This window comes from Microtus pennsylvanicus, chromosome 10, assembly GCF_037038515.1.
Source record: "Microtus pennsylvanicus isolate mMicPen1 chromosome 10, mMicPen1.hap1, whole genome shotgun sequence".
Lineage (NCBI taxonomy): Eukaryota > Metazoa > Chordata > Mammalia > Rodentia > Cricetidae > Microtus > Microtus pennsylvanicus.
Genome location: NC_134588.1, coordinates 92,885,103 through 92,957,191, shown reverse-complemented (window position 1 = coordinate 92,957,191; position 72,089 = coordinate 92,885,103). Strand labels below are relative to the sequence as shown.

The 72,089-nt window shown below is 38.5% G+C and overlaps 4 protein-coding genes across 4 annotated transcripts; 2 read left to right on the top strand and 2 right to left on the bottom strand.

Moving 5' to 3' along the window:
* Positions 1-26,515: 26,515 nt before the first annotated feature.
* Positions 26,516-30,325, top strand: LOC142858377 (mucosal pentraxin-like). The gene is made up of 2 exons (XM_075987564.1): positions 26,516-26,579; positions 29,693-30,325. Exons 1-2 carry the CDS (start codon positions 26,516-26,518, stop codon positions 30,286-30,288), a joined length of 660 nt encoding a protein of 219 aa, XP_075843679.1. The 3' UTR covers positions 30,289-30,325.
* Positions 30,326-34,118: 3,793 nt separating this feature from the next.
* LOC142858376 (olfactory receptor 10J1-like) lies at positions 34,119-35,051 on the bottom strand. Its single transcript, XM_075987563.1, has one exon. The coding sequence runs from the start codon at positions 35,049-35,051 to the stop codon at positions 34,119-34,121; it is 933 nt and encodes a 310-aa protein (XP_075843678.1).
* A 24,452-nt stretch (positions 35,052-59,503) lies between these two features.
* LOC142858375 (high affinity immunoglobulin epsilon receptor subunit alpha-like) lies at positions 59,504-64,507 on the top strand. Its single transcript, XM_075987562.1, has 5 exons — positions 59,504-59,582; positions 59,987-60,007; positions 61,185-61,439; positions 62,994-63,251; positions 64,155-64,507. The coding sequence occupies exons 1-5, from the start codon at positions 59,528-59,530 to the stop codon at positions 64,304-64,306; spliced, it is 741 nt and encodes a 246-aa protein (XP_075843677.1). The 5' UTR covers positions 59,504-59,527; the 3' UTR covers positions 64,307-64,507.
* Positions 64,508-69,578: 5,071 nt separating this feature from the next.
* LOC142858374 (olfactory receptor 10J3-like) lies at positions 69,579-70,520 on the bottom strand. The gene has a single exon (XM_075987561.1). The coding sequence runs from the start codon at positions 70,518-70,520 to the stop codon at positions 69,579-69,581; it is 942 nt and encodes a 313-aa protein (XP_075843676.1).
* Positions 70,521-72,089: the final 1,569 nt, after the last annotated feature.

Genomic DNA, 72,089 nt, shown 5'->3' with positions numbered 1-72,089 from the left:
TAGTTACAGAGTTGGTTAATTGTGTAGAACATTATCAGACTTCTATGTATGACTTATTAAAGACAGAGAAAGCAAAGGTCTGGAATCTATAACTAATTCATTTAAAAGCATTTACTGAGGAACTCATGTCCATAGCAACAATTGGTGGTTTTGAGTCCTTAATGTGCACAGGTCAGCAATCTAAACACAGTCTATGGTCTTCCTAATTTGATTTCTGCGGTAACTATCTGATTAAGGAATGAAAATCATCCCCACTTAAAAGCAGGGAATTGTTTGGCTGCCTAAGGTCATAAAGCTTCCACGTGGCTAATCTATAATTTGAACAGAAGGAGTCCAGCCTGAAAGCCTATGCACTTGATATCAGTTGTGAACTTGTGTGTTTTGTGCTGTCCTTTCAAAAAAGTTAATGGATAAGACAAATGGCATATCTGTTCTTGTGGATTACAGTCTAATAGGAGAGATAACCAAATGAATAATTGCCATACACTGATAAGGGCTGTGATAAACACGAGGCTTCTTCCTCCAGCAGGACATCATTGGCCTGTTTGCTATCTGCTTCTTTCCCCCTCTACCATTCTAAAAATGAGTATCGCATTCATCTTCCTAGGGATGCAGATTCTCACACGTGTAAAGACTACAGTAAGATAAACACTCCTTAACTGGAATATCTTCAATCAGAAGAACCAAAAGGATTAAGGAAGTTTCCTCATGAAAAGAGAAAAAAAAGTCACGGTAAATACACTAGCCATTTTTTACATAGTGATCATAAAAGCAAGTCATTGATGGCTCAAAGCAGTCCTCAATGTGTGAGTACACATCCATCACCTGCCTTGTGCCATTGTTTGTGTTTTATGTGGGGGATACAAAGAAGAGCTCCAAAACTTAGCATAAAATGTCTGAAACGCCAAACTAAACATTTCTCATTATTAAAGTGATTTTCAGGTACTGGAGGAGATCAATAATCTCATTGAGAGATGTAAATGAGGAGATACAGTGGGCATGGAGAATTCAGCAATTGTGGAGAGATCAAAAATAGCTAAAAACAACAGACAAACACTAATCTTATTTCTTAACTGGGAATTTGGTTCTTGTACAAATGTTAGTCAACCCAGGTTGCCGGTCTTGCCACAGTTGCTTTCTAGCTAATAATACTGGATAAAATAGTTGAACTTTATGAGCCAATGATTCTTTACTTGTAACCATGAACACAACATTAAACAAGGCAAAGACACAAAGGAATGGAGGTTGAAAAATTCTGCTGTATGTGGCATGGAACACCAAAACATTGTCATCTTCGTTCAGTCTTTTAGGTAATGATCATGGGGACTTGAGCGGGGGAAGCAGTGCTGAAATGCTGATATGAAACACAGAAAGAAGAAAATCAAAGACAGCTGAGAAGGTTGTGTACTATTTGGATGTAAATTTCAAATATGTAACCTGGACTAGATAACAGAAAAGTGACCAGACTGCAAGAATGTCATGGTTCATGTAACTCGGTGATTCACAGTAGATGAGGTTGGGTACGATGGCTCCAACAGCATCATAAGATGTCTCCTTTAATGTCTTGGATCTTATACTTCTGTTTGGGGTCTCCTTTCTCTGAGCATTTTCTAGTCAGTGACAAGAGTTGCCTTTGGTGTCTGTAGGCCTCCACGGTCTTCAGCTTTGACAGCTTTGAAGTAGACAAACCTTAGAAGCTATATAATCCCTGGGAAATTCTGTCCTTGTTGGGACACATGTCCATTTCAGAGCTAATCATTATTTGTAGATAAGGAAGCTGAAAACTCACCATGAGCAATGTGCTCAGCACAGTACCAGGACCCCACTTCTCTCAGGACTAGAAGGAGTAGAGAATCCAGGTTAGCCAATAAGAAAATTCCATTGCACTGAACTAAGCCCAAACAAAGTTAGGGCCTTGACGTTATTATGGAAGACTTTTAAAGACAACAAAAGCCACCAAAAATGAAAGTGAATGAAGAGAAAAGTATTAACCAATAATGTCCATGATAAAGAACTCAATAAATGTTAGAGGTCCCAGCAGAGGTAAAACCGAAAAAGGGTCTATGATAGTTAACCAAGACTGTCAACTGGCTGGATTAAGAAACAATTTTCGGATAAGTAAAGCACATTTCTAGGTATGCGTTGGGGGAGGACATCCCGAAGATAATTAGATCCAGAGGGCTCTGATATATGGGTGTTATAGTCTACTAATAGAGTCAGAATATGATGGTATTAGTTGGAGGTGATTAAAAATACAGAAATAGGCCTGTAAAGGAAGTAGGTCACCGGGCATGCATCTATGCACTATCCTGGACCCTTAGCCATGCTTTATAATGCTTTTTGTCCTCCAGAGTTTGAATTCCTCAGGTCCTGAAACCCTCCCCACTATGATGGTCTCAATCCTCTGAAACCATAAGAGAATAAATCTTTCCTTAATTTAAGGAAATTAATCTTTCTTTCTTTGTTTTGTTGAATATTCGTTCACAGTGAACAGAGAAGAAACTAATACTCTTTGTCAACATTGAAGCATATGCAAATAAGCTTAGCTTTTCACGTCATTATCACGCACTTATTGAAAATAACTACCAGAGTCAGGGACATGTTTTCTGTTGTACAAAGTAACATTACCATAGGTCCCACACTTTAGCAGGAGCTGAACAACATAAATAACTAAAACTGAATTTGTTAAAGCACATACAATATACTTCTGCCCTTGGGATCAAGGATCTAGTGGTGCTGGCCTAAGGAAGCAAAATGCTAGCATCTGTTCTAATAACACCTTTCACTCCTCCAGAGAAATGCTTCTTTTTATCTCCTGTCCTTGTTCTCAAAATAAAAGGCAATTGTGTACAAATATAATCGGATTGGTGGGTTATGATGCTGTGAGATGGATATTCCCCAGCACGAGGAGAAGTTTGAATGGCAGAAGCTCTGAACAGCAAAAAACAAATTAATTAACTTGTCAAATTTGTCTTCACAGATAATGTGACTGCACTGAATTCTTGTATAAAAGATTATCATTTCCCAGTAGTGTCAACTGTCCATTTCCTTGCCTCTCTTTGCATTCCAATTAGTGATTCCGCAGAGACTCACTGACTTGCACAGGTTGCACATGGCAGATGAGAATGTTTTGCAATCTTAAACAATCCATATTAATATTAAATATAAGTATCTGTAGACAATGTATTATGCATATCATTTTGAAAGGGTGACATTGTTTCTTTATAAACACATGCACATTGAATATTCCAATGAGATGTTTATTAGTTTTTGTTTGTTTTCAAGATTATATATCATTGTGTATGTATGCATGTTTTGCCTGCATGCACTTCTATGGACCACATGTATACGCATCTGTGCACAGTCTCGGTGCCTGCTACCTGAGGAGGCCCAAAGAGGGTATAAAATCCTCTGGAACTGGAGTTACTGACAATTGTAAGACACCATCTGTGTGCTGGGGATCTAATCTGGGTCCCCCAGAAGAGCGACAGGTGCTCTTACAGCTGAAACATTTCTCCTGTCCCCCATAAAATGGTTTTTAAAAAACATTCCTTTATTTTGTACTTTGTATGTGTGTAAACATGTTTGCATACAGCAAGTTTGTGGAGGTCAGAACTTTCAGGAGTCCATTCTCCCTTTCCATATGGGTTCTGAGGATGAACTCAGGTTGGGTTTGCTGCTAATTGCCTTAATCTGCAAAGACATCTCAATGGCCCAAGTAATTGAACTTTAAAAATAGTTTAAGTGATATTAGTAAAATTTTAAAATATTAAAAATAAAATTTTAGCTTACCATAATTTTGACTTAAATGTTTGACATTTATTAAAGGTGGCCTTTATTTGCTCAGTACTTGGAATATAAAAAGTTAAGAATTTTGGAGTAAAACTAGCCTTTTTAAATACATAAAAATATGTTGATCAAATATTTTATATTTCCTTTCATTTTCATTTTATTGAAATGCATTCAAATTTTGTATACTTTGAAACAAAATGTTTTTAAATTCCTTAAGCAAAGAAGATGAAGTCTAGATTATGATTAGCAAAGTGAAGAAATTAGAGCGATAGCTCAGTCCTTAGAGTCCTGGCTGCTCTTATGAAGGACCTGGGTTTGATACCCAGCATCCACATGGCAGCTCACAACTGTCTGCTACTCCAATTCCAGGGGATCGGATACCCTCTTCTAGCCTCTCTGGGCACTGTATGCATGCAGTGTACAGATACATATGCAATTAAAGTACACATACAATAAAAATAAAATGTAAAATAATTAGTTTAAAAAAAGAAATTTGAGCCTTCTTTAAAAAAAAAAACCACAACAATTTTATTTGAAACTGTAAACAATAGAATTCAGCACGTTTCTGATTGCAAGATCTGTGAAAAATTGTGACAAAGGAACTAAAAATTTTAATTTCATAAAGATTTAGTTGTTTGTGAAAATAATATCTAAACAAGAAAACTAATCTTACTAAATTTGTGTCTTGATCAGATTAAAGTAGATCTCTGTAATTCCCTACTCTTTACTAAAACAAGAATTTAATTGATAATCAAATCAGTGAGAATGAAAAGGGGAATTATTCATTATTTTAACTCAAATTTTAAATTTAAAAACACCAAATTAAAATTTTCTGCTTCAAAAAGTCACATTAATGAAGTCAGGAAATTTTATGATGAAGGAAAACTAAATCTCGCAAATATTACTGAATGAATGCATTAAACAAGCTATAGTATCCTTTCTGACATTAAAAAACATACTTTGAGCCATAAAGTTTTTCTATTCAAACACTGTACCAGTGAAGGCAGTTTAGCCCCAAATCCAGGAGATACATAAGGAAGTTGTCACTGAATATATGTCCCCAATTGTGCCAGTGCCTAGGACAATCTAGGGAACAGCTCAAAGTTATGTGCAACATTTTTCTGAGGTCTACCAAGACAGAATATTTTGATGAAAGGCATATCAAATTTAACCATAAAGCCACTGCTAGAAACATGATGGGAATGGTAAGCAGATCTTACACCAAACAACAAAACAAACAGCCATTAGCAGCAGCAGCAGCAGCAGCAACTATAATAAAAACAACTTCATTAAATTCAGGTCAAACTAGAAAAATAAGTACGTTAAAGAAATGGTGAATCATAATAACTAGAAAATAGACCGAAGTATCATTTATCCTATCCTTGTCCATCGAGTAAGAAATGGTGCTTGCTGTCACATATATTAGTCTAAGTTTCTGAACACTACCAGCAATATCAAACAAAATTCTTTAACAGAATAAAAATATTCCTTTGTATTTTTAGAAAAAAAAAATGTGCCCCTTAAATAAAAAAAAATGTATGTGAATTTTGCCACTAACAGGTATTCCGTCAACATAAAAGAAATTCTAGGAAGAAAAGCATGCAAAGAGCATCGCCCTAAGTCTGAAGGAAAGGACTCATATATAAAATTCTCAGCATTAAATTCTGTGGAGACCATTTGTAATTCCTTTAAACATAGTGATACTGTCTCAGAGAGAGATATCTAGGCATTGTACATGTGTGTGTTTCTTTACAGTATTCCAGCAAAACATTTTAAAGAGACTTAGTAACACTAAATCTAGATAATTACTTCTGGGGATAGTAAAGAGTTATGATATAAATGATATCAATCTATATGATGAAATTAAAATATTTTATAGCACACTGTGATAAAGATAATTCATGGTATTGACCTCATCACAAAGTTTGTACATAGCACCAAAAATTATGGTTTATTTTCAACATTAAACATTACGCTGAACATTTTCTTGTCAGTTCTAATTGCTACTGCCCGAGAAAAGCAAATTTTCTGCAAATTGAAATTAACAAAAACTACACAAAGACTACAGTAACTCAAGGAAAACTGTCATCTGGCAATGCTTTCCATAAGATAAATACTGTTTGAGAATATTGATTAAAAGAACAAAATTATTGACTTTTCTGGAATAAAAGAAAGAAACATAAATTTCTTGGAATAAACATGCATTTTAAGAAATATATATATCCATTCTATTTTTATCCAAATATGGCTACCCATAAAGAGGATCTAGAGATATGCAACAATAATTATATTCATCCCTTGGTATACTACAAACATGAGGCCATATCAAAATAATAACCTTATCTATAATTTTAGCTTGAATTGAACGAAGATACACTTGGCTAGGTAAGGCTTTGGAACACATTTTATTTGTCATTTAATTTGTAGTGTTTTTATATTTGTACAATATTGCTCTGTCGGTATTTTTCCATGTTCCACATTTGTTAGGGGCAGTCACAGTTAGTGTAACTTAGTATTTAGTTGGAGTAATCTTCCTTTCAATACATTCAATCCCATTTCAAAAGCTATGGAAGATTCGATCCTCCACTATGATATCCCTGAATTTTCAGAGGTCTGTGGGCTCACATTTGTCTCTGGTTCCTGCTTCCTTGCATTTATGAATTCTTCCGGTGAAGTATAATTCCCTATTTATGAGTTTATGCTGTTGTTGTGCAGCCCACATTTCTTCCTCTTAAATTTTCTCACAAATGGTGTATGCGAGACTTCACTACAAGTTAGGAAAGGTGATTTAGAGAAGCAGGGGGTACAGAAATTCTTATCTCCCAATGTATACTTGTCTCCTCACATTCAGCTACTGTTACCACATACTTATGAAGCCTTTCAAAGTTATGGCACTTGAATATCGGGCACAGATTTCTTGCTGTTTCTTTGGTTCCTTTATTTTCCATCTTTCTCCCTATTTTCTCTTCACCCATTTCTCTCCCACATCCTGTTCACCTTCTCTGCAAATTGACAAACTCTTAATTCCTTTAGTCTTCAGCACACACACACACACACACACACACACACACACACACACACACACACACCCCTCTAGTTTCAACTCCAAAACTGAGATCTAAGCCCATTTTGATAACCAAACCCCAGTAAGGTATTTTGAAAAGGGACCAACATTAATAGAACATTAGTAGAACAAAAGATCAGATTATTTTATTTTTAATAAGACTCATCCCTCTCCACTCATTGGATAGCTAATGTTTTTAATAGCACTATTCCTCCTTTGAACTATCAGTTTCATTATAAACAATTTCATAATACCATAAGAATATAAGCCTGTGACCCATCAGGACAGAAGCATTAACAACATGACTCCTGCTGGTGTGTGCTTCATCCATACAGAATAACACAAAAATTAAACCGTAATAAAGCATAACTTTATTTTAAAGAAAACTTCCTTACACAACATAATGGACATGCATAAAATGAAAATATTGTCATGGATGCCAAAATCAGTTTTTATAGGCCCAGTCATGGGAAATAACCAAGAGTATGAAGGATATTTATTTAGATTAGGATGTTCTTGTCTGTGAAAGGAGTGCTTTTCCTAGTTCCTCCTAGGGTACTGTTAGAGATTGGAGTTTGGGCTATGGAGAAATAAATTGCATCAATTTATTGCCTTGCTCAAAGATACAGTTATCTTGTGAAACATCAGGTCTTCCCAGAATATTCATACCCACTGTAGGAGAAGCGAATACTAACTGGAGACTTTCCCTTTATTGTGTCCCTCTTCCATCCTCAACAAGACTCTTCCTTGTGTGTAGGACAGCCCTTGGCACAGAGAACTCTCTGAAGGTTCTTATTCTGCAATCTTCTGGATCTTCCCACCATGGGAGCTATTCGGATCTCTATGCAAAGCTTCAGAATGCCACAGCTCTAGGTTTCTTATAAGGAAGCCTTTTCTCACTGCTGCTGCTGTCCTCAGACACTCCTCCCCCTCTCAGCCATTCTGGTTACATCAGGAAAAGGGATGCTGATGCAAGCACATCATCAAATGTTACTTAGTCCTCTCATTCTTCATCCACAGTCCTGGGACACAGCAATTCCACTCCCGAGCATTTCCTCCCCCTTTCTGTTTTCTTCTTTCTTATCACTCCATCATCTTCTACTTGGATTACTGGAACAGCTCAATATAACCAGTCACTTCGTGTCAGGGGTTAAGCTTCTTTTTCCAACTGTTACCAGTGTGATATTTACAAAATGCCAACTGCATCGTGTCATTTTCATGGTTGAAAGCGCCAGTGTCTCTTCTCACAGGCAACTAGGATAAAGTTCACACTTGTTGATGTGACTAATGTGTCTTAATAAATGACACTCTGCACACTATGAGGCATTGGCCTTCTATGTTTATACCGACCCTCCCATCACTCCCCATGCTTTGCAATACAGTGTGCTATTTTCTTCTTAGGACACTAGACAGACTACTTTGTGTCCTAAAAATTGCCATATCCTTCCGGGATTCCATTCACGCTAGCCCTTTGTCTTGGAACAGTAACCCACTGCAACCACACTTCTGATAAATTCCCCCTTTCATACACTTCTCAGGAGTCCCATAGGAGTTTTCCTTGCCCCCACAGTCTGGACTAAACATTTCCATAATTACCTCTTAACTTGTGCCTCTTTCTATAAAGTCTGTCTATAGGATCTGTGCCATTTTGTGTATTTTACCTCAAATCCTTAATAAAGTTTAATCATACAGGGAGTACCCATGGTTCATTTCCATTTATTTTTATTGGAAGTTGGTGTGGTGCAATTGCATATACTTACAGAATATCAAATGATTCTGCAGTTGATATATACAGAGTGGATAAAATGAGCTCATTGAGATATCCATCCCCTCAAATGTTTTCAACTGCTTCTCCTTTCCAGCTGAAGTATTGGTTTTTGTTTTTTTTTGTTGTTGTTGTTGTTGCTGTTGTTTGCTCACCATCTTCCCATAGCTCCATTGCCCGGGCTGTGATAACCACTGTTCTGCTCTCTGCTTCCATTTGATTTTCTTAAAACCTCCGCATATAAGTGCAAATATACAACATTGGGCTTTGCTGTGATCAAGTTCCTTAGGTGATGGATACAGAGCCACATGATGTAATGTTTCTGCTACTTAAGTAATGCAAGATGGTGCTAGTCCTACAGAGGACTCGTTCATGGCCCAGCGTACATCAGGCAGCTTACAAGTGCCTACCATTAAAGTTCTAGGAGATCTGATGCCCTCTGACCTTTGTGGGTACTTGAACACATCTGGTACACATAAACTCACGAGGGCACACCTACACACACTAAATAAGTATGTAAATATTTTGTAAGAGAACATTAAGTTGAGTATACTGGTGAAGATGAGAAGATGGATTTGGGAGGAGTTAGATGGAGGTGAATATGATCAAAATACATTGTATGAATTTTTAAAGAATAAAATATTATATTAAAATAAAAATACATTTGTTAGGTATTTTTATTTTTTTAATAAAATAATAGATTTCCTTATGGATTTTTAAAAATATCCTTAGTGCTATTGATTCTTCATCTCCTCTGTTCCTCTGCTTTACCCTCCCACCTCCCTCCCCAGGCAAGTCTCCTGCCCATTTCCCCTTTCTCCATTTGCAGCATCTGTCTTTTACTATCCCTTTCTCTAGAATTCTTTAATTTCTTACTACAGTCTGTCGATATACTAATAACAAGAAAATGAGAAAGAAATCATAGAAACAATCATATTTCCAATTGATTAAAAAATAAGACATGTAGGAATAAGCATAACCACATGTAAATCACCTCTACAACAAGAGTTTTAAATCTTCAGTGAAAGAAATTGAGGGAGACATTAGAAGATGGATATCCTCCAATGCTTGTGTATTGGTAAGATCAATATTGCCCAAATGACCAGTCTACCAATAGCAACTTGCAGTTTCAGTGAGATCCTTGTCAAAAATCCCCCATGAAATAGAAATAGAAAAAATAATTTAAAAATTTACATACAAGCATAAAATACCCAGACAGCTGAAGTACCCCAATAAGATCCCTATGAAAGAAGAGGCAGGAAAGGTGTTGGAGCCAGAGGGCTGGAAGACACCAAGAAAACCAAGCTGTCTAGATCAGCATATGCAAAGCTCATATAAACTCACAGAGACTGAAGCAGCGAGCACAGGGCCTGCAGGAGTCTGCATCAGGTCCTCTGAGTATATACTATGGTTTCCAGTTTAGTGCTTTTAGGGGATTCCTGAGTGTGGTGTGTGAATGAATAGGTCTCTGATTCTTATGACTTCTCTTGGGCTCTTTTCCTTCTGTTGGTTTGTCTTGTCCAACTTTGATGTGATATTTTTATTTTATCTTATCAGGTTTCACTTTGTTATATTAAAAAAATGAAGTACCCTGGACATAAAGAGTGGTCCTCAAGAGTTTACCATATTATATCTCATTATATTCGAGTCATAGTAATAAAAAACAGGATAATTCTGGAATACAAACAGATGTCTAAATTAATGGACGAGAATGGATGTCTTTCTTCATTTAAAGTGCAAACAATTATTTATACTCACCAAGTATAGTCATATATTTCATAAATACGACAAAAATACACACTGGAGAAAAGACAGTATCTTTAATGAATGGTACTGGGAAAACTGGATTTCCACATGTAGAAAAATTAATTGGGCCCTTAAATACCACATTTAACGAAAGTCAACTCCAATGGATTAAGAACCTCAACATATGACCAGATACCCTGGATCAGATAGAAGAGAGAGGAAGGAATGAACTAGAACGCATTGGCATAGGGTAGGATGCTCCGAACAAGACACTGATAGAACAGGCGGTAAGATCAACAATGAATAAATGGGGCTTCATAAAACTGAGAAACTTCTGCATGAGAAAGGACACAATCATTCAAGCAAAATAGTAGCCTAAAAAATGGAAAGAAACATTATCTTTTATACATCTGGTAGAGAATTATTATCTAGAATAAAGAACTAAAAAATGAACATCAAGAAAAATAATTCAATTAAAATGCTGTATAGAAATGAACAGAGTTCGCAAAAGATGAAACACAGACCTCAGAGAAACACTTAAAAATTTCAACATTCTTAGCCGTCAGGGAAATGTGAATTAAAACTACTTTGAAATTTGATCTTACCCCAGGTCAGAATGGATAAATCACTAAACTAAATAACAACCCATGTTGGTGAGGATGGGGCAGGGCCAAGAGGAACACATATTCACTACTGGTAGGAGTATAAATTCTACAGTCACTATGAAAATCAGTGTAAAGGCTCCTCAGGGAACTGAAAATTTATATACTACAAGATCCAGCTATGCCCAAAGAAGAGAGAGAGAGAGAGAGAGAGAGAGAGAGAGAGAGAGAGAGAGAGAGGAGAGAGAGAACGTGAGGTTAGTGGAGGAGGAACGAAGGTGGGAAGAGAATCTGGGAGATATTGTGGAGGAGAAAATAATATTATCAAATTATTTCCAAGAAAATAAAATTTCAAATAATATTACAAAAAAGAAAATATTTTTGTGAATTCAGCCTCAAAGTTCTTTATAGCAATGATCTGTTGTGTAGGTTACAGGAACCCAAGCCCTGGGAGGAAGAGCACTTCTCAGATGTAAGCCCTTTCTAGTGTTCTTAATTTATAAGGAGAGAAAGAGAAGACCAGAGGTTCTTATGAAAGTCACATGGCAGGAACATAGGTCCACCAATGACAGATAAAATTATAGAATGTGCCTTTCCTCCACATCCTACCACCTGATCAACACATTTCCAGGGAGACACTGAGTCGCAGCTGGAAGAGATGCCAGGCCTAAACTATCTCTGAAGAGAAATACAAAGGGAACTCCAGGGTTAGCATGGGAAACAGCAAGACAATAGATGAACTTGATATCGGACTCAACTCAATTTCTAATCAGATTAATATAAAACTGTACAGTATGTGAACAATTTCAGTTTCCGTTATCCAATATGTCATGGCAAGCTTCCGCCCTAAAGTTACAATGTATGTGAAAGACCAGGGGAAAATACCATGCTGTCAAGAGACAAAATGAATCAGAGAGATACCCAGATAGAAAGCAGCTTTTGCAATTAATAGACAGGTGATTTGCAAAGACTATGATTGGCCTGTTAAGCAACCTAGCACAAAAGTAACAGTATTCAAGGTAGATGGGAATATAAGCAGAGGTGGACACTGTGTGCTTATTGGTCTCTTTGAACAGTGTATATGTGAATAGGAAAAGAAGGAGTTAATGTGGATCATGAAACGCAAACAACCCATATGGAAGTATGGAAAGAAAAACATCCAAAAGATTAAAAAGAGAGAAATAAAGTAGAACATTGGAGAACTGTAGACCAGTTTCAAAAGATGTAACACATGTATAATTAGAAGGTCATAAGGAGAAGAAAGAAATCAGAATGGAAATTTAAAGAAATAAAATGGGCTTGTCCAAACTACAATATCAATAATATTCAAGAACAGCAAACACTCCAAATATCAAAGTTTCTATAACTAGGAAGGCACATAATTCAACCTGTAAAACCCCAAAGGCAAGGAGAAATCTTGGGGGAAAGCACCTTGTCTACAGAGAAAAATGATCAAGATTAGAGCTGACCTTTATCATAAATTATATAAAGAAGAGAGTCAAACAAAAATTTAAAGTTCTGAAAGAAAAAGTTACCACCTACAGCAAAAATACACTCTAGAAATGAAAGGTAAATAAAGGCTTCTTAAAACAAATGTATAAGGGGCTAGAGATGTCTTAGTGATAAGATGTCTGCGCAAGGATAAGGACCTGGAGCTGGACCTAATGCCCCTATAAAAAGCTGAGCATGGCAGCATCATGCCTGTGACCTCAAAGCACTATCTGAGCATCTACAGCAATTACTTTAAGTTTTGATGCTGACCTCAGTACCAAGAGATTTTGCTTGGTGAAGACCGCTAAGTCTTTCCCTATATTCCAAATGCCCTATAATACAATGCTTTTTTAAGTTTGACTAAATAGATGCCACTTTCCAATGCTTTTGGTTAGAACTGCTCCAATTAAATTTGATAACATTTGTTTAGATGTTTTCATTTAAAAGAAAAAAAATGAGATCAGGACTTAGTAAAGAAACAAAGTTCAGTCAGGTGGGGATAGAGCACACCTTTCCTCACAGCACTCCGGAGGCAGAGACAGGTGGATCTCAAATTCAGAGAGATCTTGCCTCAAACAACAACAATCAAACAAACAATGCCTCCCCCAAAACAAAGCAAAAACCATCCATTTTGAAAAAATATCAAACTTAAAAACCATGCAACTTCAAAGGAAAACAATAAAACAGGCTCTTTTCTATAATGGTACGGAAGTTCAGATCCCTTTCTGTGAAGCTTGTTATCCATCTTTTACTACCATAGGTAACACCTGCCTCTTATCAATATAAACATACATGGGAATTCCCAGTAAAATAAAACCAGCTCGCTTAAACAATGAGAGCTGCTTTATCTAAGCTGTGAAGCCGAGTGGGAAATGGTGTTTGATCAGCAATCCCTACAAATTTCGCTCTTACAAAAAGGAAAACACCAGCACTGCGCTTCCTGGAGTACTTCAACTTCATTTCTGATATTCGCTGATGCTTACCACCCCTCCTCACATTGCTACCCCCTCCACTTCCACCAGTGAGAAGGAGCTCCCTTGAAACAAAAGATTGGGTAGGTTATGGAAATGAAATTGTTATTTTTAAAGGTTAGTGTTTTAATAGAGATTGTTGGGAACAAGAATTTCAACATAAGACTTAATTAGGATAAAACCCAGAAAGACCCTGGTGAATGAAAAGGAGAGGGAAAAAAATCATGTTAAGAGGAATAAGGAGGGCTGAGATGATGAGAGATGAGAAGGATGAGCGATGGCTCAGCAGTTAAGAGCCCTGACTGCTCTTCTGGAGGGCACGGGTTCAATTCTCAGAATCCTCATGGTGCCTCACAACTGTCTGTAATTACAGTTCCAGGGGACCTGGTCCCCCTTCACAGGCATACACACGGGCAAAACAGCAATGCACATAAAATAAAAAAAATAGTAATTTAAAAAGACAATTTTTATGGAAAAGAACAGATACTTTATGAGTAGTAATGGGAATGAGAACATTAAATGCAGTTTGTAAGGCATAATTACGGTGAAAAGACCCACAGATGAATGAGAGCTAACAGACCTCCTACCCAAAGCAAAATAAAACAAAGAAAAAAAAAACAGTGTACTGTACAAAAAAGAAAAACTGAAGGACTCACTCCTAACAGGCTGCTCAGTTCTGAGCGACAATGTTCTGAATGCTTGTGGGTAAAGAATTTAAAATGCATTGCTTCCCAGAGCCGCTTAGGATTCACTGGTGCTTGAACCAAAGATGCTCAGCTCTGGGCATGGTAGACTTTCATTGCCCCTCTGTCGCTCTATTTCATGGGTTCCTCTCTTTCTTTCCGAAGAAGGTCAATAGAAACACAAAGGTTGCAAACTCCAATGCCTCTCCTTATGCCTATGGTCATTGACGTATCCTCCAGTACTCCAGGGAAGGTTAACCCAACATTTCCCAAACAGGATTCTGGTTGTCCAGTGTCCAATGATTCCTGGCACATATTTCTCATTCAGTCAGGACCAGCTTGTGCTTTCATAGACACATAGCTACTTAAAACCAGTTGAAACCCACTCTCCTTTGACTGTTGTTATGACCCAAAGCTTTCTTCAAAGTTTTGCAGATCCACTAGAACTTTTTACTTTTATGACTGCTTTTCATTTTAATATTGTGCTTACCCCTTCCTCTTCGTGGCCCCTGCTTCCTGGATCTCTTGTCTTTCCTTGATACCACATGAACACAGAAGAGGAACCCAGCCCATATCCCTTGTTTGCTTCAAGGCAGCTGTCAGTTGGACAACTTTTATCCTTTCAAATTTTTATTTATTTTTATTAGCATTTATTAATTATACAAACTAAGTGGGATCATTTTGGTAACACTTCCATGTAGATCCTTATTTTAATAGCAGAGCGTATAGGAAGGATGGAATCATGTTACATGGATGCCCCATTCGGCAAACTTTTCACATATGAACATCTGACAGCACTTGACCAAATTCTTACATCATCTATTTCATTACAAGTACCCATTGCACCATATTCCTCCACGGGTTGTTCTATCTGCCTTACTTAACTTGATATCATCTCTGTTCTCTTTCTGCCTCATAGGGCCATCGTAACCTCAGCCATTTTTTTCATGCATAGTAGCATATAATATCTTGGCTTACTTAACCCTCTCCAAAGAATGACCCAGGTTGCATTGAACACTGTAACACAAAATGGCCTAAAATGGCATTGTATTATGGGAAAGACAATTTGTTTGAGAGTGAAGGGACAAGTAGTGAAAGAAAGTGCTCTCAATAGCATTGTTTCCATTCCAATGCATTTCATTCACTGTATGTCACACCATGGAATTCTGAGACAAGGGCCTGAGATGAGATTCCAAAGCCAGCATCTTTTTTTTTTATTCTTTTTCTCTCATCAATGGGCAGATCGGAATTTGACTTTGGTTCCTACACAGGCGGCAGACAAGGAGTGAATTGGGGTTTTGAATACAAGAAAATGAATGTTTAGCTGGATTGAAAAAAAAAAGGGTTTCTGACAAAAGGTTTGAGCAAATGAGAAAGAAGCTTAAGTCTCATTAGCCGCTCAGCAAATCCTCTCTGAGTCTAACCAGAACCTTAAGGCCATAAGCTCTTCCCAATTCATCTGAGGCTCAGCCAGGTACACAGACTTAATTATAGTACAAAGAAGCATCCTTTGCTGCTGGCCTAACCCAGAACACACAGATGCCCTATTATGCCAACAGAGAGCTATCCTTTATTCCGGTTTGATGATCACCAATTTAAAAAAAAATAAGAACAATTGAAAAATTGTAGTAGCACAGTGTAAGTAATAGCACAAAATTACTTTTTGGCCTTTCTTGTTTCTTTTTATCTTTTTATCTTTTTCTTCATAGCACTGATATTTGTTTGATCTTGACAAGTGTTCTGCTACATTTAATAAACAATAGTTGAAAATTATTATTTTATTAAAAACACCAAAGAATACTAACTTACATTTATAAACACTAGGACTGGGCTGAGAATTTTCATGTGTTATCCATTTTAGTCCTTATAGTAACTCTTTGATATACACCCTATGCTTAGAGTCCATTTTATAGATGAGATTTTTGAGGTTCACCTGGTTTTTATTTTCCCAACAGCATAACATGATCAAGAAAAGTGACCTAAGATAACTTAATCCTATACTGACCACTGATTAACCATGTCTGTCCTCAAGAATGTTGAGGACTATTTTCCAGTACCCAAAATAGTGCTTCCAAGTTAGAATGGAAATAGAAAATATGCACTTTCCAAATCGAATTCCTGCCAAAGGCTCAGAGCTTGAGTCTGGTCATGATGAATGCAAGCTATGGGGCATTCTGCAGAACAACTGGTCAATTGATCCTTGTCAAAATATCAATGTGGTGAGATCAAAGGAAAGACTGAAGAACTGTTGGAGATGAAGAAAAGATGATCAAGACCCATGGCAATGGCATGCAATGGAAGAGATGGGGTTTTATTTTGTATTTCATTCAATAACAATGGAATAATTGGTGACATGTAAAAACAAATCTGCATCATATTAGGCTGTTTCAACAGCACTAATTTCCTCATTTGGGTTATTATGGCATGATTATATGTATTTCTCAACTCTTTCGTCCACTTTTGTTTCTCAAAGGAGATCAGTTAAATTAATCAAATGATATTTAGATTAAATTAATTTCTTCCTATATGAGAAGCTTAGCACTAAAGTGAGAATTTATTGGATAGCATTGAACTTTAGAGGGCTACAGTCATTGTAATAACTGAGAAGTTTTCATTTGTATAACCAATTTCTGTCCCCTTAGGAATGACTCTTATTGAAATGCATAATATAAAAGACTATGCCTGCTTTTTAAGAAATGCATTCTGAAATATTCAGGGGCATAGATCTATCACATCTTCATCTTTCTCTAGTAGCTCAAACGTGGCTAGTAATGCAGAGAGCCCAGGACAAAGGATAAGAGAAGAAAGAGGCACATGAAACAAACATGGTCAAATAATAACATTCATAGATTCTATATAAAATATTAACATACAAAGACAAATAAATAGAACAAAAGAAAATAATAAAAAGCACGAAGGACAAATTGATTTTCAACAAGGGTTCTGTCTTGCACATGATTCTGTCTCTATGCCCTGACTCCCAGAGAGCAGCTCTGTTCTCTTGGATTTCTTGCCTTCAGAGTCATAAGCTAAATAAACTTCTATTCTTATGAATTACTCAATCAGTTAATACCAATTATATCAGTGGAAAGGAGACTAAGACAGTCATATTGAAAATGAACTCCAAATTCAGCAAAAGCCCAAATGTAAGAGCTAAAACTGTACAACTCTTAAAATTGGACAGAGGAAAAATTTCAGTACTCTATATTTGGCAGTGACTTTCAGAATATGCACCAAACATGCAGGCAATAAAATAGAAAATAGATATGTTTTGTTTCATCAAGATTAAAAACTCTTAGACATCAAAGGACAACACTGAAATATTGAAAAGATACCTTGCAGTATTGAGAAATATATATATGTCATAAACCGTGACATTTAACATTGAATTAAATACCTAAAACACACAAAAACCTCCTACAATTCACATACACACATACACACACACACACACTCTGTGTCTGTGCCTGTCTCTCTCTCACACACACATACACAAACACACACACAAAACCAAGGTAAATAAAGAACTTTAATACATTTTTTCCAAGTGCTAAAAGGAGGAAACAACCCAATTGTCCTTCAACAAGTGAAGGAATGGATGGAAATGTGGGCTATAGACACAGTGAAACAGGACCTGTCCTTAAAAAGAAATCATATACATATATTAAAATATTTATTCAAAAACACTTTAAAACCACATGCTAAGTGAAGCCAATCACATAAAGAGCACAAATAATTTAGGGTGCATTTATATGAAACCCAAGGAGAGGAAATAGAGACAGAATATAGAAAAAGTGGGCAAGTGGTTATCAGCGAATGGGCAAGAATCAGAAATGGAAAGCTAGTCTTTGGTAGGTGCACAGTTTCTGTTTGAGGATGAAATTGTTATGGAAATGGGCATGATGGTTACACAACATTGTGGAAACACTTCACACCACTGATGTAAACTTCAATTAAAATGCTAAACTTCACATTAGATATATTTACCAAGGCAAACAAATTTACAGCATATGGGAAGATTTTTTTTTTTTTGGTACTAGTCCCGTAATTTTCTTATGAATGTAAATGACAACACAAGAAAAAGTCTTAGGAAAGTTCATCAGCATCCAATGACATCTCTGGTATAGGTGATAATGTATCCTTTGAGGGGAGCACAAGGCTTATGAGGGGAGCACGTGTCTCACTGGGAGTAATTCCAAGTTGCCCCAGCAAAAGATTGTCTCTAACAACTTGCCTGTAAAAGCCCCTGCTCCTATCCCAGGATCATCTTAGCCTTTTGCTCGACTGAAGATCTCTTTTTCCTGGTCCTCATGAACAACTAGGAGTTCTGTGGGACTAAGTATTGACTTCTGCTGGTGCACAGGGACAAGAATAATGCTAGTCGGGCTTGGCAATGGCTTTGCCAAGCCTGTAGACCGAGTCCTCCAATGTTATGTGGATATAAAAAAGTTTACAGCTCTGTTCCGGCGCTCTACAAGAGGCATTAGCGATGAGTGAGGTTGTTGTGTAAAACTATATCTCTAGCATCAGAGCACACAAATTATATCCATAAAGAAGAGATAAGATGAAGAAATTAGCCTGTCAGTGTTATATTGACCACGTTATTTTCTTATTATTGCATATTGTTGAATTAACATAAGATTAACAGTTGTGTGCTCTCCTATTTATATATGATAGTGGAATTAAAGATAATCTAAGGTGATATCTTATCTTGCCTGTTTGAGTGTACCAACTCAATTCCAAGAATACAAAAAATATGGCTGGGTTATTGAGTTTAATGAACAAAGCTTGCAGAATCCCATCTGTCTTTTTTTTTTTCTCACTCCTGGTGTCTATGACATTTATCTTCTAGTTAAAAAATAAGACCTGGATGGGTAGATGTGGTTAATTATGAATAAAACTGGGGCTTATTATTTACGTTTGACTCTGAGTTGGTTTCTTCAAGACAGTCACTCCTTTTTAGAGGGGAAGGAGTAAGAAGTGAAAAGTCAATTGCTTGGTGTCTTATGTGTCACAACCTCCCTAACACTTGGTCAGTTTTTAGTCAGAAAAGAAGCGAAATTCTTTAGTTTGGTGTCACTAAATCTGTCGTATCTGGTGCTCAACTTCCATGAACCTATTCTTTAGGCAAAGGTAGGGGTTGGGTAATACATATTCATCTGTTTTCTTTTGTTATTGAGGAATGAATAAAACCTGCTTTGGGCTAAGGGTAGCCACAATACAAATTTACCTATAATTTACTAAACCAGCATGTTAGCTTCTAAATGAAGTCTATCCAGACTTCTCGTTTTGAAATAAAATTTCACTATGTAGCCGAAGGTGGCTCCACTCTTCTTCCTCCTGACTGACCCTCTGAAGTGCTGGGATTGCAGGTATGTTGCTTGCTTCTCCAAGCTGAGATAACCATAGTTAAGACTTTTGTGAGAGACATTTCTCCTACTTTCCCATACTTTGTGTGTGTGTGTGTGTGTGTGTGTGTGTGTGTGTGTGAGAGAGAGAGAGAGAGAGAGAGAGAGAGAGAGAGAGAGAGAGACAGACAGACAGACAGACAGACAGACAGACAGACAGACAGAGTCATACATACCGGTCTCTTTGAGTACATGTAGAAACCAGAAATAAATCTTGTGTATAATTCTTCAGGAGTTGTCTGTATTCTATTTGGGAAAAGGTTTTTCACTGGGACCTAGATCTCACTAATTCAGCTTGGCTGGCTTGACTAGAAAGCCTAGGAGATCCACCTGCATTCTCCTCCCCAATTCCCCAATGCTAAGCACAAGCAACCTTACCTAACTAGTTCTGGGGGCTGATTTCAGGATTTTGTACTTACACATCAAACAAATTACTAGCTGTGCCCTCTGCTTCTAAGGCTTACTGTACAAATTTAAGTTACATGAAATAACATACATACACACACATATTGAAACAATTTTTGTAGGTAGGAGATCTCACATACCTGTTGCCTTTGAGAGATATATTTTTTGCATGCTGGGTGGAAATTGTATTTGACATCTGCTCTCTCTGCAATATAGTAACAATTAGTCTCCTTTTAATCCTTGTATTCATTGTATTAATAATACCCCCTTTTATACATTAGGTCTCCAATCTTAGTAATTTACATGGTACAATTGTGTATACCTTATTTACATCCTTTTTTCTTTTTCCTGTCTACTCCTGAAAATTATTGTGCTTTAATTCTTTGTTCCTATATATTTGAATATTTTTAAAAAATTCCATATATGCCAGGCAGTGATGATGCACAACTTTAATGCCAGCACTCGGGAGGCAGAGGCAGGAAGATCTCTGTGAGTTCGAGGCCAGTCTAGTCTACAAGAGCTAGTTCCAGGACAGCCCCCAAAGCCACAGAGAAACCCTGCCTTGATAACCCCCCAAATTCATATATGAGATCATGCAATATTTTTATATGTAACTATTTTATTTAACAAGTGTCCTACAGGATAATGAAATGGTTCAGCAAATATGATCACTTGCCTCCAAGCCTGAGAGTTTGAATTCAATCCCCTTTACCCACGTGGTGGAAGGAGAGAACACACAGGCAAACTGTCCTTTGACTTCCACGCTGTGACAGTCAGGTACACACACACACACACAGAGAGAGAGACAGAGAGACAGAGAGAGCAGGAGGGAGGGAGGGAGGCAGGGAGGGAGGGAGAGAGATTTGAAAGTCCTGCAAGTGAAACCACATTATTGCAAATAGAAGCATTATTTTGGGTCAAGTCCTATGCATCACAGTATCTTCATTTCTCTGCCAACAGACAGTTTTGAATATTGTGAACGATGACGTAGAACTTGAGAGTCCAGAAATCTCTTTGAGATGTTAATTTCACTTCTCTTGGTATTTAACTTAAAAATATACACGTGGACCATATGGTAATTGTAGTTTTAGGTTTTTTTTTTGAGGAATTTCCAATACTATTGGGTAATAGTCCCATTTTTAGTTTTGGCTCTGATTGTTCATGATGCAATAACTAAAGTGGCATTGACGAGGTTAATATTAATGACAATGTTGATCTTATTTACTTTATTTTAGCTCTAGGAGTTTTACATTATTGATCTGACATTAAAAATTTTAATCAGCGTTCAGTTGACTTTTATATATGGTATACAATTATGTCCAATTTCATTATTTTACCTACTTATACCCAGTCAACATGATTTATAATAGGATTTTTAAGACTATTCTCAACATTAAAGATGTACCAACTCCTTTTTCTGTCATGAATATGATTTTCAGAATATTTCAAAAATTTTTCCATGCTGCTAATTGTTTTTGTTCAAGTCCGTGATTTAGTTTGAAATCATTTTTTAAGAAAATGCTGTTGATTTGGGAAATCTACCTTGAGGGTAGAAACACAGAAATAATTTCTGAGTTTGTGGTAATGCTTAAAATTTTTTAAAATATTTTTATGTTAGCTTCCAATATGTTTATAATATTTAAATAATTCAAACCTTGTAGTTAATGACATGCAATATTTATAACAATTCTATAGCTGGCCTTTTCATTTCTGTTTTACAAACAAGGAAGATGAAGCTCATGCGAGTGTGTGATACCCTGAAGGTCACCCAGTTAGAAAGAGATAAGTGGAGGCTGTTTGTTCAGAAGCATTTCTTTCCTCCAGCAAACAGGCCTCACACCACATCCCAATCTCTCAATAAAAAGCCATAGTTGTAATGAGAGTCCTCTTGTTCATTCCTGGCTGCTCAGTGTCGAAATGTTCACATAGAAACCATATTATTTACAATACTGTTTGGCCAATAGTTTAAGTGTATTTCTGGCTAACTCATCTCCATTAAGCTATGTATTGACACAAGGCCATGGCTTACTGGGTAAAGTTCCAGCCCCTGTCTCCAGTCGGGCTACATGGCTTCTCTCTGACTCCACCTTCTTTCTCCCAGCATTCATTTTAGTTTTCCCCACCTACCTATATTCTGCTCTGTGCAGGACTGGAACAGTTTCTCTATCAACCAATGGTATTCACAACATACAGAGGGGAATCCCACATCAAGCATGGCATTCCCATCCAGGAACTAAGCAAGCTTCCTTTCTCTGTCTCTTATGTTCAAAGCCATTTCCTCCCTTTCTAATTCCTCTTTTCATTCAGACTCCAATTCTTCGTCCATAAGCACCAATCTAGTTCAGGTCTCCTCCTTCTCTTTCAGTACAGGACTACTCGAAACTGTGCCATTCCTGGCAAACACAGAGTAGGAGGATTCACAGAGATACAGTAGTTGTAGCCAAGGTTACATTAACCATTTAACCTCACTAAGTTGTTACAGCTCACAGAAGCCAAGTTTACAGGATAACTTTATAGTAAAATGAGCAATTCTTGAGCTTGAGCAATTCTTGTTTCTGTATTGTGCCCTGCCTTTTAGCTTCCGTTTTAGCTTTTAGCAACAGAGACAGAAGAGCGTGTCAGACCAAAGAGTAGACAGTATGCTTCCATAGTACTTCGAATATTTAGGATCTGAGTTTCCAGGTCTTGGGGCGATGTGGGAACATGAACAACTGATGCCTCAATAACAAAACTGACCTTGTTCATGGTTTAACTGTGTGTGTAAAATGAAAGCAATGACAATACTCACTGCTTCTTGACCTTGTTAAGAACTGAACCTATGAAAGCCCTCTAGTTGAGTATCATCTGAGCAGGACTATAACTCCATGACTCAGGCACTTGTGGGTATTTATCATTGCTCGATTAGTGGTGACTTTGAGCATAATATTCTCTTTATTCTTAGTGATAGATCTATTTCTTATTAAACCCACATAAAATAAATCATTGGTTAAATTATAGATCATAAGGAACACTCATATTGAAATGTAATAAGTTAATGAGGAAATAAAACTGTTACCTTGGAAAATGGACATGAAGATGACCTTTAAAATTAAATATAACAATTATGCAAAATTTAAATTTGCAAAAGATAAAGTTACTAAAATTTTACACCAGAGATCAGGTATTTACCATATATATTTGCCTTAATTGATTTGTAATCAAATGAAGATTTCTCCTTCACTTTATGTTGTTGATGGAAAAAAATTCAGACTATTGACATAGTAGATTTAAGCAGCAACTTATTTAAGAAAACAAAAGACAGTACCTTACAGAGTGACTGGGATGAATTGGTCCAATGGAGTAGGATAGCCCATTGGGTTCTGTGTAGAGGGCATTTAATAAAAGTACTATGGATATTTATTTATGAGGAGATGGCATATTCGTGGGGGCAATGGGGATCCTTTCTTCTCTCCCAAATCATGATGGATACGATATCTCTATTAAGGCATTTATTCCTAAGATCTTACATAAACACTCACAGTTAGTGACTATGGGCACTGGAGGTGAGGAGAGTTTTGAAACTACAATGCAAACTGTAATGTAAAGAAGCCAGGGTCTTTTGAAAATACAGCCTTGTCACTGGTTTGCATGTGAGGTGTCTAGAAAAGATCCCTGATGCTTTACTCTGATACAGCAGGAAGAACATAAACACAGTTCCAAAGCTGTTTAACCAGGGGTGGGATGGAGCGGGGTTCTGATGATCAAGGGGTGGTTCCACTAGCACACGGCAGTCTTCTTGATCATTCCTCGCTTCCTGCCTAGCCAAGAGGCATAGCTACTGAGATACAGCTGCTGCCACATTCTTTGGCTGCCCCATATCTAAATCCATTTTCCTGTTTCCTTTTAATGGGTGGTATGGATAAGCCAGAAAATTTCAATTCTTTGCCCTCCGTTTTCTTCCTCAAGAAAACCCTTAAAATGAGTGTGTGTTGATTATTCATTTGCATGTGCGTACCTTTGTACACACACACACACACACACACACACACACTTTAAACTTATACAAATAACTTATTTTTAAAACTTATTTCTACTTAATGTCAGAAATAGCCAAATCTAGTAGGTTCCATATGGCACCAAGGATATCCCTAGCTTTTAATTAAATCTTTGGAAGCTGTAATAAACATTTAAAAACTAAACATAAGGGTTTTTAAGTTGTATTTTTAAGGTCTAGTAGCAGAACAAAAAATCACAATAATCAAAACTATTTTTGTGCATTCATGATATAGCAAAAATACATTTTGATCTGCATTTATTTAATACACACAGTGCCATCTCCAAGTTAAATGTGATAAGCAAAATATATTTTAAATCTATCTATAAATTACATCTTTTCATAACTAATTTAAAGTTCATTCAATAATATAAAACATTTATTTAATGCGAATAACTCAGATTTATCTTTTTAAATATATTTTATGGATTGTTATTAAAGAACAATAAAACTAGCTTATAATTTAACTTTTAATTACAACATATCAGGATAGAATAACATAATAACTTATTTATTTTGTACTGTGTAGAAACATGCTGTAAATTATTTCTAAAATTGGTTGTTCTTTGCCTGTGTGGATGTCACTTTAGAATTAAAAGGAACAGAGAAAACAAGATTGATTTAGGTTAATTTGAAATTACACAAACTAGACAAGGATCATATGTGATGAGATTCAAGCTACTCCATTTCTGACTCATGTGCTATTACTGTCTACCAACTAGCTCATTTGCTAATCACTCCACTGAGCATAAAAGAATTAGAGTTCAAATCACCAACTCACAGGCTTGTGGGTAAATAAATATGTGTTGTTTTTAAAACTGACTTTCAATGTGGTTCATTGCACTCATAATTAAGTGAAAACAGACCACCACAATCATAGTGGCTTTTGTTAGCACAGAGCTGCAATACATAGAATTTTCCTTAGTTCTTCTCATTCACTGGGAAATGCCACAGGCATTCACTACACAAATAATTTTAGAGTTCTTATTATAAGTTCAATCATAGTTATAGGATCAAGAGATTGAACCAGAGGGGGGAAAACATACGGAACCCATATGTTCTTGGCTTTAAAGACTTAAACTACGTGGTAAGCAATAGGGGAGCAACCAGATAATGTAACATCCAATGGTTTTTATTGTAAACAAGTAAAGAAATATTTCAATGAAATATAGTCAGATTTTAAATCTTAGATTTATGTCATTGCATAGCTTGACCATGCCATGAGTTTAAGCATTATTTCATGCCCCTTTGAAAAAGGCTGAGTCTATTCAACTTCATAGATATCTCACTTGAGCTCCTAAGTTACTACAAAGGTGACCTGACTGGAGACATATGAGAGGTCAACTTAACACTCAGCATCAAGGACTTCTTTTAAAGAGAATTGGCTCTTCAGGCTGACGAGGGAGGGGGATTGATTGGGGGAGGGAAATGGGAGGTAGTGGCGAGGAGGAGGCAGAAATCTTTAATAAATAAATAAATTAAAAAAATTTAAAACCTTCCTTTTTATTTAGACAGAAAAGGGGAGATGATGTGGTATGCCATGTATATGTGTTACTTTTATTGGTTGATAAATAAAGCTGTTTCAGCCAATGGCTTAACAGAGTAAAGGGAGGTAGGAAATCAGAATAGAGGTATATAGAAAGAGTAGGTGGAGTCAGGCAGATGCCATGTATCCATCCAAGAAGCAAGATATGAAATAACAAATCACAAGTCTCATGGTAAAATATAAAATAATAGAAATTGGTTAATTTAAGAAATATGCCTGAGCCATTGGCCAAACAGAGTTGTATTTAAAAAAAGAGAGAGAGAGAGAATAGGCAACTGTATCTAAGAGCTGGTTTTCCACTCTGTTACAAACCAAGGAGTCTTCCTGCTGCAACTTTGTGTAACCCCACCATCCTCTGAATCCACTAAGACCCTTCGGCAGTTATACCCCAGACCTTAAACACGGTCTTCAATTCTATCCCCTTGATCAATATATCTAGTTCTGTACCAATACCATGCTGTTTTTATGATAGTTCTATACAATTTAGATTAGGGATGGTGATACCTCCCACAGTTCTTTTATTGTGTAGAGGGTTTTAGCTGTACTTGATTTTCTGTGTTTTCATATGAAGCTGAAAATTGTCCTTTCAAGTTCTGTAAAGGTTGTGTCAGAATTTTGATGGGGATTTCATTGAATACATAGACAGCTTTGGGTAGGATGGTCATTTTTTACTATGCTAATCTTACTGATTCATGAGCATGAGATGTCTTTCCATCTTCTGATAGCTTCCATTTCTTTTTTCAATGCTTTATACTTTTTATCATGAGGGTCTTTAATTTGCTTGTTTAGAGTTTCCCCAAGATATTTTATGTTATCTGAGCTACTAACACATTGACTTTAAAACTACATAATGGTTCAGTTAATATTAACCTTTTATAACTTTGTCTTTCTGTTGAAAAAACAAAGGTGTTGTCCCTATGAGTGCAATATAAGAGCCCAGGAGCGAATGTCTCTCCACAGAGACAACTGTTGCTGCCCTCTACTACCAGAGGAGTCTACAAAGAGCGCAATGGCCAAGCTCATTGTGGGTGCCCTGCTTCTCTCTGTTCTTACAGGAGGTGTAGCCCAATTAGGTAAGTGCTGATCCCTGATAGGAAACTCTCCATGTCTAGAACAGATAGGGTCCAACAGCTTTTGCTGTTGCTGTTTTCAGGAAGATGTGAGTGAAGGGGGTGTGGGAGTCATTTATTCTTATCTGTGATGCAGCTGGAACTGATGAGTGCTTACTTTCTTGTGTCTTCTGTGTGACAGAAAACAGAGACTGGTCTAGCTACTGTCTCCAAGCACAGGTCTCTATGGAACTGCAGTATTTCAACTGTTCTCTAAAGGTTGCTCTGCTCCCAAATTTCTCGGTTATCTCTGCTTGTTTGTTTTTGCTTTTAAACAATTTTTCAAGACAGTGTTTTTCTGTAGCTTTTGGAGCCTGTCCTAGAACCTACTCTGTAGACCAGGCTGGCCTCGAACTCACAGAGATCCACCTGTCTCTACCTCTTGAGTGTTAGAATTAAAGGCATGCACCACCACTGCCCAGCCCCAAACTTCTCTTATGGTTAATCAATTTCTGCTCATTTCAGGAAGCTAGTCAAGGGCCTGAGTTTCTTATTGTCTATTGAGTGCAGATCCCTCTTATTCTCCTGTCATTGAGGCCCTTTCTACAAAACAGACTGGAAGGAGCGTCAGTTCAAAAGCAACAGCCATTCTGTAATCAAATCTTAGAAATTCTCCAAATATGTTCCGCTCCTTACCAGTGAATCAGCCCATACCCAAATGGAAGGGAATTAATTTAGGTCGTATTTCAAAAACTGTCACAGGTATTGCCGACTAAGGATATATCTTACTATACCAGGGTGTAAGGATGTCTCTGGGTTCAAGAAAGAAGTGTGGAGGAGAGTGGATTCACTTCCTTGATGACAGCACGGTGACTACTCATATACGATAAAAGGAGAGGCAACATAATTTATGTTGTTTCCTAGAAAACGACAAGTTGGTAGAGGAGATGTTTGGCCTTTCTATCAGAAACCCATCTCTCCCTAATAACTGGGTAACTAAACAACCGTTGTGAAGTGGAAGGACTCTGAGCCTCACTTCTTCACCAATACAATGGAGAAAGGAGTACCACCCACCCCATACATGGAGGTGAGATAAATGAGAGAAAGCATGAGCTTGTGATGCAAGTTATGAAACTCGCTTTTTACTACCAAAGAAGACGGTTTGCTGCTTTTGACGGCTTTACATTTTCTTTCCCGTGGCTGCCAGTAAGAAAACTTGACACTCATTTCCCTGTACCTCAGCGTTGCTGTCAGCAATGAGTTATACATTATTTCAGGCTAACTGTGAAATTTTGTTCCAAGTTTGTGCACTGACAAGGTTACAAACAGGAAGATAATTGATCACAGGACATAAATACATGGTTTACACTCCAATCCCCGGGTTGCTGTTGTACTGACAGAAGTTTAGTGTCTCTCCCCCACCTCCCCCATCTCGCCTTCTCTATCTGTCTCTCTCATATACTCTAGCTAGCCCTCCTTTCTGGAAGCATTCCATTCCTATTCTCTAGGGGTCCAGGGTATAAGCATTTCTTAAGAAGCCCTTATGTATTAGGAAATAGAATTCATGCTGTTTTCTCATTTCCTGCTATGAAGCAAAGCTAACTCAATTCTAAGACTTTATATTATTTCTAGGCCATGTCACCTCTGATTCAGTTAGCCATTATTCTAGAGTTTATTTTCCAAACTATAGCATTAGTTAAATTTACTTTTCCGAACAAGGAAGAAATCATTCTTATGATGATTATAGCTTCATCTTTTCACATGGTTTTTAAGACAAAATACATTCATAGTAAATAATCCTTTGATCCTGTTGCTGCAGTAGAAAATTGGTCTTTATTGTATATAGGAAGTGTGGGAGAGAGGGAGGATGAGGGTACAGTACTATCATGGTCTAGGCCAAGCAATTTACATGATTTGGTGAGCATCCAAACAGGCTAGGCTCCCACAAAAGCCATTTCATCCAGTAGGATCGAAACCTAGTGCCATTGTCCTTGGCTTCTAATCAGCCTTCATTGTCCACCATGTTCAGAGAGTCTGGTTTCATCCCATGCTTATTCAGTCCCAATCCAGCTGGCCTTGGTGAGCTCCCAATACATCAGCCCCACTGTCACAGTGGGTGGGTGCAACCCTCACGGTCCTGACTTCCTTGCTCATTTGGACCTTGGGAGCTCAGTCCAGTGCTCCAATTTGGGTCTCTGTCTCTATCTCAATCCATCGGCAGATGAAGGTTCTAAGGTGATAGGCAAGATATTCATCAGTATGGCTATAGGATAGGGTCATTTCAGGTTCCCTCTCCTCAGTTGCCCAAGGTACTAGCTGGGGACATCTCCCTGGACACCTGCGAGCCCCTCTAGAGTCAAGTCTCTTGCCAACCCTAATTAAGTTATGTGATTCCCTGCTCCTCTATCTAACCTTGTTTTATCCCCAACCATCCCATTTCCCCAAGCTTTCCCCATCCTCCCCTTCTCACTTCTCTCTCCCCATCTTCCCTTACCCCTACCCCACCCCCACCCCCAAGCTCTCATTTTTTGCCTGGCAATCTTGTCTACTTCCAATATCTAGGAGCATAACTACATGTTTTTCTTTGGGATCACCTTCCTATTTAGCTTCTCTAGGATCATGAATTATTCTCTAGGAGAAATATGATTCAGTCTGTAGTAGAAGATCATGCAGTGCCCCATGCTTTATCCACTGCAATGACTCAGTTATGTTTAATTGTCTGTCACTGGCACTTCTTTTTATCTCAGTGGTGTCTCAAAAAAGATGGAGGTAGAGTTGATACAGGAAACTTTGACTTTTGTAACTGATATACTGAACCCAAATTTATCTTTTCATTGCTTGGTTTGGCTTTGTTTTGTTTGAGACAAGGTCTCAGGTAGCTCAGGTTTGCTTAGGACTCACCACATAGAGCAGAAGGCCTCCATCTCTCAAGTGCTGAGATGGCTGCCATGGACTGCCCTTCCAGGCCTGCCTTGACACCATATAGCTGTTTAGCCCCCTAACTCACACACTTGCAGGTCTCTGTGTGCACCAATGTGCTATACATACTCAGCTGGGAAGCAGCTCTAGGGCCACACAAAGAAAAAACCAAACAGCAGAGCTGAGAGAATGTTTGTCTTTCTGTCTTTTCTTCACAGACATGAAGGGGAAGGCATTTATTTTTCCTCAAGAATCGGCCACTGCCTATGTGTCCCTGATCCCACAAGTGAAGAAGTCACTGCAGAACTTCACCTTGTGTCTGAAGGCCTTCACTGACCTCACCCGCCCTTACAGCCTCTTCTCCTACAATACAAAGACCAGGGACAATGAGATTCTTCTCTTTGTGGAAAAAGTGGGAGAGTACATGTTTTATGTTGGGAATTCGGGAGTCATTTTCAAAGCACCCCTAAATCCCTATGCCCCAATCCATATCTGTGTGAGCTGGGAGTCTGCCTCTGGGATTGCAGAACTCTGGCTAAATGGAAAGCCTTTGGGAAGAAAGGGCTTGAAGAAGGGGTACACTGTGGGGGGTGAGGCAAAGATTATCATTGGACAAGAGCAGGATTCCTTTGGGGGACGTTTTGATATAAAACAATCCTTTGTTGGGGATATTTGGGAGGTGGCCATGTGGGACCATGTGGTACCCCTAAAAATGATGGATGACGGGTGTCACAGTGGCAACCTTATAAATTGGCAATCACTTATTTTTAAAGACAATGGCTATGTGGTGACTAAACCCAAACTGTGGGATTAAACTTCTTTCTTGTCAGTCATAATTTGTATCTAGTAATAATCACATACTCTTTGAAATTAAATCTGTTCTTGTTTCTGTTATAGTAGAAGTGTGGATTGTGTTGAAACGGCAAACAAATTGAGCCTTGGCTGTATACTATTTACTGTTACAAAAACTGAGGTAAATTGTACCACACCTTGTCTGCATATGAGCTAGGGGGACACACCGCTCTCGGAACTGGACACCCATCTTGTAGAATCCTGAGCAAATGGGGGAGGCTGGATGGTGGTTCTGTGTACTCAAGTCCAGAAACCTGTGAACAAAGTGTGGCTGCTGGGAAGGCCTTCAGGAACAGACCACCTAAGGGAGTCAGACCTCCAAAGGGAGCTTCAGAGGAAGGTTTCTCGAGGGCTGGGTTGAGAAAACACCCATTCACACACCTAGAAAATAATCAAAGATGTCCTCAAAGATATTCTTAGCGAAGCCCCCAAAAGACAAAAATCAACTCTTCCGGAGATCCCTCTTCACTTTCCCACAGCTTCCCTGGGAAGTAGCTGTCCTAGAACAAGCACACACGTCCCTTTTTGACCTTCCTACTGTTAAACCTGAGAATCACAAGGGAAAGGCCAGTACCACAATTTCTGTGCCAAATTTGAAGCAAGCTTTAATTAAATACTGGCCAGGACCATTCTGGGGTTCCCTGAAAATGACAAGGAGTGACATTTTGCACAGGCCTGTACAAACAAATCCACAAGACCACTGTATTTCGCACGGGGTCCAATCAGGGACAAGCATATATCCTGACATACTTTCTGCCTATGTACTTTCCACTTAGATCCAATCAGGGGCAAGTGCACACCCTGATGTATTTCTTGACTGCATACCTCCCACCCACATGTGATCAAGCACATTCGGTGCAGTTGAGTCAAACCAACTTATTTAGGGAAACAAAACAGGTGGCTTGTTATCTCCCGTAAATAATAGCCTCCAGTAATTGTCCATGGGGAAGAGCCTTACATGGTACAGACATTTCTGTTTCATGGATCACTTAGGCACAGTAATTAAAACTTAAAACATAACTTTGGCTCTCACATTACCACGAGAGACACAGAGGCCCTGGACTTAAATTGAAGTGTGCTTTCTGTGCATTTTTAATAGAATTCTTGAGAAGAAGATGAATATTTTTTCTTTAGTATTGTATGGGCCACAATATATGTAGCACATCCAGTCTCTTCACAAGGCTAAATAATTCTAACTCTTCAGCTTTTTTTCACACAAGAAAATAACCTTCCCCTTTAGATAGCAATGGCACAGGGGTTAGGGAAACCCCAAATTCTTGTATAGAAAAATGTTTAAAATTAAAGTTCTCACTCTTCCTAATTCTGCAACCCTTTAATACAGACCCTCATGTTGTGGTGACCCCATACCATTGCAGTTGTTTCTTCATAACTGTAATTTGTGACTCTTATGAACTGTAATATGAATATCTTATGTGCAGGATAACTGATATGCACTCATTCAAGGTCAAGGGTCATTCAAGCTCAAAGGGGTCACAACCCACAGGTTGAAAACCGATGGTTTAAAGGAACTACCTAAAAAGTCATATAGAAAAAGATCATCAGCCGGGCGGTGGTGGCACACGCCTTTAATCCCAGCACTCGGGAGGCAGAGGCAGGTGGATCTGTTCGAGGCCAGCCTGGTCTACAAGAGCTAGTTCCAGGACAGGTACCAAAAACTACAGAGAAACCCTGTCTCGAAAATCCAAAAAAAAAAGAAGAAAAGAAAAGAAAAATCATCAGTGTAGCAACAAAGAAGGCAAAGACAAAACACAAGTATCAGGTCATATTTTCCATAGACAAGAATGAAAATTATGGGCTAATTTCCATTTGAGCAACATCAGGAATTAGTTAACACATAGAATTAATGTATTTGATTTCAAAAGCATCTTTCTTCAGACATCCTTGTGTTACTCCACAGAAAGTATGGTGAAGTTTTGAACTGAATGCGGCTAATAACATTGACCATACTGGTGCTCCAGGTTCATGGAGGGACTGCTTTTAGTGTGAGTCTCAAAAAATTGGAGAAAAACTGCACAGGTCTCCAAGGCAGGTGAGAATGTTTATATATGATAGTGTTCCTGAGGGGCAGTCAGAGTCTATAGCTTTCATCACTGCCCAAAGAAGAAAGTGGTCTAAGGAGAAGAGGGAGCTCAGATGGTTTCTAGCCCACCTGGACCTCAGCTATGCCCTCTGTGCAGCTCTAGAACTCAGTATGTGCCTGACGTTCATGGTGATTTTTCAACACAGCATTCATATAGGCACCGCACAACCCACTTTTCTGCCATCAATGAACTGGTAATAATGAACTCCACCCTGGATTACGATGCCTCCTCAATTCCCAGCTCATGAGCTGCATCTGGTCATTGCTCTGATGGCAACCTGGGAGACCGTAAAAGCTATAGCAGAAAAATGATAAAAGCAAGAAGGTGGGAGTGGAGCTGAATGGTAGAACATTTGCCTCACATGTGCAAGGTGCAGAGTTCGGTCTCTCACACCGTGGAGAGAATTTAAGTTTTAATTAAAAGAAAATAAATATAAAATAAAAAGAAGAATCAAACTTTAGTACATTCGTGTAATTCTTTAATGTAGACTCACCATCAAATTTTGCAATTTCTTCTGAGTATAGGTGGAATGACCGAAAAAAATTATTTTTGAGCTTTCAAAATTAGCCAGACCTTTTACTTGAATATTTTTGTTTTAGTGCTTGTGTTTCTGTGGGGGCTGTGTGTGTGTGTGCATGTTTCTTGTTTTTTATTTGTTGTTTTAGTTTTGTTGTGGTAGTTGGGGGAGTTGGATGGGTGAGGAAGTGGGGATTATCTGGGAGGAGTTGTGAGAAGGGAAAGTGTGATCGGATTATATATTATGAAAAATATTTCTCAATTGACAAAGAAAAAAATTTAGACTGTGAATGGCTATATGGTATCTCTCCTTTATCCATGAGGGATATGTTTTAAGCCCTGCCCCCATGGGTGCCAAAAATTGAGGTACATAAGCACTCAACCTTATATATACTGTTTCTCTCACTTATACATGTCTATGATAAAGTTTAATCTACAAATTAAGCAGACCAAGAGATTATCACAAAAGCTAATGATGTGGAAATGGCTCTTTGGATCGAGCACTTGTCACGCAAGTGTGAAGACTGGAATTCCAGCCTCCACAGCCCTTGTAAATGCCAGATGGAGAGGGCAACTTTCCTGCAATTCCATCTTCAGGTGGTGGCCACAGGGACTCCTCAAAGCAAAGCCTGTTAAAGAGACTAACCATATCTATAAGCTCTGAGCTTGATTGAGAAACCCCAACTTAGAGAATAGGGTAGAAGAGCTATCAAGGAAGATTCCCAGTATCAAAAGTAGAACTTTGTATGTACATACATATATACGTATATGAACACACCCCACATATACCCACATACATTCAAATATGCATAGATACACATGAATTGTGCACACAAACACACATGAAAAGACAAATGCTAGCAACACAACAGAACAATTATAACAATAGTTTGTAATAAAATGGCATGGGCATGTGACTGTTATCTGAGTTTTGTTCTCAAGACACTGATATTATATAGCATGAGTAGATGGCATCTAGAACAGAATGAAGGGATGATTCATAGTTCAAACAGGATGGGTCAGAGCTATACTAGATTTCATCATATTACTTATAATGGTAGATAATTTAAAACTGAAGAGTTGTTTGTATTAGGAATATTTTCTTTATATTTTCAGATCAGAATTGACCATGGTTAACTGAAAACAGAGACAGATAAGGGGAATTCCAAGTATCCTAGGCAAGAGTTTTTTTCCTAATAGCACGGTAAATGGCGTCCTTGACTTCTTTGTTTCTCAAGGTATATACCACAGGGTTGAGCAGAGGAGTAAAAACAGTATAAGTTACTGAGATCAGCTGGTCTTGATCTCTGGTGTTCTCTGATTTGGGCTTGAGGTAGGCAATAGAGGCACAGCCGTAGTGGATGATGACCACAGTGAGGTGGGAGGCACAAGTTGCAAAGGCCTTCCTCCTTCCCTCAGCAGAGGCAATCTTGAGGATGGTGGAGATGATGAGAACGTACGAGATGAAAACCAAGCCCATGGGCACCACAATAACCAGTGAGCTGATGATAAAGTTCACTATGTCATGTAGAGTAGTATCAGCACAAGACAGTTTCATAACAGGGCGGATGTCACAGAAATAGTGAGCTACCTCTTTGTCACAGAAAGGTGCCCTGAACACAGATGCTATTTGAATTATGGCCACAAGCAGCCCAATGCTGCAGGACCCCCATACTAGCTGGGCACATACCCCCTTATTCATGATGACTGTGTACCTCAAGGGATTGCAGATGGCTACGTAGCGGTCATATCCCATTGCTGTGAGCAGAAAACAGTTGTTAATGGCCAAAGTAATGAAAAAGAACATCTGGGTAGCACAGCCAGCCAAAGAAATGGATTGGCTTGAACCTACAAGGCTGGAAAGCATCCGTGGCACAATAACCAGTGTGTACACTGTCTCTGAAGTAGAAAGCATACTAAGAAAAAAGTACATGGGAGTATGAAGGTGACGATCAATGCTGATAATTATCACAATAATGACATTGCCAGTCAGGGTTAGCAGGTACAAGGTCAGAAATATCGTAAAGAGAGTAAGCTTAAATTCCTGGAAGCTGGAGAAACCTTGGAAAACAAATTCGCTCACCACTGTGTGGTTTCTTCTCATCATCTTCCAGACAGAAATGACAGGTTTAAGTCGCTTGAGTCAATCAGTCCGAATACATTAGCGTCCAGTGCTTTGAGCAGGTGACACGTGGGAAAAAGTGATAATGGCTCTGCATCTGGGTAGATACAGAGTTAGCAGGAACAGCTGTCCATCTAGCTGTCAAAGATAGACACAATCAGGAAACGGTGTAACGTGAAGTCTATGTGTGAAGCGTGGAACAGATTTCCTGGCGAGGTAGACGGTAGGTACTGGAGGGAAGTAGGCAAAAGACACAGACACGGCGTAGTTAAATTTGAAAGTCACTTCCCCTTAGAACATAGCTTCAGAAGTTGTCACCTAAAATTTGTTTAGAATGGAATTTCTATTGTTCTCTTAAAGGCCTGCCCTTCTGTGTTGCTAAACAAAAGAAGGGTGGCTGCTCCAGCACTTCACATTTGTCTTCTTCATGAACCCACTTCCACAGATCATTCAGCATTTGCAGAACTCACTGTCCCCATCACACTTTAAGAACAAGAAATGTTCCTCTCTTTGTTCAATACTGAAGGGTGCTTCCTTTTCCTTGGAAAGTCCTCTCATTACAGGATGTAACATGCCAATCAAGCTCCTTGTTGCCCAGCAACTTATTTTCCTTGATTGTGTTCATCTCCATGCCGTTTCCAGCTTGTGGTTATATGTAAATTTAACAGATAGTTGGCCTCGCGGGAGTAAACTATCTTTTCTAATTTCTTCATAATTATACATTACATAGCTGTAGGAAAACCAATATTTTAACTTCTATTCTCTCACTGAAGAGTAATTTGGCATCAAAAGTCTCTCATATTCAAAAATAATTGAGCAGCAGTAACAATAAGCAGTATTTTGTATCACTTTAAGGTTTTCCCCATATGTTATGCAACATGATAATGCCCTATATATTTATTTTTCCCTCCCATCTTGCAGCAAGAAAATAATGACACCAAAATCTATATGAATTGTTCAAGTTAACTTGATCTTTTACCACCAAAACTAGGGTAATTTGCCCTACATCACAACTACCTAATAAGCATCATGACCACACGATAGATGAGAAATAAGATGACACCTTTTTTTTTAATTGGGAAAAAATATTTTTTCCTTTTTCTCTAAGAATAAAATTACATTGTGAAGAAATGGAAAACTCAGAAAAATAATTTGGAAAATTAGAAAAATTTTAGAACCTAAAAGGCTGAGGAAATATTAATAGATTAATGACAATCTATCCAAACACATTGACTTAATATTTCCACTTTCAATTATGTATTCTAAAAAAACTATCAGATATGTGTACCAGAATGTATATACAAAGAACTTGTAATATATTATCTATAATAGTGAAGGCCAGAACTAATGTAAATTAATAATTGATTGATAATTAAATTAATTATGACATTTACATCTGATGGGAACAATGTGGTCAGTTCATAGCTAAAGAGAGCTGACATGGAAATACAATATATAGGAAGATCACAGACTGCAATTCGTAAAACAACAAAAAATATTAATAAGAAATGAAATCATACACATATAAGCAACACTCGACAGACTAAGCAGGTTGTGTTTATGAATTCATGCATGTAACAATGCAAATCAAAGAAATAAGAAGCCATGCATTTGAAAAGGAGTAAACAGGGAGACATGGAGGGGGTTGTAAGAGGAAAGGGAAAAGGGGAAAATGATGTAACTATACTTTAATTAAAAAATTAAAATTAAAATATTTTTAAAAGGAATGGAAAAGGAGGGAAATATTTAATAACATAAATGGCATTTAAATAAACTCCACTAAAATATTTCTTTTATTTATGATTAGAGAGTCTAAAATCATCTTTTTAATATTCTCTATATAATCCGGGCTTTTATATTTTATTATTCCTTTATACATCTAAATACAAAATTACTAAATATTTCTCCCCAGTGAAACTATATCATTGGATGGCAGAGAGGACCAAGAAACAAAGATGAAAGTAACGAGTGAATTTACCTCGGAGAAGCAAAGGTTGACGGCACAATGCCTGAGCGAGTTAGAACCTTTGAGCAGGAAGGCAGAGGGAATTATTTTCAGTTTTTGAAATCTGCAATTAGTAGAATGAGAACATTCTGAACAGGGATGGACTACACTGAAACAGTGAGGTGCTCATCATAGGTACAGAATCTAAAAGAACGCCAAAAAGTCAATAAGATGATTAAGGCCATATTTTAAAACATAATTAATGAAAATATTCACAATTAACTAAATATCTTTGCTACAGCGGGATGCAGGGAGCTGAGTGGGAGTGAATTTGGAATTTCCTAACTGAAGACTTTGAAGGACAGGGCAAAATAGTTTGAAAACATTGAGACACGAGTAAAGCCAAATACATATTCAATTTCCTCAGAGATGAAGGCCCCTTAACTACTTTTGTATAACCAGGATTCGTGATACAGTTTTAGATAAGGAAAAAGAAATGTTTATGTAACTGGGGAATCAAAGTATGTTATGTTCTACAAAGACTGAGTGGAGCATATGAATTCCTGAATTTCCTTAATCTTTTTCATCAGGAAAATGATGATGTCTCCTCAGAATAGAAGAACAGACGAGTGAACACAGGGACAGCTGGATCACGACAAACAATACAGGATCAAAGAAGCAACATTTTATTTCAATTTCTGTTCTGATGGTTTGGGGAAAGAAAAATTTTCATCTCAGCTCCTAATTTTTTTTAAATTCTTCTCTAGTAATAACTTCCTTCCTGAACCCGAAAAACTAATTCTGAGCAGGCAGCTAATCCCACTCATTTCATTCACCAAGACTCCCCTATGGAAGCCAGAACAAAAACAAACAAATAAACAAACACTATATACTTGGAAGTTTGAATCATTGGACCCTAGAGTGAGGAGGTGATTTTCAAGGCTCAGCATTCCTCATAAACAGTTCCCCAAGTTTTGCTTCGGTGCCTACAATGATGAGAAACGTATTATCTTATAAGTTAAGCAGCCCTCTTTTTTTAAAAAAAGAAAAAGAAAGTACTACATGTTTTTAGAAAAGTGAAAGTACAATTGCTCAAAGTTACAAGGATTCAGAGTGATGAGGATGTGCAAACAAAATGCTGGCTTTCTCCTCCACGTACTCTGGTCTACAGTTAATCATGTCACCACGTTATTCTCTATTTCCTTTCTCCCCACTCTTGTTCTTTTCTTTCTGTCTGGGATTTTATTTTTGTACAACCTTACATAGTCCCATGCCCCTTCGGTGTCACACAGTGGAATTAGACTGCACATAGCAATTCTTGTCCCCCTTCTTCCACTGAGATTAGATCTTGAGTGTTTCCTGTCACAAGGCTGTCCATCCCACTCCTTCTATGTCTAGAGGTCTACACTCTTCCATTGTTGCCATCATTTCAAGGTTTTGTGTTTTCAATAGTTGGGAAACATTACTTTCTACTCTCTCAATATCTGTGTCCTTGCTAATTCGCACTTTCCACATCATTCTACTTTTTACGTCCTCTAACATGAGAACGTTTCCCATACTGTGATCATGTCACAGCTAGAGTTCATGGCTTTCAGTCTATTACCACAGCAAAGGGGAATGATAAGAAGTAACATTAATGGACATGAGAGTCTATAGAAGCAACCAAATAATGGAAACTGTAGAGGGGAAAAGAGTAAAAGTTTGAAAAATACATTTGGCATTTCAATCTCAAGTACTCACTGCTTCTGACCTTGGCAATGGGTATAAGAAGGAGGCATATTCAGGAAGTGATCTTTACAAAGGACTGAAAAGGCTAAGTCTAAAAACAGACACAAATGGACAAAACTCACATCCAAGAGGCATGTACAATGGAAGCTAAAACTGATAAAATGAAGAAGATTTAGCTCTCTCGTATCAAAAGAAAAAATTAAATTATTATTGTTCCCTCTGAAGTTGGGGGAGTTGACTTCTTTAGCCTTGAAATATATAAGAAAGAAAAAAGAGAAATAATCTCTCTTAATTAGCAAATTTCAGGAGCTTTCAATGTTTATTTTCTCTAAAAAGTAGTGAATCTCTTTGTCCTGATCTCCTGGGGATCCCTCCTTTGGAGAGTCTCTTAGAGGTCCTAAGAGACGAAAGAGATGGAACCTGACTGCTAGTCTCATGGGCTTCATTAGATGCCTGCCAGAGGAGATGCTTTCATTTGTTTACTGATTTGAGAACTGTTCAGGTTTCAGAAACTGACTCTACATTGAGTTTTAGAGAAGTAAACCAATTAATATTGACAAACTTGTGGAGGGTAGACCCTAAAGTTTAACTTCTCTGTACTCAAAGGCAGCTTATTTCTTAACTCTTACTCAAACAAACAAGATTAGCTGTAGCAGTGGATTACAAGGCTTCCCTACCTCATTTTCAGCCTACAGTTCATTTCCTTAAGTCTCACAGATAAATGTCTCATCTTAAATCCATTTACAAAAAAAAAAAAACCCACCCACACTTGGTTAAGGTCACTGTCACACCGCTTCCCTTTGGCTTATTCTCTGAACTTCCTGGAATAGAATGAAATGGTTATGGATTGGTGGTTCTCTCTTCCAAGATGATCTCTGCCTCCATGGGTGCTGTGGGAGCTCCTTCTGCTCCTTCAGCCAAAAGCCTTTGAGATACCAGCCCACTTGGGCATGGTCTTATATACCATAAATGCAGCTGTAAAGCATTCTCTCTCTCTCTCTCTCTCTCTCTCTCTCTCTCTCTCTCTCTCTCTCTCTCTCTTCTGGCTCTCACTTCCAGATGCTTCGCCCTGAAATAATCACACAGAAACCATATTATTTAAATCACTGTTTGGCCCATTAGTTTTGGCTTCTTATTAGCTAACTCTTACATCTTAATTTAACACATTTCTAGTAATCTGAGTATCACCATGTGGCTGTGGCTTACTGGTAAAGTTCCCAGTGTCTGTCTCTGGTGGGTCCATGGCTTCTCCTCTGACTCTGCCCTTCTTTCTGCCAACATTCAGTTTAGTTTTCCTTGCCTACCTCTGCCCTGCAATTGGCTCAAAGCAGTTTCTTTATTCATTAGTGGTAATCACAGCATAAAAGGGACATCCCACATCAGATGGGTAACCTGTGAGGAATCACTTCACCTGCCATAGGAATCCTGAATATAGACAAAGGACACTTCAGGCAGCACATAGTCTTCTCTTCAGTGACTAACACAGTGTACATTCATCACAGAGAAACATACAAAGAAAAAGAAGATCATATGAACTACTGGTGATCCCTAACTTAGAAATCAATATCTCTGAGCCAGGCAAGGTCTCTCTCTCTCTCTCTCTCTCTCTCTCTCTCTCTCTCTCTCTCTCTCTCCCTCCCTCCCTCTCTCTCTCTCTCTCTCTCTCTCACACACACACACACACACACAGACACACAAAGAAGCAGGGTAAATAAGAATTCAAGGTCATCCGTTTCTCCGAGTTCAAGGCCAGCCTGGCTACAGGAGACTCTGTCCTAACAAAGAGAGAGAGAGAGAGAGAGAGAGAGCAAAACAGATAAAACATAACATGATTAGTTTTAAAACATATCCCATAGTTCATATGTATTCACATAGATGTGTATCTATTAAAAGCATTTATTCAGTTGTACAGGAAAGTAGAATGAATATCATTTGTTACTGTTACTATTTGAATATGTTCTCCAAAGTTCATAGGTTAAAATTTGAATCCCTAAATTTATGTTGGTGGTATTTAGAAGTAAGAGCTTTGTGAAGTGAACATATTAGACTAAGTTCCCACGATAAGACTGCATTACTTTCTGTTTGGTTGGAACCTCCAGCACACAGCTGCTTGATCCAGAAAGCCCCATTCCTCTTTCTCTTCAAACCCCACCCTCTCAGAGACTCTCCAAAAAATGTACCAAAATCTCAGCTCTGCATTCTTGGCAGCTAAGGCAGCTCCTCTCCTGAAGTTGCCAGTCACCAGGACCCCACCTAAACTGTTCAGTTTTTGATCATACTTGGGCACAAACCCAGATTGTGATGGACACATCCTCACCCTTGCCTACAGACTAGGTAAGCTCCCTGCTTTAGTTTGGCACACGAGTTCTCCGCCCCATTATCTGGGGTTGAAGAACTCACCCAAGAGTTGCTTTGCTTAAATATACCTGTTTTTGTTGGTTTTTTTTGTTTTTTTTTTATTATTGAAAAAAAATTTCTGCCTCCTCCCAGCCTCCCATTTCCCTCCCCCTCCTCCCGCCCCTCTCCCCCTCCCCCCACTACTCGCCCCCTCCCTCTCCAGTCCGAAGAGCAGTCAGGGTTCCCTGCCCTGTGGAAAGTCCAAGGTCCTCCCCCCTCCATCCAAGTCTAGGAAGGTGAACATCCAAACTGGCTAGGCTCCCACAAAGCCAGAACATGAAGTAGGAACAAAACCCCATGCCATTGTCCTTGGCTTCTCATCAGCCCTCATTGTCCGCCATGTTCAGAGAGTCCGGTTTTATCCCATGCTTTTTCAGTCACAGTCCAGCTGGCCTTGGTGAGCTCCCAATAGATCAGCCCCACTGTCTCAGTGGGTGTGTGCACCTCTCGTGGTCCTGACTTCCATGGTCATGTTCTCCCTCCTTCTGCTCCTCATTGGGACTTTGGGAGCTTAGTCTGATGCTCCAGTGTGGGTCTCTGTCTCTATCTCCATCCATTGCTAGATGAAGGTTCTATGGTGATATGCAAGATATTTATCAGTGCTATAGGATAGGATCATTTCAGGTTCCCTATCCTCAGCTGCCCAGGAAACTAACTGGGGACATTGCCCTGGGCACCTGGGAGCCACTCTAGGTTCAAGTCTCTTACCAACCCTAAGGTGGTTCCCTTAATTAAGTTATGTGATTCCCTGCTCCTCTATCCAACCTTGTTTTATCCCCCATCATCCCGTTTCCCCAAGTTCCCCCCATCCTCCCCTTCTCACTTTTCTCTCCCCTTCTCCCCTTACCCCCATCCCACCCCACCCCCAAGATCCCAATTTTTTGCCCAGCAATCTTGTCTATTTCCCATAGCAGGGATAATAACTATATATTTTGCTTTTTTTTTTTTTGTTGCTGGTTCAATTAGGCTTGACTTGGCTTACTGCATTGGTGGAGAAACCTATCATTGAGATTCAGAAAGTCTATTACATTCTTTATATTTATGTATTTATTTATTTTTATGTGTATCAATGTTTTGCCTGTATGCATGTTTGTGCATCATGTTCATGCAGGCCTGAAGAATACAGAAGTGGGCGTCATATCTCTTGGAACAACAGATGGTTGTGAGCTGCCACGTGGGCAATGACCTCAAGGCCAGTACTTCCACCTGCCTCAGACATCAATTGGTGGTGGTGGGGGAGTGGGAGAGCATCTCTCCCCTAACCCTGCCACCACATGACAGATGAGTAATGGGGACAGCTCTCTCATGCTCACAACATTGGGGCTGGCTCACCCACACCTCAGCTAACAGGATCAACTCTACCATGCTGATCAAGTGAGGTGCAGGGCCTGTTCTCCAGAGTGATGCAGCTGGTGAGGGTCAGGGTCAGCTCTCTTATTCTTAATGACCTCAGTGGCAGCTCTCACATAACTCAGACATTGGTAGGAGAAAGGCCATCTGTCCCCAACCCATGTTGCCATACGGCAGATAAAGGGTGGGGCCTGGTCTCCAACACTCATGTTTTCAAGTCTCACTCACCTGTGCCCTAGTTAACAGGGTCGGCTCCACTGTGCTGCCCAGAGCAAAGCTAATTTTTAAAATTATTAACTTTTTATGTTTTTATTTATATATTTATATTTCATACAGTATAATTTGACAATATTCTTTCTCCTTCTCCTACTCTCTCACTCCCTATCCACCCAACTTCATGTTCTTTCTTTCTTTCTTTCTTTGTTTCTTTCTTTCTTTGTTTCTTTGTTTGTTTCTTTCTTTCTTTAACAACAGCAGCAGCAAAATAACCATCTTAAGATTATGTTACAAAACATAAATACAAGCCATTCTTGTTGATTTTGAAGAGTTATATTTAAATTGCCTCAAAACATTAAATGAACAGTGCTTCAGAGGACAGCAGCCTGATCGTCTGTGTAAGCCGATCAATAACCTAACAAATTTATCTTTTGATAAATTTGACTAAATAATTTTTATGATAAACCATCAAACACCGCTTCTTTAATCATGCCATTCATTTGTCACTATTCAATAAAACTTTTATTTTGTATAGACATTTCTTGCATCAGTTAGGTGAGATGTAAGCTAGGAATGAGAACAAACACCTGAATGAATCTTCATGCTTTAATTATTGTCCAGTGAAGGAAGTAAAAACATTCACCTTTGATTTGTTAATGACACATGCCTACAAATAGTCATGGCCCGACCAGTTTATGCAACATGATTCACATGGATGTGAGGGGGCAGGATTATATCATGAGATGGGGTTATATCTACAAACTTCAGAAAATGTATGTGATTTGCTAAGGAGAAAGAGAGGAAGGGAGGGAGGAAGGGAGGGAGGGAGGGAGGGAGGGAGGGAGGGAGGGAGGGAGGGAGGGAGGGAGAATTCTAAGTACAGCTTGTATTCATAGGAGAAAAGAAATCAAGCAGAATTAAAGAAGCTGTTCTGTCCTCTCATCTGAGCCACAAATTCTCAGCATCATTTCAAAATAATATTTGCATCCAAGGATACCACCATGAATGAGCCATATGGAATTAAATTGCTTGTGATTTTTGGACAATGGGGATTTTGTTCGTAAATAAATCATAAAAGGTTGGACTAAGGAGACTTCTTTAGGCATATGTCTGGAATAGTGAACATCTACAGAGTGGGAATTGGCAGGACAAGGAACTCCATCTTCCTTTTCATCTACTCACTTTATTATGCTGTATTTCCAGTTAATTACATTTATAGTCACATATCCCACGGTTAGAATGGTGGAAAGAGGATTATAAAGTCATTTTACATATTCTGGAAAAGACTGACAGGCCATTAGTCATAAAGGAAAACAGCCTATGATGCTAATTGCCATGGAAATTAACCATAGAATATGTCCTGGGGGCTGGTTTTTCTAAGCACAGATGCACAGACAAGATTGGTAGCTCCAACAAAGGGTGAAGAATTGAAGATCAAGAGTGATCCAGCACTCTCTAGTGCTCTTTAATACGTATACATATTTTAGAAATATTTGCCTTTAGGAAGAGATTTATTAGATGGCAGCATCTTGATGGAATAATCAATATGTTAATTGCTCATTTATATCTCTAGTAAGTACTTATTGGAAATTTAAACATTCTCCACACTTTACCCCCAGGTAAAGAGAAGTTGATCAAATACATGTGAGCATTCAACTCATTGAGTATGTGATGGAAGCCAGGTAAGAAAATATACTACTTTATTATATTGTGATACATGCTATGGTTAGGTAAGACTGAAGCACCGTGATAAAAATAAATAACCACTGTTATACATCTTAATACATTATGCACACAAATCCATCAGGAAGTGAAAACTACATGGAGATGACTCTCTTATACATTTGAAGATCTGTTTCCCTGATGAGACACAGGCAAATGTCTACCTCATCCGTAGAGGAACCATTGGCAGGCCACAGTATGATCCCACTGATGAACAGTCTGGTGAACTTATGAGGTTTCTTGGCTTACTTAGAAAGTGTGGATCGATGCTACTTACAGAAGCATGGGTGACTCCAAAGTAGCTGTACCACTGAAAGTGTCACCCCAGCATGGAGGATGATTTCCTATAGCTACACAGATGGAGTCCTCACTTCAGAGAGCTTTGCATACCCTGTATTCCAGACACCATGAGGCAATGTCCAATTAGAGCGGAATTATAGACAACTAGCTGGGAGGTAACGGAATGAGTGGTTGTGATAGCAGGTAAGGGTACAGTAACCCTTTCTGTAACTCCTTCAGTGCAGGAATACCAACAGTCAACAGATTGTACATGTAAATTTAAATGATTATGTTAATATTCTGAGTTACTCTGAGCTTTGTTAGAGTCTTGGGCATGGGCCAGAGCCAGATCTAGTGAGCTTACCATTGTATGTTGGGCTTATGTGATAGAGACACAGGCCCTTGACCATGGAGACTCACACTAAGATTTTATTTAAATTTATAATATTTTTATCAATTCTTTGTATACAATATATTTCTATATTTACTTTCCACTGCACCCTCCAGTTCCTCTTGGATTTCCCTCACTAAGTCTCTCTATAAAGTTCATGTTATTAATTTTGGTATTTTTTATGATTCACTAAGTGCTGCTCATAGGCATATGGGTATGAGGTCATCCACAGGAATATGAAGAGCTTACCAGAACCACGTCCCTAGAGTTAACCAACTGCCCCTCTCCTAGGAGCCATAAGAAGCCCCTTAGCTAGGGATGGGGTTGCATGTGACCCGTCCACAGTCTTTCTGGATTATTGACTGAATGGATCTCATGTAGATCTTCCAACAGATAACCACAGCTTATGTGAGCTCCGGAATGCAACACTCCTGTCCAGGAGACAACCTTCCCCAGTCCTCTTCCCTGATGTTTGGGTCTTACAATCTTTCCACTCCCTCTTTCATGATGCTCTGTAAGCCTTTCAGGGAGGGAAAATGCTATGATATAGGTGTCACCTTTATGGCTGAGGTGTCGTCACCTTTATCAACACTTGTTCTCAGAACTTTAACCAGTTCCGAAGCTGTACTAACTGCTCTCTACTACACAGAGACACATGAAGACTTCCCAAATCCCAATTTATTATATGATACTTCATTCTTTTCCCACCTGAAACCTGATGCATTCAACACACTTCATCCCTCTCCATCTTGGAGCTCTCTCTAGACTGGGTTGTGTGACACTATGAAATCTTGGTGATACTAAAGAGGACATTGCTGGATGTCAATTCTCCAGAGACAGTGGTATCTTTTAAACCAGTGACTGCAAGATCAGTAGTCATGAGAACATATTATTCTAAATAGCGAAATGAGACACCTCCTTGCTCTTCACCTTCTCACTCTGATTTAGTTCCTGGCTGATTCCTATCTGGCTTGTGTTGTTCATTCCATTTTTCTCAGTCCTCCCATGTCTTTCTCCTCACATCATGCTCCGTAGTGCCTACAAACACACTTTCTCTTGTCATTTCCTGGGTCCTCTATTGCTGTTGCTCTCTGTCTGCTACGGATTAACTTCTTACACAGTTCACACAAACCATTCTGTAGTATTTACTCAGACCGAAATGAAGTCATCTAAATTGGTTGTCTCTAAATTCTCTTTCTATTTTAATGTCTCTGTTTTGTTGTTACTTTTGAACGTTTGATAAAAATTGACTATGAAACTGGAAATAACTGTCCCTCCTTTTAAATCTTTCATGCCTGCATCAAACCTGCTCACTTCCACTTTCCTGCTTTTATCTCCTTTCTTTCTTCAGCTTCTGCTTTCAAATCTGTCACTGCCTCCCACTGCTTTTTCTTTTCACTGCCACCAGCTTTGAGACAGAGGCACAGAAGGCAAGGTTTCTAAATGTCCTGAACTGTCGCCCTGGCAAGTCAGAGAGGAGAATGAGGGACTCATCCAACAGGCAGCAGGAGTCCCTGCTCTTGGACATGACCACAGGGCCACATCGCCCACCTAACTAGCTGCTGCTCTCTCGAACCCCTGGACTCCTCACTGCTAGCAACACTTGGATGTTAGACCCCCAGAGGACCTCCAAGCACATGGAGTCCAACGTTTTTATTTCACAGAATCATTATTTTGGAAGGAGTCTTAATGTCTGAGATTAAACATGAAATCATTTACTCAAAACATTAGTGACCTTTAAATCATCCATCATTACTAACACAGACCACTGAGGTTAATAAACACAAATACTATATTTAAAAAACTTTTAAGTTTGGTTTTGCCCCAAACTGTTTGCATACTCCAATATCCTATGAACCTCTACCCAACCCCTGCATGGCATAGGTTGATAGTTCTAGTGTCTTGATATGTGTTGGGAGGTGTTAAAACCATGCCTACATTTATTTTTATTATATTTTTATTATTTAAAACAATTTTAAATTTAAATATATTTTGATCATATTTTCCCTCTCACTCCTACCCACCCAACTTTAAGTTCTTTCTAAAAAAAAAAAATCCCGCTGCCACAACAAAACCTACCAAAGCAAGAAAACAAAATAAAACAACACCTAAATAAAAAAATTACCAAACTGTAACTGTGTAATAAAAGCACACATAGAAAAAAACCTGTTAGTCCATTATATGTTGCTCAATGACTCCTGAACATGAGATCTGCTCTGGAGTTGATATACCCAGTTTCACTCCATTGGAGAAAACTGATTTTCCTCTCCCAGCAGGTTTAAATGATAGCTCAGTTGTTAACCTTTACTCTAATGGGTAGGTTTTCATTCATTCATTCTTTAAATATATCAAAATATATGAGATTAAAATATCTCTCACAACAAAGCTGGACAAACAACTGAACAGAAGGAAAAGAGCCTAAGAGAAGATACAAGAACCAGAGACCCATTCTTTCCCCCACTCAGGAATCACATAAAAACACTAAACTAGCAGCCATACTATAAAGACAGTGCCAGGTATAGGTCCCATCTCACTGACTGGATCTTAGGTCAGATCAGTTATTGGTTGGTTACTCCCATAAGCTTTGTACCACCATTGCCCTAGCATATCTTGCAGGTAGTTAGTCTAACATTATTGATTTGTGTTTACTTACCTGGTTGTTATTTAAATCTTGTTTTTCAGGTTTTCTTTGTTGGGCTCTACAGCTGCACCTTGTCTTGTCCATCGTCACATTTCTAAGGATGACCTATCCATCTGAGATTCCATCCTTTCCCTCCTCTCTCACTGCAGGAAGCTTACTCCACTGCCACTTATCATAACGGTCCTTGTCAACTATACATCGTCTCTCCAAGGGTGGTTAGCTCTGAGCCTTAAGCTATCATTACTTTCTATTATATATAATTTGATCATGGGAGAACTAAATGTTGGGAGCTGTGAACCCCTAGATCCTGAAACAACTTGTTTTCCTCTGATCTGCGTGCCTACAGCTGCTCTGAGCACGAGAACCTCAGGAGTTCCTGCTGGCAGGGGAATTATTTCTGGTGCATTTGGGTGTGTGTGTGTGTGTGGCTATCCCTATATAAGCTTCCCCTGAACACAATAAAGGGGGCATTCTTGGGGCATTCTGGCTTCAAGGATGACCTGTGTGTCTGTCTGTCTGTCTCTGTGACTTTGTGTGTTTCAATCTCCAGCTCCTTGCCCGGCTCACGAATGGTATGGCGGCACATAGAGCGCAGACGGGCGTCGTGTGCCGCAACTAAGTAAATGCTGTGAGAAATAGTGACTAAGTAGGCCAATTCCATGCATGCTTTTGGTGGTGTCTATCTTTCCTTACTCTCTTTATTATAAATTCTAGAAGCATTGAATGTTCTGGTAATATAATGCTTCAAAATTAAAACAAAATTTAGACATAATATCGCAACTTACTGAAGATGGAGAGAGTAGCTAAAAAACACCAACTTTTCTAACAGCAATGTTGAAAGAATACAATATGTCGAATACCTTTCTTTCCCATTCATAAGATTCTGGCCATCCAGATCTTTAAACTTCAAATATTGACTCCACCAGTTATATGATATAGTCTTCTGTGTCTTGTGAAAGCCACATATGCTAGTGGTACTCACTTAAGATTCCTGTGAATCTTAAGTGGGAAAAGCACAACTTCTGCTATACACTAAATATTCAGTAAATTCTATGAATTAATTGTGGCTTTTCCATATTTGTTTTTACTGAAATGTGTTTCCATTTTCCGTTATTATTTCTAACTGTAGAACTTACTTTCTTTTACAAAGCAATACATTAAAAAAAAAACCTCTTTGTATATCTTTGTCCTTTGTAGTACTCAATGTATTGCTATACTCATAGCAGTGCTTAATAAGTGTTTTATAAAAGCTGCAGTATTGCTATGACCCGATGTATGTTTATTAAATTCAAGTTAGTTCTTATTATATTAGCAAGACAAAGGACAATAATACAATGTGGGAAGCTCACACACATTTTTCATAGCATGATAATATATTATAGTACTAAAGAAGAATTGCTTTAAGACAGACCTTCATTGTGCAGTGGAATACATTGTCTAGAGTCCTTGAACAATGTCTACCTATTCTAATTTCTTGGTCAATTTTTGGCATTAATCTGACTTGGGAATATTTGTTATATTTCCCCCTGAATTTTTGTGTATTTTGTCTTGTCTCTTTCTTTTACCAACCACTGGGAGTGAACAATTTCTATATGTATTGTTGGTTTTATTTATTCAACAGTTAACTTACACATTCTGTTGCTTGGTTGAAATTCAAATGTTAATTCTCTTATGATGGGTTTTGCACAATTTAAGACATTTTTCTTAACGATTCTTTTAAGTGGGTTTTTGCAAGACACAAATATTTAAAATAGTCTTACGCAGAGCGTTATGGCAGAAACAAATGTATTTTAATCAAAGGGTGAAAACGACTTCTCTTTTTATTTGTGGAAGGACTTAACTCAAGTGTATACCCCTGCTTCTGCTTACTAGACCATAAGGATCGCTAACAAATGCCATCTCGATCTCCCCCAAATGAGAACTCACCTTGACTTTACATCCTCCAAACCCTCCAGTCCACTGGAAAGCATCACTGACATTATCTGCAAGAGTACCTTCCTCTTTCTCCTTCTGTTCTCTTTAACCCACTTCAGCTTGACTTCCATACACACCACTCCACAGAGATCACCATCATTAATTCCCAGAGACCCCAGCATCACCAGACACAGTGGCATTTATCTTGTCATCTTACTTCACTCCTCGGCAAGATTCAGAAATGAATCTTTTCTCTAGAAGTGTGCTCTCTTCCCAGTTCTATGGAGGATCCTCTTATCTTATGAGCTATTCTCTCTAGTATCTTTTCTGAACCTGTCCTTTCCTCCATCCTTGAAACGTTGGCATTCCTTAGGGCTCCATCCTGGGATTTGCTTTGTTCTTTCCTCTCTCTCTCTTATTTTATTTTTTAGCCAATTTCATTTTACTCAGTTACTCCAGATATATGACAGCAATTTAAATTTACATTTCTAGTCCAAACACTTATTTTTAAACTTCCTAAGCTATCTATTTGTCTGTAGCACTGTATAAAAGAGACACCACAGCACAAAATTCTCTAAGTTAGAACGCTTAGTTTTCTTCCCTAAAACTGATATTTTCCTAAAGTAGTCCTTCCCAGCCCTCAATAATAAGTGATGTCACCATTCACATTTATTAAGGTAGAAAATTAAGAACTATCTTTTATGCTTTCTTTATCATGCAAACTGTCAGTAAATCCTCTTAATGGACCCACCTTGGACCCATGAACCTTTCACTACCATCTCTCTAGGACAACTTATTACCATATTTTATTGCCAATTAAATCATATTTTAACAATCTGATTCTGAAAGTCTATAACACATATGACTGCAGATGTATCTATGTGCATATCTACTTCAGTATCTATGCCTATAAATGTGGGCATACATACATACACAGATAATAACCATATGTATTTAAAAACCCTCCAAATGTTTTAATCAAGGGAATATATATTTATACATGCACATACAAACATACACACATACATATAAATACACTATATATATATATTCTCCTGACTGCAGATATAACTATGTGCATATCTACTTCAATATCTATGCATATAAATGTGGATACACACACACACACACACACACACACACACACACACACACACACATATATATATATATATATATATATATTTCTCTGTTTTAAACATTTAAACAGTCAGATGGCTTTTCAAGACCCTTCAAAGAAAAGCAGACTCATTCTATGTTCTTCAGGCACTCACAATCTATCCTCATTCTCAGCTCCTTCTCATTTCATGCACTTGTCTCTGCTCATCAAGCTTCCATCCAAATGTTCTCTTAATTCCTAGAATCTCCATGGTCTTTCTTGTTGTGGGAACTTTGAATTCCACACTATTTGAAATTTTCACATTTCAGCTTTTGGTGTGGTGCATCTTATCTCATTCTTTAATGTCATTCTCATTGAAAGGTTCCCCTTTTAGCTGCTTTTCTGTGTGTCAGGTAAGTGAACACTCATCACAGAGGGCAGAGATCTTGTCTAATGCTTTTATGTATCATCAGCAACAACAATGTGTTTGCCACATAAATATGTATACTTGATAAACATGTATTTGCATGATTAATATTATTCTTATATTGAAAGTAAACATTGTGTTGGGTTGAATGGCAGAAAGATCAGGGTCAAATCTGAGCCTATATTTAACTCATTTCTTTAGTCATGGTACTTAAAATTCATGCATTTCCTGTTTGGAAAATGTCATGTACGAAATGATGTTATTGAACCTCACAGCTCAGTGTCTTCTTTTTATGAGATCAGACCAAATAATTAACTAACAAACTATATTCAAATCCTAACTTTAATGAGACAGACCTTGATAATTAAATGTGCTTCTCTTCTTTAAATATCTGCATTATGGCATTATTGAAATATATAGGAAATTAGGAGTATGAATTCAATTTAGAAAATAAGAAAATAATTTTGTATTTTATTTCGAATATTACACCTTGCTTCTAATTAACTATTGACCCTTGGTCACATGGAGATAAGATTTTCTGCCAATATTTTTCTATAATATAACTTTGTATTAGTGATGATAAGGAGCACTGTTTTATGTTTGAAGCCTCTTACTGGTCGGTTTTGTCTCTATTTGAAAAGCCTGAAGGCTCCTGGGCAGTGCAACAACACAATTGGAGTTACCAGATGGAAACTATAGTTAAAAATTGAAAATGCAGCATGGTTACTTATTAACTAAGTATGTAAGTAATCCATAGTATTTATACCAATGCCTTTATTTTGTTATCAGTGGAAATGTGTGTGCTGTCATTTTAAAAGGGGCAGTTCCCCACTTGTGAGAAACACAGGCTTAAAGAACTGGCTAGGATAAAACCTGAATATTCTTTTTTTGTTTTTGTTTTTCAAGACAGGGTTTTTCTGAGTAGCCCTGGCTACCCAGCAACTCACTCTGTGACCAGTCTGGCCTTGAACTCACAGAGATCAGCTTGTCTCTGCAAACCTAGACCAGTGGTGGCTACTCCCAATAGGCCCTGCTCGCTGTCCTCCATTTCATAACAGCCTCTTTGCTCCTCTGATATGACATCTACAGATGATAAACTGACTAGTAGATATGGTAAATGAAAGTCAGGCTTCATGACTGTCCACTTCCTAGAAGGTCTCACAAAGCCTCTGAATAAATCTTATATTTTTTATAAAATTTAAAAAATCAAGATATATGTGTTAGTCAACTTTCTGTTTTTAAAAATGCCTGGGTAATCTTAATTGAAAAATATGGAACTTTTACACATATGCTCACAGTTTGTGCCATTTTAGTCAGTTGGCCTTGCTGCCTTTGGGCCTGTGATAAGGCAGAATGTCCGAGCAGGCATGCGGGCCAGGGAAACTGCTTACCTCATAACTGCTATGAAGCAAAGAGAGAGGAAAAGTTAAAACCTGGGACCCAGTATTCCCTCCAAGAGCATTCCTCCAGTGGCCTTGGCCTCCCTTGGCCCTGCTGATTAAAAGATTTCCCCTCAGTACCACAGGCTGCAGAGCCAGGCCTTCACACAGATCTTCCCAGTGTCTCGGTTGTAATCACTTAAAGGCACTGTCTTTTCCCACTCAGACTTCTCTCCATCATAGTTCCCTCCTGTTGCTGACAGGAGAGTAGCGGAGGGTTGCTCTGGGCTTCAGGTAAGGAGAACGTTAGCTGAGAAGCTACTTAGCTCTGTGTTAGTGCAATAATAGATGGTATCATTAATTTTCTGTTGTTAGTCATCTACTCTAGTCTGTCTTACTGTAGATGTGAGTCCCAGGAAAACCCTTCCCCAAGAACTGGCTCTCCCGGCTTCACAGCACAGAGCTGGAAGGTAACCTCCACACTGCAGAAGTGTGCATCTGCCAACGCCGAGGATGCACATCTGTGAGCAGAGAAGGAAAGACAAGGGTGAAACATCTGGCCAGAGAAGCTAATCTTCAAGAAAATTCACAAGCTTCAGATATGTTTAATTTTATTAGCAGAAGATTTGAGTTGTTTTGATGCCTCATAAAATACAAGATTTTCCCCATAAAGAACTTACTCAATAGCACAGAATAGAAGATTATAAATACATGATAATGTGTTTGGGTTTTGTGATGGGAATCAAGCATCCAGAAGCATCAGGATGCCTGCATTTGTGAGCATGAGCCTGCAGCACTACAAACAATAATATCACATGTTAAAATTGCCTTTACCTTGATAATGTAAAATAAATATTGATCAATGATGATAAAGGAGTGAATTTTACTTTTAGCTCCCCTACCAAAGCGATACTAGAAAATTACTCTCTGATAAAGATAAGCAATACGTAGAAAAGACATGTAGAAAAAAATTCTAGAGAAGAGTTTATATAAGCAGCAAATTAATTTTTCTGGATTTTATGCTTGAGTTGTCAGGTTTTGACCTTTGTAGTGTGTTGAGGTTTACTTACTATACTGAGGTTTTTTTTTTTTTTAACTTGTTTTAAAAAGTCATTGGAATACCTAAGATTATATTCATTAATTTCTATTTTTTTAGAAAGAGATCCCTAAATTACATAAACTACAGGACCCTAAAGCTGGGTTTATCTATCTATGCTACCTACACAGAGATATACTTTAAAATCAGAGCAACTCGGACCTTAATATGAGAAAGTAATAAAATGAGAAAACTTTATGAGAGCATGGGACTGTGATGAGCAAACAGACAGCCTGATATGCCTGAGGCATGTGTATACTGACCATTTTAGCTGTTGAAGCTCTCCTTCTTTGAAATAAAAAGGTTGAAGAATGCTGTTCCAAAAATGGGAAATAGCTCTCTTCCCTCAACACTCATGGCAGTTTATTTTCTGTTAAATTGGGTATATATGAGAAAATGCAAAAACTGCTTTTGCATTTGCTTGCCAAACTCAAGATAAAAGTATATAATTCAGAATGATATCCAGAAGCAGGGCAGCTCTTAGCCTGGAAGGCTATCCTTGTGCCTTTGACAATACAGGGTTTAATTACCCCCACTCTTTCCACAGTTATCTCCCTTATACATGTTATCGAGACAAACAATCACCGGCAAACAGAGAGAGACACACACACATATTCGCACTCAGACACACACTCCACAAGGATTTCTACAGATCTTTTCTTCCTTTTTTGTTATTGTGTGTGATGTACATGCCTGCTTTGAATGTGTTCATGTGTAGGTGCAGGTGTGTTTGTGTGTGTGTGTGTGTGTGTGTGTGTGTGTGTGTGAGTGGTGTCTGGGTGTGACTGTATATGCTATAGAAAGACTAGGGTTCAATGTTACATCATGTTTCCTTTATTTTTGAACTCTCACTGAACATGAATCTCACTGATTTATCTAGCCATTTACCCAGAGAGTCCTAGTGGTCTTTCATGCCCACCTGCCATCAGTGGTGTTAAAGAACGGTGCCACTGTGCCCAGTTTCTACAGAGATGCTGCTGATCAAATTCAGTCCTCATGCTTGCAAGGCAAAGCTCTCCTGCTTCTCCAAGCCTAGTCATTGTTTTGGTTTGAGACAGTCTTACCTTATAGCCTCAAGAGTGTGGCAATCCCATGTCTGCATCCTGAGTGTTGAGATTACATCATGAGCCATCATTTAGAGCTCTCTCCAATTTTTCCAAACTCCAAGTCACAGCTAGCTTCACTTCTAGAAACACACTGGTCACAGTACAGTGAAGCCACAGTTCTGAAAGATTAGGATTCCCAATTCACCTATTAAAATGCAAATGCTTTGGGCTGTGCCAAGACCTCTTGTCCTTATCTTAAAGGGGTTTCTTTAAGAGGAGGCTGTTACCATGTTATTGGTTCTGTAAGTAAGCATAAAATATCCACAGCTCACACCACATTTGGCCAATTGGTGACTGCAAAATGGGAATTTCTGTCTGGAACCACACTTGGCAATGACCTCTGGCTCCTGTCATATCTCTGCAGGCCTGCAGAGAGATGCAGGAACTGTTTCTCTAGAGTAAGGATAGTACTCCTAAGTGTTTCCAGAGTCTAATGATACAGCCACTGTTAGCTCAGAGTGCTAGTGTTATGGCTATAAAATACCAGGTGCTGGAAATACATTTGGAGACTACTCCCTATTCAAATTTTGTTTCGAGGGAAACGTTCACCTAATTCTCTCTTTTCTAACAGCAAAATCTCCATCCAAAACACCCATCATATCAGTAACAGAAACTGTTAGTAGATGCAGTATTGGCCATGCTCTCTGCCAAGCACTTCACTGTAATAACTCATTTAACACTTGCAAACACCCTTAAGTCACCACTACTACCTGTATTTTGTAAGTGAGACATCAGGAACATGAGGCAATTTGGTATCTTGAGATAGCCACATAGCAAATAAAGGGTTTGAGCTGAGAATCAAGCTTAAGAGTCTATTCACATCCCAGATTTCTAATATCTTTGAAATATGTACAGGTAATCACTTTTTCAAAGTAAATAGCCTAACATAATATTTCAGTATTTAAGGAACCTTTATCCAACACTGCATTGCTTGTACATCTTCCCCAGCAGATTTATAACACAGTTCTCCCTGACCAGAGTGTTCTGTGCATAGTCACTCCACATCTCCATCAACAGGGAGACAGGAAAGTTAGTCTGAATTCCTTTGGGTCACTTGGTTAAAAATGACATTCATAGACAAAGTTTGTGAACACAATTAAAATACCACCATGGCAACTATTGATAAATTCATGGCTATGAATTGATAAACCATGTCATGGAGTGAAGAAAGGAATGTGTAAACATGAAATGGATAAATTAGATTGATGATTTCCTGTCTGTAAGTGATGGGCTCTGGCAAATCTAAGGAGTTTTTAAGTAGGTTTGACAAATCCTCAGGTATTCAATCTCAATGTGTTGATTACATAGACACTTCTTTCTATCTGGTTATGCATGTACACTCTCCTGCCAAACTGTCTGAGTTCTAACCCTATGTATTTATTTGGCAAATGTAAGTCCTTCAACAAACTGCCTAACCTCTCTATGATGTAATTTCCTCATTACCAACCACATAGGAGGGAGCAAACTGATAACGTGTGTTGCATACTTAGTCTTATCCTTGATCACGAGAGAGACTGTGATATTTATGAAATACATATACCATGAGGAGACAGGTACACTGTCTTTTCAGCAGTTCATATCCAATATTATATGGTCCTTGGTTTTATTAAACATATAGAGCAAGCTAGCAAACTTGCCTTTTTGTTTCCTGATTTTTGGAAGGAAGCAGGCAGTGAATAGGCTAAGTTTGATGCTGCTCTTTCAGATATGCTATAAGACAATAAAGTTCTGGCTAAAAACTTCTTGCTCTGAATCTAGCTTCAAGGACACCTTGCAGAACAAAAATCCCATCGTTTATGCATGGCCATTAGAGTTTTATGTCTCTGCTTCACAAAGTGAAATATAGATTAAGTCATCTGGGAACTGGTAACAGGTTTAAATCTGGGCATGAGGTGCTATTATGTATTAATCACATATGTTCTCAAATTCAAAATCTTGCAGTAAGAAGTGAGATTCTATATACTGTACTGATTTTGTCAAGCACACTTTCATCCCATTTTTGACTCTACCATCTAACTATTAAAAACCTTCAAGGCATAGAAGGGCTCCTTAGATTATTTGGTATCCTGAGCCTATTGATCCCTTTCAGAACAATATTTTCAAATGCTTACTCACAATAATAATAACTACAAATGAAACCAATTAATTTAGAATATAATTTCCATGTATTAAAATTTTTCCTGTGCCTCAAAACATATGTTCTTAATGAAGATACTAAATACAAGAAATGAGCAACTACACCATCCAGACATTGGATATAAAATAAATTTGGAGGATATTTTGCAAATAAGAATAAAATGTATTCAAACTACATTAGGCACGGTAAGCCAAGCTCTTGTTTAATCTTGGTGGTTTTCTTTTATTTCTTCTGAGCTTTTTTTTATTTTCATTTGCTCATTTTAGAAATATCCTCTTGGAATGTGTATGGTTTATTCTTTCTGATGCTTATATTGCTAGTTGTTTACTTTCCTAGGGTCAAAAAATACTATAATTTGTTCTTACGTTTTAGTGAACTTCCTTGGTTGCCCCTAATGTTTTTCTGCTGTTTGTTGCTGTATCTAAAGCACCTCCTTCCTCTCATTGTTGGGCACTTAAGTGTAAGCTTTAGATAGTGAAGCAAGTAAAAGCGATCTCACTAACAAACCACTCCTCTTCAGACTAGGCAAGCACCTCTCAGGGAGCTCACTTCTGCTCCCAAGGAAGTAGGAGCTGTTTGGACAGCTTCAGGGAAAGCCCTTGTAGAAACTGTTTGAGTCACAGTAAAGTAAGAGCAGTTTTATTGCAGGACCCCTATCCTAGGAGAGAAGAACACCCAAATCCCTCAATAAATTCTCATCAATATGTGAAGTACAATCTGTCTCTCTCAAGGTCTATGAATTTAAACATTACCCTCCCAGTACCTCAAGCCAAAGCCTTCCTCCAATCCTCCTTGGTTTCTCTCCAAATAAAACTTCCTTCCTGTTCTTACTCTTTTCTCATGACAACAAAGAACTAGGATTGCTCAAAGTTCAGTGCCATGAGACACCAATTATTGAGGAAAGTATCTTATATAGGTTTCCTATTGCCTTAAGCCAGCCCCCCAAAAATATTTCTATTATAATTATTTAGCATATAATATTAATAAAGGGAAGTTTATATATTTATTAAACATTTTTTCAAATGCTAGAAGCTGTGCAATGTGTTTTACGCACAAGATTTCTTACTAAATCTTATAATGATGCCACTGTCTAGATATCACTCTTCCTAGTTTATAAGTAGAACCCAACTATTTAGTTATTGGGAGTATTTGAGTTCTGCTCTGTAAATACTAACAACATGCGGTTTTCAAAAATGTAGAAGTCAAAGATGACAGGAAGCTGAGAAGGAACATGGAAAGGAACTCGAATTAGTTTCAGGATATGTGTACAGATATGATCAAATAATTTAAAAATTTTTAAATAAAAAAAATGAAGTGAAAGAAAACCCCACTGGCTGCTCGATTAAAGCTCTTTCTCTGAAGCATAACATGGTGTCATGTTCTTGAACCATACTTACTATCAGACGATATCCCCTTATTCCATGGAAAGCTGGGACACAACTTCACGTTTAATTCAGCAGACTTCATTTGTCTTGGAGGAAGAACACAGCATGACACATGGTGTCCCACGCACTTCACCTGTGAGATGTGCTTAAGCACATGGCTCTCACCTATTCCAGAACATTGGCAAATAGAAAACATTTGCACATGCAAATACAACATAGGTATTCATTTCTGTCATCATTTCTACGATCATTGACCATATCAGATCTTAATTCAACCTGAAAGAAACCAGTGAATTAGAGCAGTTCTGATGAGGAGGGGAGCTGTTAGTGTGCAAGGAGAAACCTTGTTCGTGTTCAATGATCACAAAATTTAAAGTTGGCCAAAGCTAGGATAGAGCGAAAATTAAGATGTCTCAATGCCGTACAAGAGGGTTCATATCTATCTCACTTGTTATGAACCACATCAGGGCCCAGTAGAGGAAGAGCCTCTGGGACTATCTCCAAAGAACCAATCAGATAGTAGATCACAGGGAATCAGATGGAGACTCTCAGACTCAGCAAATGAACAAGACGCTAAGGAGGAGAGGATCAGTAACTGAGAGGAACCTCCAAGCAGTTCACCCATTGTTCTTCATGGCCTGGTGTGTTCTTAAACAGAACATCATAATGGCTGTGAGACTGATTTCAGGGTTACATGTTTAAATCCCAAATTTTCTATTCAATAGATGGCATTATAACATTACTTAGTCTTCCTAAGATCTATTTTCCCAACAATAAAATACAGATTGTAATAAAATCTAATTTATTTAGATAGTACTATCTAACTCATAAGATTTTTTTGTGAATAGTATCAGTTATATTTACACAGTGCCTGGCACCTATCAAGGGATTCAATTAGTACTTACTTTATTCTGCAGTCCCCTATACCCCATGCTTCTAAGATGCAAACCAAATACTTGTGCATTGAATGGCACCAAAAGAAAACCTGTGGCTCTGCTGAGACCCATGGTCCTCAGCCACCAGATTCTAGGTGTGCAGCTGAAGGTGTGATGGGAGCAAATGGGTGTCTATAAAATTGCCCAATTTGGCACAATGCTGTTATTATCTCTGGAAAAAGCCAAGCCCAGGCAAAGCTGATAAGTGAACCAGATATGATGCAGAAAACATTTCCTTCTCCTTTTTGGTTTCAAGCCTATTTTTGAAACTGTATAGCTCCCCGGCACAGTTAGCACCTGAAGGCACAAAAGCAATGGCTACTGGCACTGGAGGATCTGCCCAGCTGTGGTTACCAGTGTTGTTTTTCTGTAAGTATAAATTTACATTAATTCCCACCCCAAGGGGCCAAAATGCATCTAGAGAGCATCAGAGTTGGGAACATTTGGTTTGGTTTGGTTTGGGTGACTTTGTAGCACATATGCAAACCATGGGGGCATTTCTGGGCACTGTGCAGTAGAGAGGAGCAAAGGTAACTGGGCTGAGCATCACCTCGGTGGGAAACCAGGCTAATGCTTGGGTCTTTTCAGTCCTTTGCATCTATTCCAATACAGATAACAATAGAGGAGGATAGAGGAAAGAACGCCCTTCCTTCTCCCTACTAATCATTGAAACTTTATGAATGTGGGTCTCATTCCCACACCCATCCCAGTCTTATTGCATCCTGGAAAACTGGAGGTAGTAGATGCTAACTTACCCTTTATTAATTTTGCAGCTCTGGCCATCACACTAACGGGTGAGTTTTTTGTCCTTATTCCCTTGGTGTGTCTGGACATTGCTCTCTTCTGCTGTTTGTCTCTATCCATCGTGTTTTCTTATAGCTCTAAGTTTTCTTCTTCCCAGAGAGTCTGCTTTGCAGTTCTCCCTCTTCCCGGTAATTTATTACCTGCCCCAGGGTTTCCCATATACCATTTTCCCCTCTCAACCCACCTCCTCTTCTGCTTAAGTCAACAGTCATGTCTTTTCTGATGTTAGTCTCTCTTCTAGGCCTTTCACATGCACTCGTCCAACTTTCATATAACTATCATTATTGATTTTTATAATTGGGAATCCTGTAGCTCAGATTACAACACCACTTACTGGGGCTTGCACAACCGATAAAAACTGGGTGCTATCGTAAGTCCCTCAGGTCTGATTATAATGTTCCTTGACTATATCACCCTTTGTCATCACCACGAGCGGTTCTTTAGCTTCTGTTTAAATTTTCAACACATCTCCTTGCTCCTGGAAGCCATCCAAGGTTGACACCTTCTTGGTGCTTTTCATGAGCCTTGAAAATTACAAACATTTCTCACTGTATATATTCACAATTAAATAGCTTAAAAAATTTAGAACTCATCTTTTACCAAGCCTATTTTATATTTTAATTCTAACTAATGCAATTTACTTACCTTGTGTACTAAAGTATACCAGTACGTGGTATAGTCTGAAATGATTGACAGCTGCTCCTAATATGTTTTAATGAACTGAGGCTTTAATATTTATCCTTTATTTTTACATTCTGTTATTCAATAATTATTTAGTAAACACTAACTATATATCAACCATTATGATAAGCAATGATTGGGAGAGTCAAGCATAATCTCCACCTAAAAAGCCTACAATGTACATTTATGAATACCAATTTTGAAGTTCAGAGAATTAGAGTAGGGTATGACATTAAATAATAAAATACTTCACTTGTTTCCAAACTTCTGTGTTTGAACCCTTACTTATGCCTGGACTGGCTGCTTTCTGAGACCACATCACTGTTTACTTCATCCTTTATTGCCTTTCCTAGACGACACCAAGACTAAGCCTTGTTACCAATAAGATAGACCATTGCTTGACTGTTGACATGTTTATACTTTTGAGACTGACTAATTTTCAACAAATTCAAATTTTTTTATCTTCATAATTTTACTTTCTTTAAGCCACTCAGAAATCTGTTCTGTCCTTGACCCCACCATGGATTAGAATATTTACAGGAGATAACGTGACTCTTATGTGCAATGCGAACAGTTCCCTTCAAGACAACAATACTAAATGGTTCCACAATGGCACCATTTCTAAAGTGACAACTTCACATTGGGACATCGTGAGTGCCACCATTCAAGACAGTGGAAAATACATATGTCAGAACCAAGGACTTTACAAGAGTAAACCTGTGTACTTGGAAGTGACGAGAGGTATGTTCTAGAAATATGAGAATACTGTCTGTCTTTCACGTGAAGAAGGAGCCACAAGAACTGTCTGCAGCCTTCCTAACCCTGCAGCCCTTTAATATAGTTCCTCGTGTTGTTGTAAATTCTAGCCATAAAACGTTGCTACTGTTATGAATAATAATATAAGTATCTGTGTTTTCCAATGGTCTTGGGCAGTCATTGTGAAAGGGTCATCTGACCCCCAGAGGGGTCGTGACCCACAGGTTAAGAACCATTGCACTAGAAGCTGGTAGGAATGTAGGTTATTCCAAGAGATTTGGGGCTTCTCCCTCAAGACATCTCGGTGACTTTTCTTCCGCACCATTCCTTACATCCTCTCTTTTAATGGTCTATTCAGTCATCAATATTATTCCTCTGATCTGATTTTTTTCTATGTTACCTAGATGTAGACATGTATTCTGTGATCAAATGGTGTGATAGGTATATGAACACTGCAAAAAGCTGTGTATATATACTTGGATCATAATATTTGAGTAACAATTTGCTCTGAACAATCTGAGGGTCATGAAAGATATCTCTACATGTTCCTCATGTCCTTTACTGTTACTAAAAATAATTCTATTGTTTATTTTGATACAATGAATATTGTTTATTTATTACTTTAACTGCCAAAATTTAATATAACATATCTAGCTATCAGTACATGTTTAATGAGAAAACTGTCTTTCAAATGCAAAAGTTACACATTACATTTTTCTTGAGTAGAAAAATGTTTTAACATCTGTAAACCCATTCTAAATACAAACTAAACCATACAGAATAGTCATTTACTTCCTAGTACTAGACTTTAGAGAAGTTCTCAAAGCATTTTTCTTAAATACAATATGCTTGCACAAGTTAGATATGTTCTCACCCCAAACTCTCCATTTATGAATGTTTTACAATTCTTAAAAATAATTTTAGCCATAGAATACAGTTCTTTGAACTTGCTGAGTCATTATAGACAAATAATCATTGACTATCTACAAACTCCTAAACACTGATACAGTCCTATATCTTCATACTCAGATCTATATAGGGAAGAAGATGGTAAATAAAAACTAAACAAATAGTTAAGATTTATATTTGTCTTTTAAGGAAGTATTTAGGCCAACTATAATTAACAACAGAGCTGAAAAGCCTCTGTGAAGAAAGAGTGGACCAAAAATAATTCTCATAAGTTCAAACATTTTTGGAGGAGTATTCTGTGTGCTCCCTCTTAACTAGATCCATCTAGAAGAATCTGAAGAGAATTCTGGTCTTTGGGATTTCCACAATGGGCTCAGCAGTAGATTATAAGACATTTTATGGCTTCTGACTGACTTTTCTGAGGGAAAAGGGATTCATTGGCATAGATTTCAAGTTATAAACACTATTTTGTCTTTATTCTTTAATTGATAATATGAAACAAGAAATGGGTTAATTGACCCCTCCTATCTCTCTGTGGCTTTATCTGCTCCTCTCTCCCTGCCTTCCCCCCTCAGGACACTTACTTATCCATTGTTAAGTAAATAACAGTAACGTATGACTGCTCTTCAGATTGGCTGCTCCTTCAGACCTCTGCTGAGATGGTAATAGACAATGAGTCCTTTGACATCCGATGCCATGGCTGGAGGAACGGGACTGTCCAGAAGGTGGTCTACTATAGGAATGACCATGCTTTCAAGTACAGTTATGAGAACCCCAAAATCACCATTAGAAATGCCAACCTTAACGACAGTGGCACCTATCACTGCACGGGCTATCTTAAGCGGCTGAACTACACATCCGAGAAATTCAGAATCACCGTAATAAGATGTAAGTTGATAAAAAAACAAGATAATACATAGTAGAGGAAGAGAAAGTGGACGTACAAGCCCAATGTTTAAAGTTAGTACGTCCGTAATTGTCTGAAACGGCCAATAGACTTGCAACAAGGAGATCCAGGATCTATCTCCACAGCAGAGGCCTCATTTGCTAAGTGTTGATGGTAACACTATGCCCAAAATAAATTTTTATAAAGAATAGTGAGATAGTTTTGTCAAATGGCTTTAAAAACTGTAAAGGACTGTCCAGACATAAAATAATATAATTAGCATTTAAAAATCATCAATTGCTTCTATGAAGAGTGTTTGTATGTATCAAATTGGAAGTGGTTTGGGAAGTTTAAGGAAGCAAGCGTACAAAAAAGTTTGGCAAGTCCGTTTTAGCTGAGGATGGTGCGGAAGGAAATCAACCCTGCTGCAAGCTGTGTGTGCAGGTCTTGCAGGAGGCAAGTGAACCCACTGAGGCCAGGCAGGTGGGGCCTCTATGGCTCATAAGGAAAGCCATTTTTCCAAAACGTCATGTAAGAGGGAAACTTTGAAATGCTTACCTTTGAAGGAGGAAAATTTTGCTTTATCTTGGCATGCTCATAGCTATCTATATAAAAAAAAAAGCAAGTTGGCCAAACTTAGAATTATGCTCTGATGTTTAATTATCCTTGGCTCTATGCTGATTTCTTTTGTACTTCCAAATCATCAGCTCATGGCATCATGTTTCATGATTTTCAGTGACTAGAAGAACAGATAGACGGGGGTTCCTGGGAAACATTGATTCCATCAGACTAAGGGTGGAAAATCATGTTTGTGTCCCTCTTAAGGAAGCTGGATCTCGGACCCCCTCCCCCCTTTCAGTTTCTAATCTGAATTGTGTAATTGTTGTATCTATGTTCCATTCTAGCTTACAAAAACAAGCATCATTGGCTACAGTTTATTATCCAGTTGCTGGTGGTGATTCTGTTTGCTGTGGACACGGGGTTATTGTTTTCAACTCAGGAACAGTTCAATCTAGCCTTGAAGATTCAGAAGGCAAGAAAACGCAACAAACCTTAAAGCTTAATGCCTAACCTAGGCACATAAAGGAACTGATGCCGTTGCTGGCATTCTTAACAGTGATTTTTCCATAGCTTCTCAACTGTCAAAGGTCATTCCCAGTATCCATGGAAAAATCTGTGCCCCAGGATTTGCATAAATGCTTCATTAAACTGTCTGCAGCTGGTTCAGTGACATGTAATAGCAAATGTTCAATAAACACCGGTTAATAATTTAAAGAATGAGTTGATTCCCTTATTTGTATTTGTAAAAGGGAAGCACAGTTTGAATAAAGCAAGTGTGGAGTCGTGTGGCATGGTAACCTTAGAGATTCTGGACTTCTTCAATTGTATGCTTACTTCTACAAGAAAGACCCATGAGGGCACAAATTTATAATAACCTTTCCTGGTCATTGTAAGAAGGAGGTAGCAAGAAGACATAGTAGGACACTGGTGAGGTTGGCAATGTTTCGTACTCTGCTTTCCACTGCTAGGAGATTTTGATTCTTGATAAAAATTGAGATGACCCCAAAGCATGGGAAGTTCACACCAGGATTCCTATGTAATCAATTTAGCCTTGTCGGATAAACCAATCTTATAGTTGCAACTTGTATCATATCCTCATTGAGGAGCAAGGCAATGGCTTTTGAGAAATTCAGAAAATGATAATCATGGCTTATAGTCCAGGACAGAGGTTCTCAACCTGTGGATCATGACCTCTTTGGGTCAATTTGTAGCAATGAAAATATATCCTGCATATCAGATACTTGCACTATGATCTACAACATAGCAAAATTACAGTTATTAAAAAGCAATGAAAATAATTTTATGGTTGGGGTCATTGCAACAGGAAGAACTGTATTAAAGGGTTGCAGCATTAGGAAGGTTGAGAATCACTGGTGTAGTTCTCCTAATAAGTTTTTGGGTAAAGGGAATAGGTTTGTGTTTATCTCTTTCATTTTGTTACCAAACCATTTAGTGGAGGCTTGGGTCTGTCTCAGAGTGTGAACTGGGTTAAGTTTCTTCCCTGCAGAGATATCCATTATTAGTCACACAGTATAAGACATGGATCAAACTCTTTTTTTTTTTTTTTTGTGGTTTTTCGAGACAGGGTTTCTCTGTGGTTTTGGAGCCTGTCCTGGAACTAGCTCCTGTAGACCAGGCTGGTCTCGAACTCACAGAGATCCGCCTGCCTCTCCCTCCCGAGTGCTGGGATTAAAGGCGTGCGCCACCACCGCCCGGCTGGATCAAACTCTTTATTCTTTTACTTTCTAGGTTTATGACTTGAGAAAACCTGCTTGTATATTTATGAGTCAGGCTTTTCATTTCAATAAGAATGAGGATAGGCAACATGTCTAACTGAGTTCCTGCCTCTGCTCATGCAGAAAATGAGTTCAGGCTTAGGAAAAACTCTAGGCGACGGGGTCCATGCCGTCAGTGCTGGACTGGCACTTATGACATCCCATGAGAGCAGAGGGTATTGACTTTGCCCAGACTCTACACCTACTGACATTGTGGGAAACAGTATGAGGGCAATTTGTAAACCCTGCCTAAACCTGAAATATTCATTTCATCAAGAAATGTTAGTGGGATATACATAGTAATTACTTCATCTTTCTTTTTTTAAAAAAAAAGATGGGAATATGCATATAGTACGTGACCCCCCTTTTCTTCTTCCTCCCCAACATTTTTCTCATTTAATATGGTAAGGAATGACTCCATCCCTGGCACGTGGGTTCATATAAATAGGTGTGGTGAATGTGGAAGTGTTTTCTTCTGGCACGCAGGCAGGGAAAAGTCCCCACTGGAAACTCCTGGGTGATTTTATGGGAAACTTTCTCTGCTTCCTGCTCAAGGCTTATTTCAGGATAAACCTTTAGACCACTGTTGCCAATATACACAATCAAGACACATTGTTCCACAGTTTCCTACAGTGTCAGTGTCTCCGGTGCTGAGCTAGACAGGAAGTTCCTCCTTTATCTCATACTTGGTTGCAATGCCAAATACTCAGAGTTAGGAACTGAGAGGTGCTTGATGTGGGCGGAAATTCCAGGCTTGATCAGCTCAAGAGACTTCGCAGGAGTTTCTAGAATCCTGACTATCGCTGTTAACTCCTGCCTCCCTATATCCCCAGTTAAGCTTGGGATGGCCATGGGTGGAGCAGAGAGATGGAAGTCCACGCTGCTTCCCACTGGGCCAGGCCACTGGCAAGCCTTTGAGATTCTGTTTTTCCTGTATGGGAAGGCATGGACAAGGTGGTCATAGAGTCTCCCTATTCTCAGACACTGCCCCTCATTTACATGTAGTGACTGTCTAGGCTCAGGGGTTCAGCAGTCATTTCCCGCTCAGTGCCAGGGTGGATTTCCTTTCATGCCCCATCACTGGGCACCCGGATCTGTCACCATTTTGGTGTGCTGATTCTCATATATAAATTCCCAGCTAATTTCAGATCTGTGCCTGCCATTTCTATTTTATTTCTTTGTCTTCATAGCCACTTGCATTCTATTACAGAAGTAACTTAGAAAATTACATTACTATTCTAATAGTTAGTGGTCCCCAGATTATACCCTTTCTTAAAGTGTCTTTTTAAAAATATATGTAAAATATTTTGATCTATGTCAAAGAGTGAGTACGTTATACAGATTAGTTGAGAAATTTCCTTTCTCGATTTACCTGTTTGTCCTCCTTGGTCACTTCTGAGCTGTACTAAATTAATCCAGGACAGAGCATAAAGCAACATGTTTTTCTCCCTCAAAACAGATAATCACAAATCCTTATGAGTTTCTGCTACTTAGGGGATGGGAAAACAAATGAACATCTCTGGCTTGTGACCTTGAAAGATAAATTCCTGGAATGCTTCCAGAATAAAAGATTCGGCAAAAGATGTATCAGGAAAGACTGTTTAGGAAGTAAGTTCTTAGAAGAAAGGTGAATGCCTCCTCATTCAATGGAAATGAAGCACAGAGGGGCACCTCCAGAAACCCAGAGATGCAGCTTCCTGCTGTGGCAGGCACAAGCCCCCAAGGCAGCCTAGGTCTATGGATGACTTTAAAGTTTGTCTCCTGCCGTAAATCACTTGCCCAGGTCTGGACTGTTTCTTAGCAAGTCCTTGTCCCCATATGGTGCTTCAGTTGTTACAGTATTTCCTATTAAAGCCATAGTCGACTGATGCTCCAGAATGGCTATCAAGGTCATCTGCATATACCATTTGTAACATCCATATTCTTCCATTTTCAAACTGAAAAGGCATAGGTATATGGTCAGTCTTGTTGATGCTCTGTACAGCACAGACGGTGGGCAAAAACCTCTCTGCAACGCTGTGGGGTTGCGTGAAAAGGATCTGAAATTACAGAAAATTCAGATGCAAAAATTCTTAAAAAAATTTCAAAATGGTTGTGTTCTCGTAGATATAACTCAACACTTGTAACAAAAACATATTTTAAAACTGAAAGAACAGAGCTCATCCACCTGCACTAGAATACGTTAAGGCCGAAAACTGGTTTTTTTTCCACATATGCCAGCTGTTCTAGAAATAGAATTCTAAAATACAGCTGCAGATTGGTGATCCCAGGGCAGAGGCTTGAATGTAGCACCCCCACCTCTGCTGGGGCGAAAGAAGCAGGGGTGAAAGAGAAAAGCTGAAGTGTGAAACGGTCACAGCAGAAGCTTTAAACCACCCCACAGATGGCAGCTCTGGACCCGAGATAGCTCTTCATAATCATCATAGAGAGGAGACGTTATGGAACAGGCAAACCACTAGAAGCAGCCCATCCCCCAAACATGATAAAAGACCCAGAGATGCAGACCCTTAGCAAGGACACTTCCTGAAGGGGACTCACTGAGAGCCTCACTCCAGGATTCTAGGTTACCCAGAGAGCTCATGTGTGGATCCTAAGGTGTGCTATCTGAGGATGACATCAGCCTTTGACCACTGCATCTTTAGACATGTGATGCTGTTCTACTGCCCATCCCATCTTTATATTTTTACTTAAACAGAATCGCTAAGCCATTTTTTTCACTTGTCTTTTAATCAACTCTGCCAAAAGGAAGCACCCTCACCATTTCTGGAAATCTGGACATGTAGTAAAGACATAGCACTTCATGTTCATTCCCTGTGTAGACTTCATATTCTCGTCTTTTCTTTTTCCAAAACGACACGCGCTATCCTAAATCAAATCACAGATTGTTCACTTTCATGGGTGTGCTCCACAACTGCCAAACAGTGGATCTGATGTTCTTTTTCACAGTGATGTCTACCCTTCCATACCCATTTTCTTTATTCTAGAATTGAAAGGGTAGTAGGCAAAGCTCACCTTGTCAGTATGGTCTTACTCTGGATCTGAGTTTTATGAAGTGTGCATAATAGGATTGTGGATAGCTCACACCTGTACTTTCTATAGCTGGTGCTGGTTTACTTTCTTACTACTGTGCTGCCCTGCACTTCAAAGACATACTTTAAGTGTCTTGAAAAATCCTCCAAGTCATCACAAAGTATTAATGCAATATTCATAAAACAGAATATAAGATATAAGATATGTCTTTATACTGACTGCACCAGCAGCCTTAGCAACAACACACATGTCTTTCTACACCTGTTTCCATAATTGATATATATCAGATTTAGAAACTTGATGAATTCGTGTTTTAACAAAGTTGAATTGATACAGTCTTTTATGTCTACCAGTGAGGATCTAGTCTGAGAAATAAGTTGTAAGCAGTTTTGTCATTGTGACAATATCGCAGAGTGTAACTACATACCACACAAAGTACCAGCTCAGGGTACACAACAAGCTTTTTGGTTTCTGCCTTTAAATATGAAGTCTATCATTGGCTTGAAGGTGACTGTGGGATACATGACTGCAACTCACAATATTTTCGTGGAGAGGGCAGCCATATGCATATATGAACAGGCCTATACACAAAGCAGTTTGCCTCTGGCTTTGAACAAGGTCTAGGTTTAAAGGGGTTTGGCAGGGGAGTGAAAAGGTATTAGTCAACCATGACACACATAGCTGGGCCAAAGCTTTCGATTAAAAGCCTGTCAAGCCTCTGGATAGAAGCAACCCAGGTTTATAATTTTTCTTTCTACTTACACTAAATATATAAAAATCATCATCTCATTCCTCTAGAGGAGAGCACAGAGAATTCTGAGAGCATAGAAGGAAGCCTCTAGATCATTAACCATTAGTACATTCTGGTCTTCTTGATACCATAAGTAAAGGCATTATTAAAAACAACTTTTAAAAAGTGCATATTCACAAACTGAAGGAAATTAAGTTCGCAAATGAGCCCGATTAAGATGGAAGTGGCTTTTGCCATATGGCTCTGCGTAGGGCATCTTTGACCTCCTTATTCCGCAGACTGTAGACTAAAGGGTTCAGCAGGGGGGTGATAAGCGTGTAAGTCACTGAGATGAGTCTGTCCTGCCCGAGCAATCTCTGGGACTTAGGCTTCAGGTAGATGATTGCAGTGCAGCCGTAGTGGATGACGACCACTGTGAGGTGGGAGGCGCAGGTGGCAAAAGCTTTCTTCCGACCTTCAGCTGAGGCAATCTTCAGGATGGTGGAGATGATCACAATGTAGGAGATGAAGACCACACCCATGGGTAGAATAAGGACACAGACACTGACAACCAAGTTGATAATCTCATTGATAGTGGTATCTGTGCAGGCCAGCTTCAGCAGAGGTCTCACATCACAGAAGAAGTGGGGAATAACAAAGCTATCACAGAAGGGTAGGCTAAACACAGATGTAACTTGGACAATAGCCATGCCTAGGCCAGTTCCCAGTGACCCAGCTGCCAAGTGGACACACGACTTCCTACCCATGATGACTGAATACCTTAGAGGGTTGCAGATGGCCACATAACGGTCGTATCCCATGACCATGAGTAGGAAACAATTGTTGATTCCAAAAGTTAGATAAAAGAAGATCTGGACCACACAGTCGCGGAAAGCAATTGTGTGGTAAGGATTGAGGAGGTCAGAAAGCATCCGAGGTATAATGGTCACGGTATAGCAGGTATCAGAGATGGACAATATGGCTAGGAAGAAGTACATTGGAGTGTGGAGATGATGATCCAGGTGAATAATAGTCACAATGATCACGTTGCCAGACAGAGTCAGAAAGTATAATGTTAGAAAAACAACAAAAAAAGCAAGCCTGTGCGGCCACCCAAAGCTGGAGAAACCTTCAAAGAGGAACTCTGCTACAAAGGTTGCATTTGACTTTAACATTGAGACTAGTGTATACTTTAGGGAGCAGAGGGAGAACAGAAAGCCGTGACGGGTCAAACATGAACCAGAGTCGGCTGGACCAAGGCCTTCAGAGAAGAGAGTGTCTACCCTGGGCAAGGCTGGAAACCCCAGAGTCTCAAGGCTCGGCTACTGGAGAACTGCTCGCTCTTCCTCTCTGTGCTACCTTTCCTTTGGGACTGTAGAACTTTTTCAACATGACCATGAGATCGAGAGCACAGATGGAGACAAAAAAACCAAGTAGATCAAAATTAAAAGAGAGTTGTAGAAATAGTCTATCTTCAGTTTCTTGAGTCATATGTTAGTCCTATTTTAACTTCTATGAAATTTCTACCACAGTTTTCAACAGTGATTACATTTTGTTTATATTCCATCAACAGTGTTCAATATTTTCTAACACTTGTACATATTAAAAATATTTATTTATTATTATTCACAAATTCATACATACTTATAATTTGTTTTATATACATCTTAATTTTTAGTATGTTACATCTAATTGTATATTTTAATTTTATTTTTCAAAAAATTAGTGATGTTAAATAACTTTTTGTATGCTTACTTAAATCACAAACTTAAAGTGTTAGCTTTACTTTCATATTTATTAAAGTGCTATGCATAATAGATAATCTAGAGAAACAACCCAGGGGTCTGTAGACAAAAAAATGACTAAAAAAATTAATATTTGAAATATGTTGTTGTGGTGCACTTGGAAGGCAGAGACAGTCTGATCTCTGAGTTCAAGACCAGCTTGGTCTACAGAGTAAGTTCCAGGACAGCCAGGTCTGCACAGAGAAACCCTGTTCAAAACAAAACGAAACAAAAACAAATGACATTTAAGTAATAGGGTATAGTTCATTCTGAAGGCAAGGAATTCTGAAATTTGTAGCAATGAAGATTCATCTAAAGTATATCAATCAAGTGAAACAAGCAAGACAGAGCTGGACAATTTGTGTGAGTTAATTAATGTATTCAAAATAATATAGGGTAAATTATCATTATCAGTAACCAGAGTAGAGAAATTGGAAAATTACTGAACAACTATAACTTTTCAGTATGCAATGTGAATTACTTCTTAAGATTTTCTGTCTAACATAAATGACTATGTTAATAACATTGTGTTAAAATTTTAAACGTTTTGAGAGGGTAGAACACACAATAAAGCATTGAGACCCTCCAGGAATGTTTGAAGTTCATGGATATGTCTATTGCATAATTGTGGTGTCCACACCTAACTGCTGTATTTGATCAATATTCATGGTTTAGTGCATATCAATTATGCTTCAGGATAATTGCCTTAAGAAATAAAAAAACAGTGCCGGCAAGATGACCCAGTGATGAAATTCCAGGCCTGAAGCTTGGTCCCAGTACCCACATGGTGGAACTCTCAGAAGCTGTCTTTTGATATCTACACGCATACCACCATGTGCATGTGTGCATCACACACGTACACATATGCATGCATGTGTGCACAAACACAAATAAAAAAATGAAATATAACTATTTCTAAATAAGCTACTTGACCTTGAGAGAACTGGCTCTAGGTCAAAA

Bases quoted from the DNA above. Each gene is read 5' to 3' on its own strand.
- LOC142858377 (XM_075987564.1), top strand. From the start codon at position 26,516: ATGGCCAAGCTCATTGTGGGTGCCCTGCTTCTCTCTGTTCTTACAGGA. The intron at 26,580-29,692 runs GTAAGTGCTGAT...TTTTCTTCACAG, and splicing joins AGGAGGTGTAGCCCAATTAG to ACATGAAGGGGAAGGCATTT.
- LOC142858376 (XM_075987563.1), bottom strand. From the start codon at position 35,051: ATGATGAGAAGAAACCACACAGTGGTGAGCGAATTTGTTTTCCAAGGT.
- LOC142858375 (XM_075987562.1), top strand. From the start codon at position 59,528: ATGGCTACTGGCACTGGAGGATCTGCCCAGCTGTGGTTACCAGTGTTG. The intron at 59,583-59,986 runs GTAAGTATAAAT...TTAATTTTGCAG, and splicing joins GTTACCAGTGTTGTTTTTCT to CTCTGGCCATCACACTAACG. The intron at 60,008-61,184 runs GTGAGTTTTTTG...ACTTTCTTTAAG, and splicing joins TCTGGCCATCACACTAACGG to CCACTCAGAAATCTGTTCTG.
- LOC142858374 (XM_075987561.1), bottom strand. From the start codon at position 70,520: ATGTTAAAGTCAAATGCAACCTTTGTAGCAGAGTTCCTCTTTGAAGGT.